We start from the raw sequence: 72089 nt of genomic DNA on the forward strand, positions 1-72089 counted from the left end.
TCGGCATGGACGGGTTGGACCGAAGAGTCTGTTTCCGTGCTGTACAGCTCTAGGACTGTAAGTTTGGGTGGGGGAGACTCATTTAAGGCTGAGTCACCATCACAGCCAAGTTGAGCCACTCCACTCCGTGTGCCATCATCACAAATTGAGTCCCAGTTATGAGCTACTATTAATGATGTTTACCTGGGCCATTTCCTTTTTCATCGGAAGTGAGTATCACAGGCAAGGCCAGGATTTGCTGCTGACCCAGTTTTGCCTTTAGGATCCCGTTGAACCTGCTCTTCCATTTAGTGAGCTCTCAGTGTGGCCATTACTCCACTTTCCTGTCTGCCCTCAATAATCCTCGACTCCCCACATGATTAAACTGAGTCTTGTGTGTGTTTACTGACCAACTCGGGGAAGAGAATTCCAAACTCTTGTGATCCTCTGAGTTACATAAAATCTTCCTCATCTCTGCCTTGACTGGGAGGCTCCCTTAGATTAGATTCCCTACAGTGTGGAAACAGGCCCTTCAGCCCAACAAGTCCACACCGACCCTCCAAAGAGTAACCCACCTACACCCATTTCCCTCTGAGTAATGCATCGAACACTACGGGCAATTTAGCGTGGCCAATTCACCGAACCTACACATCTTTGGACTGTGGGAGGAAACTGGAGCACCCCAGAGGAAACCCATGCAGGCATGGGGAGAATGTGCAAACTCCACACAGACAGACGCCCGAGGCTGGAATCGAGCCTGTGTCCCTGGTGCTGTGAGGCAGCAGTGCTAACCACTGTGCACTGTGCCTCCCTATAGAAATTGTGACCCCCCTTGTTGGGGAATCTCCCCTCAAATGAAAAACAAACCTCACAGCATCCACCCTGCCAACCCTCACAGAATGTCATATGTTTCCTCAGAAGACACGCCCTTCAATCCCAGGTATCACTCCGGTGAACCTGTTTATTCCTAAGAATGAAACTTCAAAATTGCCTCCTCGTTTACTTTTACCCTCACTCCACAAAAGGGAGGAGTGTTTAACTTAGGCCCTGGTGCAACATCAGGCTAAGGAGATGTTGCCATGGGAGCGTTGCTGTGTTCCGTGGCTACAGTTGCAGAGGATGGAGTTGAAAGATATTGAAAAGAAACCTGCTATATTGAAGCAGCCTTAAGACAGTTGGACCTAAATGACAGGTGCAGATATGAATGGGTATGCCACCTTGTTTCAATGCTTATAGACACACACAAACACAGAACAGGAACAGGAGTAGGCCATTTGGATCATGGCTGATCATGCATCTCAGTCTCCTGTTCCTGCTTTCTCCCCCATAGTCTTCGATCCCTTTAACACTAAGAGCTATATCTCACTCCTTCTCGAAAACATTCAATGGTTTGGCCTCAACTGGTTCCTCTAGTAAAGAATTCCACAGGCTCCCCATCCTCTGGGTGAAGATGTCTCTCCTCACCTCAGTCCTACCCCACATCCTTTGACTTTGAATCTGTTCTGGACTCCTCAGTGCACAAAGCTGCAGATTTTCTTTAACGGTAAAGCAGATGTTTATTACATGAAAGAAAAGCAATCAAGCTATCTCAATGTAGAACGTCATTTGAAAGATCGTTAAAGCTCATAAGAAAGCAAAGCACCACTCACTTCCTGGCACAATCACCTGACAGCATCAAATCCTGACAGCTGGCCCCTTGAATGCACAACTTTTAAGTTCAACTCAATTGATGCTTCCCAGTTCTTTTTTGTGAACTGTGAGCTTTTTCCTGAGCTCTCAAATATCTGCAGATTCTTAACCAATCATACTCGTCTGGAAGGTCTCAAATGTTAAACCTTTACACCACTGTAACTGAGCTTCTCTGAACTCTCCTATCTGCTAGAGGCAAATACCAGTAACAAGAAAACAGTAATACTGGGAAAGGAATGTACTGGTCCCGTACAGGACCACTGTTACAGAGTCACGTAGCATGGAAACAGACCCTTCGGTCCATCCAGCCCATGCTGACTCATAATCCCAAACTAAACTAGTCAAAGCTGCCTGCTCCAGCTGCCATTTTCAGCCCATTGTCCCCTTTGATCAAGATCCCTTTGTAATCTCAGAAAACAAGAGAGACCAGTTTGGTTTGTTCGCATGATTTTCTAGAAGAGAAATTATATTAGCTTCTGAGACCAGTCCTGTCTCCTCCAATAACTGCTCAAAAACTTCCGGACTCTGGGGTTGCGAAGGTGAAATCAAGCCTTGGTTATCCCAAACCAAAACAAGCTAATGGCCCTCAATGCTTGTTTTTACTTAGATTAGATTACTTACAATGTGGAAACAGGCCCTTCGGCCCAACACATCCACACCGACCTGCCGAAGCGCAACCCACCCATACCCCTACATTTGCCCCTTACCTAACACTACGGGCAATTTAGCATGGCCAATTCACCTGACCCGCACATCTTTGGACTGTGGGTGGAAACCGGAGCACCTGGAGGAAACAGGGAGAACGTGCAAACTCCACACAGTCAGTTGCCTGAGGTGGGATTATGAACCTAGGTCTCTGGCGCTGTGAGGCAGCAGTGCTAACCACTGTGCCCTATCAGCAATCTTCCATTAACACTTCAGGGGGACAGGAGTTACCTGCTCTCTGACGTATGGAACATGGTTCTAGAAAGACTGACTGACATAAGTAAGTTTTAAACCCTTCACAAAAATAAACTAGCACCCGCATGATTTGAAGTCCAATCTCTAAAACAAGTGATATTAATATTGATAAATCACACAGCTTTCATCACACCAACCCTAAATCAGGAAGGGTCACTTGGGAAGGTATTGGACATTATAGAGACTTCATAGTGGAAGGGCAGAGGCAATATCCTGCTGTTGGAAGGAGCACAGAAACTTCCAAACAAACCAGCTCCCTGACCCTCCAAGTACCAGTTGCCCAACATGGGGCAGTGCCTTCAGCTGAGACGTACCCATCAAAACTGGCTGCAGCAAGCCTTTCTCAATCTCAAGAGACTGCCTAAGAAGGAGAAGGACTGAGATTTGGATGGGCATTGACCATAAAGTTATGAATTGCCGAGGGGAGAATGAAGTGTTTCACACAAAAGGAAAAACTGAGCTTCTTGGAGGGCCCTTAAGCAATGGGAAGGCTGTGGTCATTCCAATTGAGATCAGAGGTGATTGTGAGACCAAGAGGTGAATGGTCATGACCAGGAGATTATTTTGATTTCACATTTCTGCGGTGTTTAGTTTTGGATGGACTAATCTGACAGGCAGTCCTACACACTTTCACCAGATTGGCACCTTGTGATGATGTTTTATGATGAGAGACTAAGCAAATTCTTCTTTTATTCATTCACAAGGTGAGGGTGTCACTGGCTAGGCCAGCATGTCTTACCCATCCCACAGGGCAGTTAAGAGTCAACCCCATTGCTATGGGTCAGGAGTCACATGTAGGTCAGACTAGGTAAGGACAGCAGCTTCCTTCCCTGAAGGACATTGTTGAACCAGATGGAGTGTTCCTCACAATTGACAATGCATTCATGGTTATCATGAGACTCTTAATCCCAGATACTTATTCAATTCAAATTCCACCATCTGCCATGGTGGGATTCAAGCCCGGATCTCCGGAACATCAGCTGGGTCTCTGGATTAACAGTCCCGCGATAATACCATTGCCTCCCCTTAAGTGTCTCGATATTCTCTGGCGCTTAGCAGAACGAGAGGTGGTCACATTGAGACATGCAAGGAGTTTAGATTCTGAAGGGGCTTGACAGGGTAAATACTGGGATGGAACCTAGAACACAAGGCCACAGCATTAAAGTAAGGAGGTGATCAGGTAGGACTGAGATGAAAATATCTTTTTTGACTCAGAAAGATGTGAATGTTTGGATTTTTGTACCCCAGAGAATTGCAGATGCTTCATCATTGAATATATTTAAGGGTGAGTGATGTAAGGTATGTGATTTATCTATATTTTAATACAATTTATGTTAGAATTTGGACTTTTAACTAGTGGCATGTACAATTTCCGTTAATTAGATTAGATTAGATTAGATTACTTACAGTGTGGAAACAGGCCCTTCGGCCCAACAAGTCCATACTGACCCGCCGAAGCACAACCCACCCATTCCCCTACATTTACCCCTTTACCTAACACTACAGGCAATTTAGCATGGCCAATTCATCTGACCTGCACATCTTTGGACTGTGGGAGGAAACCGGAGCACCCGGAGGAAACCCACGCAGACACGGGGAGAATGTGCAAACTCCACACAGTCAGTCGCCTGAGGCGGGAATTGAACCCGGGTCTCTGGCGCTGTGAGGCAGCAGTGCTAACCACTGCCACTGTGCCGCCCACCAAGGAGTTCAGTGATTAACTTATCAGGCTTTCTGAGGCAATGTTTTAAGAAAAATATATTAGAGAAATGGTTTCTGGGGTACGAGTGAGAATCTGTTTGCTTTGGGAGAGCTGAAATGGCCTGTTAGCTTAACATCTATCATAGGGAAAATGTTAGAAGCTATTATCAGAGACATCATAACAGGACACTTGGATAAGTTCGAGGTAATCAGGCAGAACCAACTTGGTTTTGTCAAAGAGATAACATGTTTAAATAATTTATCGGAGTTCTTTGAAGGCTGGTTGGAGCGAAGGGTCGGTTTCCATGCTGCATGACTCTATGTAACTTCTGTGGCAGATAAAGAGGTTCCAGTGGGTGGATTGTACCCAAACTGACCGATTACTTGTGAGGAAAGGCTGGACAGGCTGGGTCTGTATCTTCTGGAGGTTCAAGGAGTCATCAAACCAGTCCAGGTTGTGGAATGGGCAGCACTGGGCGTACTGATTGTGAAGCCTGATGGGTTGGCTCACCTTTGTGGGGATTTTATACAAACAGTAAACCACTTATCACACCTGGATAAATACCCAATCCCTCACATAGAGGGTTTATATGCAAAGCTGGCGGGGGAAGGGCAATTTTTCAGTGGACGATGGAGAACATTTTACAAGGGCTAGCCCAGGTTGCTATTTCTCCAGATGATGTGCAAATAACAGGGAAGACCAATAAGGAGCACTTAGAGAACTTGGACATGATCCTTAAAACTTTCTCCAAGGTGGGTATACACATTAAAAGGGAAATATATGTGTTCCAGGCACACCAAGTGACCTGCTTGGGTTAGAGTTGACAAAACCAGGCTACACCCTTTGGAAGATAAAGTGAGGGCAATCAAATGACCCCTGGCTCTCTCACGTCTGTACCGGAGCTTAGATCTTTCCTTGGATTGGCGAATTATTACAGAGAGTTCATACATAACCTGGCTTCCACCCTGGCACCCTTACATATGCTATTGATAAAGGATCAGTCTTGGAAATGGTCTCGTAGCCAAGATGTAGCCTTTAGAGAAGTGCAGAAGCAGCTGTCATTGCCAACGTGTTGACACACTCTGATCCCAAGTGAGATCTGGTGCTGACATGCGATGCCTCCCCATATGGTATTGGGGTACTGCTGGCTCACAGATGACCCACTGGAGAAGAATGCCCAATACTGTATGCTTCCTGGACTTTGGCTAATGCAGAACATAAATATGTTCAGGTAGAGAAGGAAGGTTTGATGTTCATCTTTGATGTGAGAACGTTCCACCAATACCCTTACAGATATAAATTTGTAACAGTAACAGACCACAAACCCGCGAGGGTGACTCAAAGAGGACAAGGCCGTGCTGCCCATAGCTTCAGGCTGAATTCAGCAGTGGGCTCTCATTCTCTGTGCATACAATTACACATTAGAACACCGTCCGGGAGGACAAATAGCAAGTGGGCATGTGTTGAGCAGCCGCCCACTGGGAGATACTCCACCGGTAGTGCTGCAACTGGAAGAGTCATAGAGATGTACAACACGGGAAACAGACCCTTCGGTCCAACCCGTCCATGCCGACCAGATATCCAAACCCAATCTAGTCCCACCTGCCAGCAGCCGGCCCATATCCCTCCAAACCCTTCCTATACCCATCCAGATGCCTTTTAAGTGCTGTAATTGTACCAGCCTCCACCACTTCCTCTGACAGCACATTCCATACACGTATCACCCTCTGTGTGAAAAAGTTGCCCCTTAAGGTCCTTTTAAATTATTCCCCACCCACCCTAAACCTATGCCCTCTAGTTCTGGACTCCCCCACCCAGGAAAAAGACCTTGCCTATTTACCCTATCCATACCTGTCATGATTTTATAAGGTCAGGCCTCCGCCTCCAACGCTCCAGGGAAAACAGCCCCAGTCTATCAGCCTCTCCCTATAGCACAAATCCTCCAACCCTGGCAACATCCTTGTAAATCTTTTCTGAACCCTTTCAGGTTTCACAACATCCTTCTGATAGGAAGGAGACCAGAATTGAATGCAATATTCCAAAAGTGGCCTAACCAATGTCCTGTACAGCCGCAACATGACCTCCCAACTCCTGTACTCAATCCTCTGACCAATAAAGGAAAGCATACCAAATGCCTTTTTCACTATCCTATCTACCGGCGACTCCACTTTCAAGGAGCTATGAACCTGCACTCCAAGGTCTCTTTGTTCAGCAACACTCCCCAGAACCTTATTATTAAGTGCATAAGTCCTGCTAAGATTTGCTTTCCCAAAATGCTGCACCTCACATTTATCTAAATTAAACTCCATCTGCCACTTCTCAGCCCATTGGCCCATCTGGTCCAGATCCTGTTGTAATCTGAGGTAACCTTCTTCATTGTCCACTACACCTCCAATGTTGGTCTCATCTGCAAACTTACTAACCATATCTCCTATGTTCACATCCAAATCATTTATATAAATGACAAAAGATAGAGGACCCAGCACCGATCCTTGTGGCACTCCACTGGTCACAGGCCTCCAGTCTGAAAAGCAACCCTCCACCACCACCCCATTCTGCTTTTAAATTTTCTGGATACCCTTCTGGTCACCGCTGACAATATCTGCCAGTGGGTACAAAAGGGTCCAGTCCTGATGAAACTGGTGGTGATGGGGGAAACAAAAGGGCCATCACAACCAGAACTGAAACCTTTATGGACACGGTGAGACCAGGTCACCGCAGAGGACAGCATATTATTATGGGGAGCAAGAGTGATTATCCCAAGTAAAGGTCACTGCCAGATACTGGCTGCACTCCAGCAGGATCATCCAGGGTTGTCTGAAATGAAGAGGTTGGCGAGAGGTTATGCCCGGTGGCCAGGATTAGATGTAGACATGGCCGCATTGGTGGGGCACTGCCCAGAGTGCCGACAAAGTCTCCATATTCCTGGCAATGGCCTTACCTCAGTTACACATTGACTATGCCAGCCCTTTTGTGGGCAGATGCCCACTCAAAGTGATTGGACATAGAGTTCATTTGTCATACACAAGGACAACGATAGAAAAATACTACGGGTGTCTTTTGCCGTACACAGACTCCCGGAAGTGTTGCTCACAGATAGCCAGCCATCACTTACCAGCAGGGAATTTGAGTATTTCCTAAAGTCAAATGGCATTCCTCATAGAAGTGGACAGGCAGGAGACTGGAAAAACACAGCAAGCCAGGTAGCAACAGGAGGTGGAGAAGTCGGCGTTTCGGGTCCTGAAGAAGGGTTACACCCGAAATGTTGACTTCTCCACCTCCTGATGCTGCCTGGCTTGCTGTGTTCTTCCAGCCTCCTGCCTGTCTACTTTGGATACCAGAATCTGCAGTTCTGTTTTTGTCTCTATTCATCATATGAGGACATCATATACCATCCATCAAAAGAACATTCCAAACTTTGAAGGCAGTTGTGAAGGAACAGCCTACAGCTTCTCTCAATGCCAAGCTGTCCCAGTTCCTAGTTGATTATCGGACCATCCACCATGTAACTACAGGGAGAGCTCCAGCAGAGCTGCTAATGGGAAGAAGACTTCACATCAGGTTAAACCTGATCTTTCCAGACCTTGGGCATGGGAGGATTAGATGGCATCAGGAATGCCAAGGCCTGAAACAAGTTTCTGCAAAGTAGGAGAGACAATTTACTTCAGGGGATGATGTTTGGTGCAGGGACCATGGAAATGGCCTTGAATGGGTGAGAGGCATGATCAATGAGAGGCCAGGTCCTGTGATGTACAAACTTTGGGCAGGTGAGGCAGTCCTGATCAACCACATGAAAGGTCCAACCTTGCAAATGGTGCTAGAGCAAAACATACCTGGTCCCTCAGAACAGCAGAAAGACTGTCAGAAATCATGGCTGAGTGGTTAGCACTGCTGTCTCACAGTGCCAGGGACTCAGGTTCGATTCCCTCCTTGGGTGACTGTCTGTGTGGAGTTTGCACATTCTCCCCGTGTCTGTGCAGTCCAAAGATGTGCAAGTTAGGGTGGACTGGCCAAGATAAATTGCCCATAGCCTCCAGGGCTATGTAGGTTAAATGCATTAGTCAGGGGTAAATATAGAGGAATGGGCCTGGGTGGGTTACTCTTTGGAGGATCAGTGTGGACTTGTTGGGCTGAAGGGCCTGTTTCCACACTGTAAGGATTCAATGGGTTCTCTCTTGTACCAAAGAAACCTGAGATGGACACAGCGGATGCCATGGCCTGGACCAGTTTACCACCTGAAGAAGAGGATGAATTTCTTCCGAGATGCTTCAAGCACAAGAGGCGGGCTCTAGTCCAGTACTCACCATCTGTATCTGAGTCTGAGTCAGAGGAACCAGATGTGCTGCGAAAACACCCCAGGAGAGGCTGTAAGAAAAAGAACAGGCCTATGTGCCCGGACTTGGAGGGAGGAGGGATGTCATGATTGTAATGGTTTTTTTTTTGGCAATGCTGTGTGATCAAACAGTGAAGGGGAGACCCTCCTGTTTATTTTCTTTTTTTTTCTTTTTTTTCTGTGTGATTCTCCTGGTTATATTCTCTTTTTTTTCTCTTTAAATTAACCCCCACACTACCGCCTAACAGTGGTAGTGCTTATTTTTTCCCCAGCACCCATAGTGTGTGTGTGCAGGTGTGAGACATAGTGAGAGACACAAAGTGCACAAATCTTTATTTAATTTCCACCACCAGGAAGATAGGAAACACCCGAGTGGCCAGTGACAAGCAGTGCCCTTCACATCAAAGGGCAATGCTGTGTGATCAAAACAATGAAGGGGAGGGCAGGGACTAAATCAGAATAGAGTTGGAGGGGGAAATAATGCATTCCACTCCCTGCGGCACCCAACTCTCCCTGAACAGCTCCAGGGTGTTGGTGGACACCGCGTGCTCCTTCTCCAAGGACACCGGGCTCTAACATAATTGTAATGGGGTTGACCAGATGGACCTCATTGACTGTGAGTTCCCTGATTGGGGCTGTTAACCTGGTCCACTCAGGGAGCCCTAGCTGACAGATAGAAACAGGAGTGGGGGGAGGGAAACAGCAGGCTTGCTGGGGGTCTGTAATGTATGTACTGTTTGTTTATGTCATTGGACTGTCTTATATGTACAAATTGTTGCTGTGTTGTAATGATGGAAAGTGGGATTTGAGGTTTGTCCTCATTTCCCTGTAAACAGTATGGTTTGGGGTCTGGCTTTGCTGCCCCTCTCCTTTGTAAAATTGTTGTTTCTCTGTATACAGCTGTTAATGTTCACTTTTTTTTGTAAACTGTGTATTGTTTAATAAAATTTTTAAAAATCAGGGAAAAAACAATAAACAGCAGGGCCAGGGGTTCTGTTCACTTTGAGAGCTGAATCTGAGGGAGCTGGATCAGGACTCTCCACATGTAAATAAAGGGGGATTTGGTGATGGGATATTGCCCTCTCGGCACTTATTTCAGTGGTTAAAAACATGAGGTTGGTGAGGCCTCTTCTGGGGTACTGTGCCCAGTTCTGGTCGCCCTGTTATAGAAAGGATATTATTAACCTGGAGAGGGTTCAGAAGAGAATTACCAGGATGTGGCCAGGTATGGAAGGTTTCAGTTATAAAGAAAGGCTGTCCATGTTGGAATGTATTTGACTGTAGTGTAGAAGGTTGAGAGGTGACCATATCGAGGTTTATAAATTATGAGAGGTATAGATAGGGTTAATAGTTGGTGTCTTTTCCCTAGGATGGGGGATTGAAAGACTAGGGGGCACATTGTTAAGGTGAGAGGAGAGAGATTTTAAAAAGACATGAGGGACAGCTTTTTTACACAGAGGGTGGTTCACGTGTGGAATGAACTTTCTGAGGAAGTGGTGGACGTGGGTACAGTTTGGATAAGTACATGAATAAGAAAGGTTTGGAGGGATGTGGGCCAGGAGCAGGCAGGTGGGATAGGTTTAGTTGGGAATATGGTCAGCATGGACTGGTTGAACCGAAGGGTCTGTTTCCGTGCTGTATGACTACAACTATTAGTGGAAAGCAATTTGAAATCCCTGTTTTCTTAAGCAATACTGCCTCTCTGTGGCAAAAACAACATCTTTGATTGAAGTGACATATCGTAACTATCTCTACAAGACTGGAATAAAAGCAAGTCCTGCGGGTGCTGGGAAATCTGAAACATGTAGAATGCTGGAGAAACTCAGCAGGTCTGGCTGCATCGGTGTGAGAGAGAGAGAATCAGAGCGAACTTTTTGGATCTGTTATGACTCATCTTCAGAAACTCTTCAGTCATAAAAATCATCAATGCGTTAACAGTTTCTCTCTCTCTGTACATGCTGCCAATCTGGATTAAACTGGAATCTTTATGAAGGAAGATGACACTGCATTGTTTATACAGACGATGGAAATGGTTTACTGGGAAATAGGGTTCCCTGTGCTCTGAAATGTGGACAGCAAGCACTGCAAAACAAAGCAGGACATTCCCAGGAGGAAAGTGGAACCCACCGAAGGGAGATTCTCAAAGGACCACTCAAGAAAGACTGACCAACCAAGGTTCATTTGAGGGGACAACCTATCTACCAAGCCCTTCGAACACTGCTTCCCATTTGTTTGAGAAGATTGTACTCATTAGGCACCTCAGAACCCATCATACTGCAGAACCAAGTCATCCCTAATCTCAAGGATTGCCTCAGAAGGAGATGGAGCTTGCCAGTTGAACCTTTACTCCTTTGACGTGAGTTTTTGTATCAACTTGATATTGAATACCAGACACTCCAATGGATGAGAACCCAACTCTCAGCACAAACGGAAAAGATCCCACTCCGACCAAAGGGATGTTTTCGACCCAGTTTAGAGAAGGGCAGCACACAGAACACCTCGGGCAGGGTTCAGGCCGATTGCAATCTGAATTCCCCCTTGGAGTGCACAGCGTCCTGCTCATGCCAAACCGGGCTGACAGGCAAAGGAGATAGGTGTCTCACCCAGAATTTGCATGCAGACAGTGGTGGGGGGCGTTTCCAACACCCAGCTCATCATGGCGAGCTACTATTTGTCAATTCAATCATGTGACAGAGACTTTGCATTCATGAAAATGATGGCAACGTTAGGGTTTCCACAAATCAACAGCTAAAGATCATTTTAACTGCATTTGACGTTCTTTTTTAGCAGATTTCATTTGATTTTTTTAAAAAAACCTCTTTTGTTAAAACTTCATGTGCATCTCACCATTGAGCAAAATGACTGGGCACTATCTTTCCATCCTCCAGCACAAATGAGACATGTTTATTTAACACTGCGCTGGCTGAGGAAGTCAGAACTTTTTGATTTCGTTTATTACACAATTTGAACTTGTTTCTTTGTTTATGTATTTAGCCAAAGCACGTAGGTGTTGAACATGAAGCACCAATCCTCGAACAATATTAAAGCAATGTGCAAATATAGGAAATGGAGGCAGGCCATGGGAAGACAGGAACGGAAAAGAGATATTACAGAACTCGGACAAGAACATAAGCGGGATGGAAAAATTGATCCAGAATATTCTGTGGAGGGATCATAGGTTCACGCCAGCAAAAACGCATCACATTGGAAGGTTCCTGAAGAAAAAAACTGCAAACAAATCTAGCAACTCAAAGCGGGACATCCCATGAGGCACTGCGGGCCATCAACAGCAGCAGATCTGTACTCCAGCACAATCTGTAACCTCATGGCCTGGTATATTTTTCCTTGATTTTCAGTCACCTTTTCCAAAGTCTGCAGACTGCGAGGCTTCTTCCTCAACTCATATATTTGCAATCAAAAGAAATTAGTAAGATATTAACCAATTGCAATTGCTTGTTCCAGAAACAAGGCAGGGATTGAGAGACACAGTGATTGTTAGATTCACTATTGGCCTGCAGGTGGCAGGGTTTACCTTTAAATGAACAGCAACTTGGTTATGATATCTACCGATTCATTCCACCTCTTGTATTAAAGTTTATTTACATTTTAAAGATTACCCCCCAGATCTGAATTAAAAAGAATTATACATTGCTGTTTATGACATTTGCTACACAGTGTTCTTTCGATAGAAAGAAATAATGTCTGTTTAATGACGTCACTTGAGAGTTAAGATTTCAAGACAAAGGAGCAAAAATCGGCCATTCAGTCCTTGCTCCACCATGTAATGAGGTCATGGCTGATCTGATCACTTTGCTACCTTTCCCCCATTACCCTTAACTCCCTTCCTGATCTATCTCAGTCTTGAATATACTTATTGACTCCATCTCTACAGCCTTCTGCAGCAAAGGATTCCACAGATTGACTCCCCTCTCGCTCAATAAACGTTAGTCAGGACATCAGAAAAATCTCCTGAGCTTTTATTCTAGTCGTACATTGAAAGGCTCATCTGACAGTGCGGCACTATCTCCCCACAGCATCGGAGTGTCATCTGCGTCACTAACGGAACCCAGCGCAATTCACCGCGTATTGCAGTTCCAGACAGGATACCCCATCATCATCCGCCAGTGTGGCAGCTTGCCCTGAGCCAGTTCCTCAATGTTCCTCCAAGGATCTTCCTATTGGGAAGGAGAGGTCTTTGTTCAACTCCTCCAGCAGAATTCTTTCACAGAGGTTTCCATAAGTAGCTTCTTTCTTAAGTGTCCATAGACACTGGTCATAAGCAGGCTGCCTAAACCTTTCAAATTTCAGTTGTGGTCAGGCCATTTCATGAGGGGACAGGGTTCCTGACAGTACAGTCCCCACACTATCTGGTATGCATTTAAGATAGTCATTTTTACTGCTTTATAATCAGTGTTGCTTTCTCAGGCAAGAGGGAGCAAAGCTCATCTTCTTTCCCTGGAAGCTTACACTATTATAAAGACCAAGGCTGGATTGGCCACTTTAACTGGTGTGCTACTCAAAAGGGATACACCTCTACCCCCAAACTTAGGAATTAAATGACCACATTGAGTGGTTTTCATCCTTAGATCTGAGCCAATGGTCTCTTCTTAGGACACAGTGGGATTCCTGGCCCTCAGTTTGTGCTGTCTTAGCTCATGGATGCTGTCTGACTTGCTGTTGATCACCAGAATTTGTTGTTTTCAGTACAAAAGCCAATATCTGCAGTAATTTGCTCCTACACTGTCTTAGTTCAGATTCCCTTTCCTGAACTTTTTTCAGGAAATTCTTTTTCTTCTTTATTTGCTCATTGCTCTCATTCTCATGCCCCTCTCTCTCTCTTCATTCTCTCTCGCTCTTTTTTACCCTTACCTTTTCTTTCTCTTGAAATTCTAACTTCTGGTGCTCTTGACCATGACTCTTTCGGTTTCATCGTCCCCTATTTCCACCGACATCCTACTAGATGCCCATTTGAAAATATGAGGTTTTCTGACTCTCAGGCAAAATGCTAATCCCAATTGCCTCCTTATATCTTTGAACTGTTGTGACCGACAGAACTTTGAAGTCCTCAGGAGTGACTTCCATAAATCCTACTGCAATGCCCTGACATCAAATGTGGACATCTCCATATTGTAGTAAAAAATGAGGTCTGCAGATGCTGGAGATCAGAGCTGAAAATGTGTTGCTGGTTAAAGCACAGCAGGTTAGGCAGCATCCAAGGAATAGGAAATTCGACGTTTCGGTGATTCCTGATGAAGGGCTTATGCCCGAATCGTCGAATTTCCTATTCCTTGGATGCTGCCTAACCTGCTGTGCTTTAACCAGCAACACATCTCCATATTGTAGCACTTCAAACTGAAGTAAACATTTTGCAGTATGTTTATTAAAAATGATTTCCAAAGACAACTCACCCACTCTAATTTATTGGTTTCATCTGTGGATGCAATGTGCGGCCACAAGCCCCTACTTTGTTATGACGGGATGCTGGGCAAGGGGTGTAGATGGGATATCCCAAATCATTAAGCTTCAGGGTGCAGACAGATGAACTGACTCCCTTTCCTCATTCACTCCCCCACGCCCACTGTCACCTCAGTTCAGAATAATGCAACAAATGTTAATTTTGAAATGATCCTTCACTTGTCAATGCCTTTCTCCAGGACTAGTGGATTGATGTTTTTTAAAGGAACTAATTTAACCAGGATTTCTGAGCTTATCAGTCCTTGACACGAGAAGAAATAATAATGCTATGTGCAAGTGGGTCCATAAACACGATATAAGTCAAAAGATATATGTATCAGTCTCTGAATTGTCTGTGAATAGTAGAGAGTGAAATGTTGATAATTAAGCAGTGATTTTTGAAATTCTTGGCTTTGCAAGATGATTGAGATTTATTTGCCCTGGTTCCATTTGATGCTGCCTACTTGACTTCTAACACTTGAAGCAAGGGACACCTTCGAGTAAAAAGTGAGGTCTGCAGATGCTGGAGATCAGAGCTGAAAATGTGTTGCTGGTTAAAGCGCAGCAGGTCAGGCAGCATCCAAGGAACGTCAAATTTCCTGTTCCTTGGATGCTGCCTGACCTGCTACGCTTTAACCAGCAACACATTTTCAGCAAGGGATACCTTTACCTGCAATGCAGGGGTGACTAGTGAGTGATTCTTCAGCTATGCTACTCACAGCACACTAATGCTCAAACCCAGGCTACTATGCATGAGCAACTCAGCTCACCAGCACACACAAGTACCTCAGCTCATTTGTATGCACCAACAGATTTGAAAGTGACTTCTAACCCCTGTCCTTGCATATTCTTGAAAGGAGAAACTGAAAAATACATCCGCAGTTGGGACATTATCCACATATATTTACCTATGTCTCAGCTCCCCGTTCATAACTGGATCCTCAACTTCTTGACACACAGATCGTAATCAGTAAAAATAGGCAACAACACCTCCTCTACCATAATCTTCAACACCAGTGCCCAGGAAGGCTATGTAGTCATCCCTCTACTGTACTCTTTATACAATCACATCTCTGTGACCAAATTTCACCCCATCTCCATTTCCAGGTTCAGTAACAACAACACCATTGTAGGTCGGATCTCAAACAACAATGAAAAGTGATTGAGTGCTTAGTGGCGTGGTGTAAAAACAACAACAATCTCTCCATCAATATCGGTAAAATGAAGGAGCTGGTCATCAACTTCAGGAAGGGGAGTGGAGGGCGCGCCCCAGTCTGCATCAGTGGAGCTGAGATGGAGAGGGTCGACAGCATCAAGTCCCTGGGAGTGACGATCACCAACAATCTGTCCGGGTCCACCCACATTGATGTGATGGTAAATAAAGCACAACAATGTCTCTACTCCCTCAGGAGGCTATGAAAATTCAACATGTTCAGAAGGACTCTTACCAATTTTTACAGATGTGCCATAGAAAGCATCCTATCCGGATGCATCATAGCATTGTATGGCAATTGCTCTGCTCAGGACTGTAAGAAAGAGAGTTGTGAACAAAGCCAGTCCATCGCACAAAGCAACCTTCTGATCTCTGTCTTTGCACCTTCTCTGCAGCTGTAACACTGTATTCTGCACTATTGCACGGCAAGATCTGCCAGTCCAGTTTGCAAAACAACACTCTTCACTGTATCCCGGTACATGTAACTACAACAAATCAATTGATTTGTTGTTGAGCAAAGTGAAGATTGGGGTTTGTCAATGCCTTGCTATCACTGGAACCAAAGGAGATCACAGTCCAGTCAGCTTTGACTTGCCTGTCCACCACCCCTCCACCCACTTTGTGGTATTGTTGTGTGAAACAGCCTTGACCTCTTTTGAGAATCCATATCCAGACAGCCATTGCACATGCATTCACTGTCCTTTCCTTTTATCTATACCTCTTCTTTATAAAAGAAATGCATCATGAAATTAAAAGTGCAATCTATCCATAAGTACTTCACGGTTCTGATACATTGTCAAGACAGCTTGGATTGTGTGCTCAACTTTCTGGAATGGGACTTGTGGAACCCACAACATTCTAACTTAAAGACAAAAGTGGAACTCAATGGGCAATATGCATCCTTCAAACTGCTTCACAAAAGCAAATAATCAACAACAACCTTTCGGTGTTTGTCGGACTGTTCTGTGTACAAATTGTCTGTCATATTTCCCCACATTATAATGGTGACCACAGTTGGCTGTAAAGTGCTTTCGCGCATCTTGAGGTAATGAAAGGCACAATAGAAATGCAAGTCTTTAATCCTTTTCTTTTCAGTTGTAACCTGATTACAACCAAAGCACCATATCGTCAGCGATCTTTGACTTAGAATTTTGAAACTTTTTTTTCCATCTCTTTGCATTCTTGGAATATCACCTAACTTCACCTCTTCCACAGCTCATCTTCTGCAGAAACCCTCACCTATGCCTTTCTTACTTAAAGCTTTGACTATTACAATATACTCCTGGCTAGTATACCATCATTCACCTTAAAACTTAATCCTATCCAAAACTCAGAGTTAACATTCTGAGGAAGGGCTCGACCCGAAATGCTAACTCTGATTTCTCCCCACAGATGTGGTCAGACCTGCTGAGCTTTTCCAGAAATTTCTATTTTTGTCTCCTTTCTTAAATCCACACACAGGATATGGAGGTCACTGGCTGGGCCAGCATTTATTTCCCATTTCTCGTTGCCCATTGAGAAGGTGGGGATGAGCTGCTTTCTTGAACCACTACAGTCCATGTGTTGTGGGTAGACCCACAATGCTGTTAGGGAGGGAGTGCCAGGAGTTTGACCTAACTACACTAAAGGAACAGTGATATATTTCCAAGGCAAGTGGCTTGGAGGGAAACTTGCAGGGGGTAGTGTTCCCATGTATCTATTGCCCTTGTCCTTCTGGATGGAAGTGGTCATGCATTCGGAATGTGCTGTCTGAGGAGGTTTAGTGAGTTGCTGCAGTGTGTCTTGTAGATGGTACACGTTACTGCTACTGTTGGGGGTGGGGTGGGGGGGAGTGCATGTGGTGTCAACTTGGAGCAATATTCATTGTAGGTACAGTGAGGCAATTGCGAGGATACCACTCCCTGTGTAAAGTTGCTGGACAGGTTTAGCTCCCTGAGGGCTCCAGGATGATGAGTGATAACACTGCCTTGGTTACCAGATTAAAATCACACAACACCAGGTTACAGTCCAACAGGTTTATTTGGAAGTACTAGCTTTTGGAGTGCTGCGCCTTCATCAGGTAGCTAGTGGGGCAGGATCATAGGACACACAATTTAGCAGAAGATCATAGTATCATACAACTGAAATGATATATTGAACAAACCTAGATTGCTGTTAAGTCTTTCATTTTTAGAATGGGTTGCAGGTTTTGATTCATGAATATGCAAATCCCAGAACTTCTTTCAAAGCACATTCTCGAGATAATTTAAGGTTTTATTTTAAAAAGCCCACACTTACCCACATGCACACCTTCTCACAGTCACATAGCCGGTCACACCTACACACACACTCTGTCTCCCTCACATGCACGCACACATGCATATACACCTATGGGGTGAATTTGCATTTGCAGAATTGTATTTGCAGATACATTCTATTTTGCTCAAAAAGCACACAATCTGCAGGCAGTCAGTCCATGTTACATTTTATAAATTCCTACTTTGGAAATAGAACCAGTCTGACTCAAGGTTGGGATCCAGACAGACTCTAACCTCACAACTTTAATGCATTGTCTGAGCTGAGATGTCACTTTTTTTTAATAAAACTTTAAGTTATCTCAGAAATATGACTTGAAAGAAATTCTGGGATTTACATATTAATGAATTGAAACCTGCAACCCATTCTAAATGATGAAAGACTTACAGCAATCCAGGTTTGTTCAATATATCATTTCAGTTGCATGATGCTATGATCTTGTGCTATAAATTCTGTGTCTTATGATCCTGCTCCACTAGCTACCTGATGAAGGGACAGCGCTCTGACAGCTGGTAATTTCAAATAAACCTGTTGGACGATAACCTGGCATTGTGTGATTTTTAACTTTGTACACTCCAGTCCAGCACCGGCATCTCCCCATTTGGTGCAAGAAAACCCCCCCAGAAATTACTGTCGAGGATAGCTGAAGCAGGGCATGTGACTTGAGATCCAGAGAGTCCAGAAAGTCAAATACATACCTAATTCAAATATGGACCATACAGCCAACTGGCAAATCCACACTTTTGTTAAGGACAAAAAGGGATTCAACACGTCAGCAAACTCCTCTCCCAGCTTCACCCTGGACAATAGAATCCCTGAAAATCTATGGGTTTTAGACAGGCATTTGGATGGGTGTATGAATAGGAAAGGTTTGGAGGGATATGGGCCGGGTGCTGGGAGGTGGGACTAGATTGGGTTGGGATATCTGGTCGGTATGGACGGGTTGGACCGAAGGGTCTGTTTCCGTGCTGTACATCTCTATGACTCTACAAGTCTAGCAGTATCCTCAGACTCTTCCTCAGGACTGGCTCATAAACATGTGCACCGTTTTCCCAGCATGGATGTTGCCAGACCTGCTGAGTTTTCCCAGCAGGATCTGGTTTCTGTTCCTAATTTCCAGGATTCACAGTGCTTTGGGTTTTTCTTGAAATCAGACACGTGGATCAGGTTGACCCACAGACACGTCCAGCAAAGCTGTCCATCAACAGGACTGATAGGGATGCACAGCATCGGGTGATTCCTGCCTCAGGCGACTGTCTATATGGGGTTTGCACATTCTCCCCATGTCTGGGTGGGTTCCCTCCCACAGTCACAAAGATGTGCAGGTTAGGGTGGATTGGCCATGCTAAATTGTCCCCTAGTGCCCAGGGATGAGCAGATTAGGGTGGTTTGGCCGTGCTAAATTGTCCCATAGTGTCCAGGGATGTGCAGATTAGGGTGGATTGGCTATGCTAAATTGTCCCAAAGTACCCAGGGAGGTGCAGGTTAGGGTGGATTGGCCATGCTAAACTGTCCCTTAGTGTCCAAGGATGTGCAGGTTCGGGTGGATTGGCCATGCTAAATTGTTCCATAATGTCCAGGGATGTGCAGGTTAAGGTGGATTGGCCATGCTAAATTGTCCCATAGTGCCCAGGGATGTGCAGGTTAAGGTGGATTGGCCGTGCGAAATTGTCCCATCGTGCCCAGGGATGTGCAGGTTAGGGTGGATTGGCCATGCTACATTGTCCCCTAGTGCCCAGGGATGTGCAGATTAGGGTGGATTGGCCTTGCTAAATTGTCCCATAGTGTCCAGGGATGTGCAGGTTAGGGTGGATTGGCCATGCTAAATTGTCCCATAGTGCCCAAGGATGTGCTGGTTCGGGTGGATTGGCCGTGCTAAATGGTCCCCTAGTGCCCAGGGATGTGCAGGTTAGGATGGGATTGGCCGTGCTAAATTGTCCCATAGTACCCAGGGATGTGCAGGTTAGGGTGGATTGGCCGTGCTAAATTGTCCCATAATATCCAGGAATGTGCAGGTTAAGGTGGATTGGCCATGCTAAATTGTCCCATAGTGCCCAGGGATGTGCAGATTAGGGTGGATTGGCCATGCTAAATTGTCCCATAGTGACCAGGGATGTGCAGGTTAGGGTGGATTGGCCATGCTAAATTGTCCCATAGTGCCCAGGGATGCGCAGGTTAGGGTGGATTAGCCGTGCTAAATTGTCCCATAGTACCCAGGGATGTGCAGATTAGGGTGGATTGGCCATGCTAAATTGTCCCATAGTGTCCAGGGATGTGCAGGTTAGGGTGGATTGGCAATGCTAAATTGTCCCCTGGTGCCCAGGGATGTGCAGATTAGGGTGGATTGGCCGTGCTAAATTGTCCCATAGTGTCCAGGGATGTGCAGGTTCGGGTGGATTGGCCATGCTACATTGTCCTGTAGTGTCCAGGGATGTACAGGTTAGGGTGGATTGGCCATGCTAAATTGTCCCATAGTACCCAGGGATGTGCAGGTTAGGGTGGATTGGCCGTGCTAAATTGTCCCATAGTACCCAGGGATGTGCAGGTTAGGGTGGATTGGCCATGCTAAATTGTCCCATAGTACCCCGGGACGTGCAGGTTAGGGTGGATTGGCCATGCTAAATTGTCCCCTAGTGCCCAGGGATGTGCAGGTTAGGGTGGATTGGCTGTGCTAAATTGTCCCATAGTACCCAGGGATGTGCAGGTTAGGGTGGATTGGCCATTCTAAATTGTCCCATCGTGTCCAGGGATGTGCAGGTTAGGGTGGATTGGCCGTGCTAAATTGTCCCATAGTGTCCAGGGATGTGCAGGTTCGGGTGGATTGGCCATGCTACATTGTCCTGTAGTGTCCAGGGATGTACAGGTTAGGGTGGATTGGCCATGCTAAATTGTCCCATAGTACCCAGGGATGTGCAGGTTAGGGTGGATTGGCCGTGCTAAATTGTCCCATAGTACCCAGGGATGTGCAGGTTAGGGTGGATTGGCCATGCTAAATTGTCCCATAGTACCCCAGGACGTGCAGGTTAGGGTGGATTGGCCATGCTAAATTGTCCCCTAGTGCCCAGGGATGTGCAGGTTAGGGTGGATTGGCTGTGCTAAATTGTCCCATAGTACCCAGGGATGTGCAGGTTAGGGTGGATTGGCCATTCTAAATTGTCCCATCGTGTCCAGGGATGTGCAGGTTAGGGTGGATTGGCCGTGCTAAATTGTCCCATCGTGTCCAGGGATGTGCAGGTTAGGATGGATTGGCCGTGCTAAATTGTCCCATAGTACCCAGGGATGTGCAGGTTAGGGTGGATTGGCCATTCTAAATTGTCCCATCGTGTCCAGGGATGTGCAGGTTAGGGTGGATTGGCCGTGCTAAATTGTCCCATAGGACAAAGGGATGTGCAGGTTAGGGTGGATTGGCTGTGCTAAATTCTCCGGTAGTGCCCAGGGATGTGCAGGTTAGGGTGGATTGGCCATGCTAAATTGTCCCATAGTGCCCAGGCACAGAGTTGTAGAGATGTACAGCATGGAAACAGTCCCTTCGGTCCAACCCGCCCATGCCGACCAGATATCCCAACCTAATCTAGTCGCACCTCCCAGCACTTGGCCCATATCTCTCCAAACCCTTCCTATTCATATACCCATCCAGACGCCTTTTAAATGCTGTAATTGTACCAGTCTCCACCACTTCCTCTGGCAGCTCATTCCATACATGTACCACTCTCCGCGTGAAAAAGTTGCCCCTTCGGACCCTCTCAAATCTTTCCCCCTCTCACCTTAAATCTATCCCCTCGAATTCTAGACTCCCCCACCCCGGGGAAAAGACTTTACCTAGTCACCCTATCCATGCCCCCTCATAATTGTATGAACTGGTTGGGTGGGACAGGAAGGATGGGGTGGCTCTGGGTGGGATGCGCTGCGGAGGGTCGGTGCGGGGCGGATGGGCCGAACGGCCTGTTCTCACATTGTAGGGGGTTGTGCGGACCGAACAATTTGGCCTCCGGTGATTCCACCATTTGCGAGAAAGCACAGTTTTGACATTTGGACGTGTCAATGACGATGTCAATTTCAGTGCAAAACATCAGACTCAAGTCAATCTCAAAGATCCCGAAATCCTGCTGCAGCTTCTTTACAATCTCCCTCTCCCCTCCCCCAGCCCCACCCCAAACCCCCTTGTCTTCTTTTCGAGGGAGTCAGCAGGACCCATCACACACACACCCCAGAGTCCGCACCACCCTCTGGGAGTTAGGGATCGGGACGGCTGTCATTTCCAGTCACATACTGATGCTGCCCAGTTTGAAATACTTCCTTTATATAATAAAAAAATCAGGAACCAGTGTCCCTTGGCCGAAAGCAAAATAAAAAAAGAATCTGGTCCCTGCCCTGCCCTTCCCTGTTTGATCACACAGCATTGCCCTTTGATGTGTAGAGCACTGCTTGTCACTGGCCACTCGGATGTTTCCTATCTTCCTGGTGGTGGAAATTGAATAAAGATTCATGCACTTTGTGTCTCTCACTGTGTCTCACACCTGCACACACACACACCATGGGTGCTGAGGGACAATAAGCACTACCTCAGTGAGGCGGTAGTGTGGGGGTTAATAATAAAAAAAACAGGAGATTGATCACACAGCATTGCCCTTTGAGGTGAAGGGTATTGCTTGTCACTGGCCACTCGGGTGTTTCCTTTCTTCCTGGTGGTGGAAATTAAATAAAAGAAGGGAAAAAAAATAAAAAAAGAATCTGGAAATCACAGCGGGGTCAGGCAGCACCCATGGGAAAGAGCACAAGCAAATCCTGAAAGTCAATCCACACGGGAACAGCAGACGGTGCTGATCACAAATCACCGGAGAAACTCAAGAGAGGGTTCGGCAACATCTGTTTGCGAGAGAAAGCAGGGTTCATCTTTCTCACCCTTCTTCAGAACTGCAGACGAAACATGAAACTCTGTTTGCTCGCCACCAGAGGGCAGCCTGTCTCTACAGCACAAACACCATTCACGCCAGAGAATAGAGTCAGAAGTTTGGACCACGGGGCTGAAATGAAATGGTAATTGCAATTCACACGGACATGAAGACAACTCCCTGAGCGCTCAACAAGCCGGTGGGGCTGACCCCCAACTGGCGAAGGAAGCAAACAAAACAGCGGTTGGCTCCCCGCAAACGGACCCGTTCCTCCTCCCCATCCCCCTTCCCAGCCCCCGGGGGCACAGGGTGGCGGCTTGTTCCTTCCCTCTGTCGGCTGCTTCATTCAGGGCGGCTCCTTGTCAGCTGCCAGTCCCTTGGCCAGCCCCCTCACACATCCCACTGGGACATATAAGCAGCCGGGACAGCCCTTAGCTCCACCGAGCCGTTCAGTTTCGGAGTGTGCTCTCTCTCTCTGTCTCTGTCTCTGAGTGTGGGTCTGTCCACCCCCTGAACAACCTCGAAATGTCAACGTCCATCACCACCATCACCAGCAGCAAAAGGAGCGGAGGGATAAGAACTGGAGGGAGCATGTATGGATCCGGGATGTCCTCCGGCCTCAATCGGTTGGGAAGCGGAGGGAGTTTTCAGACTTCCAGGCGTGCCCAAAGTGTGGTCCTGGGACCAACCCAGAGATTGTCAACCTCCCGATTCTCCACTGGCTCTCGGATGTCCAATATCGGATATAGCGGTGCTTTGGGCGGCGGCAGAATCAGTGCAATAGGAGGGGGCTCCAGCAGGATGGGCCTCGGGGGAATGGGGATTAGTTCCCAGGGACTGATCCAGAGAACCGCTGCCCTGGACCTGAACGCGCCTTTACCCCAAATCGACACCACTCAGAACATTGTCCGCTTGCAGGAGAGCCAGCAGCTCCAGGGACTCAACAACCAATTCGTTGATTTCCTTACCAAGGTAATGCTCAGTGGGGTCCAGGCGGGTGGGTTTCTAACCTGGGGGCTCTCTGTGGGGGGTCTTTCCTCTCTTGTCTTCACTGTCTCTCCATCTCACCCCCCCGCCAGGTTCGGCATTTGGAACAGGTCAATACTCAGCTGAGTATCAAACTGAAACTTCTGCAGGATCAAGGCGAATACAAATCCAACATCGAGAGTATGTTTCAGTCCTACATTGACAATCTCAAGAACCAACTGGACACACTTCGCAAAGAGAAGGAGAGGTTCGATGCCGAACTGCTCCAAATGCAAGGGCTGGTCGAGGATTACAAGAGCAGGTGAGTGAGCTGCTGCCGAACTTGGTCCCGGATCGGTTCGGAGGCGGGTTCCTGTCGGAACCAAACCAAATGCCAGCTGCAGAATGAGCTCCCTGTGCCAAACAGACACAATGTGGGCTGGGGGAACGGGCTGCAGAGTTGTTCTGTCGGTGCTACTGAACTGCACACGGCCGGGCTGTTTGTCATCTGGGAAACCCCGGCAGCGGGACTGATCCGGCTCAGAACATGGTTTGACAGGGGGAAAGGGGGGTCGAGTTGGTGGCGGCATGGGGAGGCGAAGGATAGCGGGGACACAGACAACCAGGGAGTGTGATAGGGACGGGGCAGAAAGACTTGAGCCTCGGTAAAACAATCTCTTTCATTCCAGATACGAAGATGAAATCAACAAGCGCACAGAGATGGAAAATGAGTTTGTCCTGGTCAAGAAGGTGAATGTTACAAAGCCACAGGCTCCACTTCTCCGTTTGTGGGCACCTTTGGTCAGTTTTATCCAAGTCTTTTCTCTCTGTGCCCTTTAGGATGTCGATGACTCGTACATGAGTAAGGTGGAGCTGGAAGCGAAACTGGAAGCTCTGACCGATGAAATTGAATTCCTGCGGAGTATCTATGAAGAGGTAAATATCTGCCTTGTCCCACCAGCACTCCTTTTCCCAATCTTCTCTCCATTCAAGTCTCATGCAATGTAACCCGAATGGTTTCCAATCACCTTCCAATCTTTCTCCCCGTGTCCTTCCCCTCCCCCCGGCCGTCTGTAGGAACTCCGGGAGCTCCAGGCTCAGATCCAGAATACATGTGTCAACGTGCAATTGGAGGGTGGTCCCAGGTTCAATGCGCAGGAGATCTTAGACATGGCCAGGAAACAGTATGAAGCTTGTGCCCAGCAAGGCCGCGAAGATGCGGAAGTTTGGAAACGGACCAAGGTGAAGCTTCCTATTCTTTGGCCCATCTTTCTGACTCGGGCAGGAGCGTGAACTGTGGGACTAACTCGTTGTCAATATCTGTTTGCAGATGCAGGAACTGTCCATGGCGGCTGGACAAAGTGGCGATGATATCAGTGTGCTGAAGTCAGAGATAAGGCAGACAACAGAGCAGATCCGGAGAATGAATGGAGACATTGACAACCTGAAAAAAGAGGTAGGTACAAGTCTAAAATCAATCTGAACATTGAAAAACACCTTTAACCACCTCTCTCTCTCCCTGTCTGTCTCTCTGTCTTCACTCCCTGTCTCACACCATCCAAAAAGCAATCATTCGTTCAGAAGCGATTGAAGGGTCGGCTGAATGCAGTCCATTTCTAACCGCCTTGGGGGGGGGGGGGGGGGGCGCGGTCTCACTGTTGTCTTTCCCGATGGGAATGTGTTGCTGGTCAGTCAGCAATCCACACCGTCCCGCTTTTCCCAAATCATGGGGAGGAGGGCGAGCCTTTTTGTTTTGCCAAAGTCTGGCTCGGAGCACTCGGGCTGAGCCTCAAACACTGAAGGAACTGACCAAATGAATCTTGATGTTCCTCAGCGTGTGAGACTGGAGGAAGCAATCCGGGAAGCGGAGGACCGCGGGGAGATGTCTCTGAAAGACTGTAAGCTTCAGATTTCGAAACTGGAAGATGCCATCTGCAAAGCTCAGCATGAACTTTCCGCACAATGCAAGGAATACGAACACCTGATGGGCATCAAGCTGGCACTGGACATTGAGATCAACACCTACATGAAAATACTGGACACAGAGGAGACGAGGTAAGATCAGGGGTACTTGCTAATCGCAGCCATCACATGGAGTCCTGTGCAGGCAAATTCCAGTCTGCACTTGCAGTTGACTGGGAACTCTGATCCCTAAGAATGGAATGAGATGGAATGCAGGCAGTGTGAAGGTGATGGTGGTTGTACAGTCAGTGACTGACCTTCAGGTCCCACTGAAAGGTCAGGACCCCCACTCCTCACCCTCCAATTACTTGCTGGCATCTACTCCCTGTGGCAACAGTAACGACTGGGCACTTTGCCCAAGGGCAAGGGGCCTGACTGTGCCCATTCAGAAGTGTAGCCCAGGAGATGTGAGTGTCCCTGGGAGAGGGAGATACCTGAGGAAACAGAGGGAAGTCTGACTGTGATTTCCTGTCATTGCCTGTTATAATCTGAGAATGTTTCCTTTCTCAACAGGATGGCAACTGGGGTAAAGACCCTCAACATCCAGCAAGTACAGAGCCAAGGTAAGAGAATGTCTGTTCTGAGTGAAGGTCGATGATTCTTTCTCCTCAGTATCTGCCCAGCTCCATTCCAATCAGCCATCACTCCCCACCTCACAAATCTGATGCTTTCACCATTTGACTTTGTAAAATGGTGCCGAATCTCCACCCTTTGCCATCCTATTTAACATCCCTGATTTACATCACCACACCAGCTTTCAGTGGTTAGGACTTGCTTCTATCAGTCCTCCCTTCTCTGTCTCCTTCTCCACAAACTAGATTTTCCTCCACCTTTTTCTGGTAGATTTCAAGGTGGAAATTGTTTTATTAAGCTCCTGCAAGACATCGTGGGCTATTGTACTACGCTAAAGATATGCTGTGAATTGTAGTCATCTTTTATGTTGCAATTGTTCGTTTAAATTGGAACACCCAGATAATACGACAAGTTTATTTTGACTCTGCCCCCTTTTCCAGGCGGGATGCAGCAAAGCATGGGCTTGGGAAGTGGATCGTCTGCCTTTCAGACCTCGCTGAGTTTAGGTATGAGTGACAGACCGATGTCGAGTGGACAAACTTCATATCAAGTGACGAGCACAGGACTGAGTCAACAAGGGTTCATTTAAAACCAACAGTCTCTCGAAGCAGTTCATTGTCAGAGGTTATCCATCCCCGAAGTACTGCATTTAGTGCAGTGGTTCACATGTTTGGATTCACTTCATGTCTGCTGTTCAGAACATCTTAGTGAGCCTGTTCACATTTCATAGTCTTTTGACATGAAGTTGACATTGACATCTTAACCAGTGCACCAAAGAAAGTAAACTTTATAAAGGTTTGGGTTTGTGGGAAAAGCAGTCAAGTAACTCATGCTATCTTTGTTGGTATCTTTAAAATGGTGAAGTAAAGCCAGGCTTTCGCTGTTGAACTCTGTTTCGATATTATGTACAACATTGTATTGGGGATTTACTTTTCCTGTCTGACTCAATAAATGTCTCGTCTGCACACCTGGATTGCTTTTTGAACAGCACATTATTAAGTTCACAAAAAGAACAATTTTCATCCTGAGTTGTGAAATTCAAGAACTATCCATTCCTATACCATTAACTTTCAAGAAATATTACGATATTTAGAAAGATGACACTGTATTTTGTCCATCAACTGACAGCACAAGTACATCATCACTGAAACTATTCAGTCCAACATCACTGAAACCATTGTTATGGACTAGACCCGCTCCCCTCAAAATATTTTAAGAAGGTAGCCTCGACTCAAACTTGTTCTTATTATAACAGTGAATGTAAAACACCTGTTCCAGATGCAATGCGAATTGTCAAACGACTTGATGTTAAGCTGTAGTTAAAATACAATCAAAGAAAGACAAACTGAGAATGACTTAACTTGATTGGAAAACTTAATAGGATAATAGGTCCAGTAACTATTACGCATTAACTGTTCAGGTGTAGCAACATCCCACAAACAGCAAAAAGAAATAAAATCAGATACTGATTCACGCATGCACTTCTGCAACTCAGGAGGAAGAGAAACATTAATGGGAAATTCAGAGAGAGTGGCAGCCAGGAGACATTCACTGAAGCTTCCAACTATGTTCAGAAACCAATAGTTTCCGATATTACTGAAAAAAAATCGAAAACCCAGATACCTGTGAGAGTTGGACAAACCTATTCAGGCTTTTCTTCAGAAAACAAAATACCACTCAGTACAAAATCACTGAAACCACTCAGTACACACTCACTGCCACCACAGAACACAATCACTGAAACCACTCAGTACACACTCACTGACACCACAGAACACATTCACTGAAACCACTCAGTACACACTCACTGACACCACTCAGTACACACACACTGAAACCACTCAGTACACACTCACTGACACCACTCAGTACACACTCACTGACACCACTCAGTACACACAGACTGAAACCAGTCAGTACACACTCACTGACACCACTCAGTACACACTCACTGACACCACTCAATACACACACACTGAAACCACTCAGTACACATTCACTGGCACCACTCAGTACACATTCACTGACACCATTCAGTACACACTCACTGGCACCACTCAGTTTACACTCATTGACACCACAGTACACATTCACTGACACCACTCTGTACACACTCACTGACACCACCCAGTACGCATTCACTGGCTCCACCCAGTGCACACTCACTGACACCACAGAACACATTTACTGACACCATGCATTACACACTCACTGAAACCACTCAGTACGCACTCACTGACACCACAGTACACATTCACTGACACCATTCTGTACACACTCACTGACACCATTCTGTACACACTCACTGACACAACTCAGTACACACTCACTGACACCACAGTACACATTCACTGACACCATTCTGTACACACTCACTGACACAACTCAGTACACACTCACTGACACCACAGTACACATTCACTGACACCACCCAGTACACACTCACTGACACCACAGTACACATTCACTGACACGACTCTCTACACACTCACTGAAACCACTCTCTACACACTCACTGACAACACTCAGTACACACTCACTGACACCATTCAGTACACACTCACTGGCTCCACTCAGTTTACACTCATTGACACCACAGTACACATTCACTGACACCACTCTGTACACACTCACTGACACCACTCAGTACGCATTCGCTGGCACCACTCAGTTTACACTCATTGACACCACAGAACACATTCACTGACACCACTCTGTACACACTCACTGACACCACCCAGTACGCATTCACTGGCACTACTCAGTACACACTCACTGGCACCACCCAGTACACACTCACTGACACCACAGAACACATTCACTGACACCATACAGTACACACTCATTGACACCACTCAGTACACACTCACTGACACTACAGTACACATTCACTGACACCACTCTGTACACACTCACTGGCACCATTCACTACACACTCACGAGCACCACCCAGTACACACTTACAGACACCACTTAGTACAATCACTGGCACCACCCAGTACACACTCACTGACACCACTCAGTACACACTCGCTGACACCACTCTGTAGACACTCAGTTGCACCACGCAGTATACACGCATTGACACCACTCAGTACACAATCACTGTCACCACACAGTACGCACTCACAGACACCATGCAGGACACACTCACTGACACCACGCAGTACACAATCATTGACACCACTCTGTACACACTCACTAGCACCACACAGTACACACTCACTGGCACCACTCCGTACACACTCATTGACACCAGAGTACACCTTCACTGACACCACACTGTACACACTCACTGACACCACTCAGTACAAACTCACTTACACCACAGTGCACATTCACTGACACCACTCAGTACACATTCGCTGGCACCTCCCAGTACACACTCACTGGCACCATGCATTACACACACATTGACACTACTCAGTACACACTCACTGACCCCACACAGTACACAATCACTGACACCATTCAGTACACACTTACTGACACCACTTAGTACACATTCACTGGCACCACCCAGTACACACTCACTGGCACCACCCAGTACACACTCACTGACACCAGGCAGTACACAATTACTGACACCACAGTACACACTCACTGACACCACAGTACACACTCACTGGCACCACTCTGTAGACACTCAGTTGCATCACACAGTACACACTCATTGACACCACTCAGTACATACTCACTGGCACCACTCTGTAGACACTCACTGACACCACTCAGTACACAATCACTGACACCACTCTGTAGACATTCAGTGGCACCACGCAGTACACACTCATTGACACCACACAGTACACACTCACTGACACCACACAGTACACACTCACTGACACCACAGTACACAATCACTGACACCACAGTGCACATTCACTGACACCACAGTACGCACATTCACTGACGCCACTCAGTACACATTCGCTGGCACCACCCGGTACACACTCACTGGCACCATGCATTACACACACATTGACACTATTCAGTACACACTCACTGACACAATTCTGTATACAATCACTGACACCACACAATACACACTCACTGACCCCACGCAGCGCAGTTTCCTGATGAAGGGCTTATGCTCGAAACGTCGAATTCTCTATTCCTGAGATGCTGCCTAACCTGCTGTGCTTTGACCAGCAACACATTTGCAGCTGTGATCTCCAGCATCTGCAGACCTCATTTTTTACCCACGCAGTACACAATCACTGACACCACTCAGTACACAATCACTGACACCACTTAGTACACACTTACTGACACCACTTAGAACAGATTCGCTGGCACCACCCAGTACAAACTCACTGACACTACTCAGTACACAATCACTGACACCACTCTGTAGACACTCAGTGGCACCACGCAGTACACACTCATTGACACCACACAGTACACACTCACTGACACCACACAGTACACACTCACTGACACCACTCTGTAGACATTCACTGGCACCACGCAGTACACACTCATTGACACCACTCAGTACACACTCACTGGCACCATGCATTACACACACATTGACACTATTCAGTACACACTCACTGACACCATTCTGTACACAATCACTGACAGTACACAATACACATTCACTGACCCCACGCAGTACACAATCACTGACACCACGCAGTACATGCTCATTGACACCACGCAGTACACATTCACTGGCACCACCCAGTACACACTCACTGACACCACGCAGTACACAATCACTGACACCACACAGTACACACTTACTGACACCACTCAGTACACATTCGCTGGCACCACCCAGCACACACTCACTGGCACCATGCATTACACACACATTGACACTATTCAGTACACACTCACTGACACCATTCTGTATACAATCACTGACAGTACACAATACACATTCACTGACCCCACGCAGTACACAATCACTGACACCACGCAGTACATGCTCACTGACACCATGCAGTACACATTCACTGGCACCACCCAGTACACACTCACTGGCACCACCCAGTACACACTCACTGACACCACTCAATACACACTCACTGGCACCACTCAGTACACAATCACTGGCACCACCCAGTACACACTCACTGGCACCACCCAGTACACACTCACTGACACCACTCAATACACACTCACTGGCACCACTCAGTACACAATCACTGGCACCACTCAGTACACAATCACTTGCACCACTCAGTACACAATCAATGATGCCACTTAGTACGCACTCACTGACGGTACTTAATTTATGATTATTGTAAATACTTGAGCATCAATTAGCTCAGTCGATTGGGCACTTAGTTTGTGACGCGGACTGATGTCAACAACACACATCGACTACTCGCACTGGCTGCAGTTCCCATGAAGATGCTGTCTTCTCAAGCCTTGCCTGGGGCTTGGTGACCCTGTGGTTAAGCTGACAACCAGCTTTTTCTCTGATGAATCGGGGAGGAGGGAGGAGGGGCTATGACGTTTCCATGGTACTGTTACCATGCGAAATGTGCGACCAGGAGGAAAGGCAAAATGGCAGATCAGGACCATGTCCCAGACATGTTCTCGATCAAATCTCTGATGCTGATGGGTTCCACTGTAGATAGGTCCCCTCCATCCCAACTGTGTAAACCTGGACTGCAGTGAGACCTAGTTTGAGGGGAAGAATGTAGAATACCTTTTGAGTGCACATTGGGTCAGATTTGAAATTACATATTCAATGTTTACAATTCTCTGTTGGTGCGAGTCTCTGTCTATTGCAAATTCTTCTGCACTCTTTAAAGTTTAATAACATCCTTTCTATAGCAAGGTGACCAAACCTGAACATAATACTCCAAGTGTGTCCTCGCCAACGTCCTGTACAACTGCAACTTAACCTCCTGACTTCTACACTCAAAGCCATGTCTGATGAAGGCCAGTGTACCAAAGACCTTCTTCACTGACCTATCTGCCTGTGACTCTAAAGAGGATTGATAGACCGGTGGATGTGATCTCTATGTACTCCAGTACGGCGCTTGATAAGGTTCCCCATGGGAGACTGGTCAGCAAGGTTAGATCTCATGGAATACAGGGAGAACGAGCCATTTGGATACAGAACTGGCTCAAAGGTAGTAGACAGAGGGTGGTGGTGGAGGGTTGCTTTGCAGACTGGAGCCTGTGACCAGAGGAGTGCCACAAGATCAGTGCTGGGTCCACTACATTTTGTCATTTATATCGATGATTTGGATGTTAACACTGGTGTTATAGTTAGTAAGTTTGCAGATGACACCAAAATTGGAGGTGCAGTGGACAGTGAAGTAGGTTATCTCAGAGCACAATGGGATCTTGATCAGATGGGCCAATGGGCTGAAGAGTGGCAGATGGAGTTTAATTCAGATAAATGTGAAGTGTTGCATTTTGGAAAGCCAATCATATCAGGACTTATACACTTAATGGTAAGGTCCTGGGGAGAGTAGCTGAGCAAAGAGACCTTGGAGTACAGGTTCATAGCTCCTTGAAATTAGAGTCACAGATAGATAGGATAGTGAAGAAGGCATTTGGTGTGCCTTCCTTTATTGGTCAGAGTATTGAGTACAGGAGTTGGGAGGTCATGTTGCAGCTGCGCAGGACTGTGGTTCGGCCACTGTTGGAATACTGTGTCCAATTCTGGTCTCCTCCTATCGGAAAGATGTTGTGAAACTTGAACGGGTTCAGAAAAGAAGGATGTTGCCAGGGTTGGAGAGTTTGAGCTGTAGGGAGAGGCTGAACAGGCAGAGGCAGCTTTTTCATGCAGAGGGTTGTGCGTGTATGGAACGAGCTGCCAGAGGAAGTGGTCGAGGCTGGTATAATTCCAGCATTGAAAAAGGTATCTGGATGGGTATATGAATAGGAAGGGTTCAGAGGGATATGGGCCAAGTGCTGGCAAATGGGCCCATTTGAGGTTGGGATATCTGGCCGGCATGGCCGAGTTGGACCGAAGAGTCTGTTTCCGTGCTGTACATCTCTATGAGTCTATGTCTCCACTTTCAGAGAACCATGCACCGGAACTCCAAGGTCCCTCTGTTCCACTACACTCCTTAAGGCCCCAGCATTCAACACGAAACTCCTACCTTGATCTGACTTTCCAAGATGCAAGACTCACACTTCCCTCCAATAACCTCAGCCCACTTCCCCAGCTGATCAAGGTCCTGTTGCAGTTTCTGATAACCTTCCTCAGTGTCCACCATCCCGCCTATTTTAGTCTCATCTGCAAAATTGTACTTCTTGCATTTAAAAAGATGTGAGCAAAATACTCACCAACGAATCACTTCCCCAGGTCACTGCAATGTCCCTTTTTATTTTCCTCAGGGTGCATGGGGGATTGGCGATGGGGGAGAGGGAGCATGCAACGTTTCACAGCACATTGATTGATCAAAACGGCGAGTTCGTTAATTTCCGGCTGGCAGACTGACACTTCCTTGGAGGCCTGCAGAGGTAGAAGACTCACAAGTGACTCACTAAAGATAGCAACTGGACTCAAAGGTTCAGACTTTATGCTACTTGAACGGGTCATTGGGAGGCAGAGGAGAGGAGCACAGGTTTAAACAGGAAAAGAGGAACAAAAGGTTGAATGCTGGGCTGCTCTCCTTTTCCCTGTCTTCCTGTGAAATCAGGCCCCAAATTGCATGATCCAGAATGGGTTCAGATTTTTAAATAGATCACCCAGAAATAAATTCCAACCTGGGGTGTCTGCAGCACTACACGGGAGTAGCACAGCACCCAGTCACTGCTGGCCTGGCTGGTGATTCTGCTCCCTCCTGAATGAATCACCAAAAATGGACGCTTTGGTTTTCCTTTGAACCCTTTCGAAAGGATTGGTTCCCCAAATCTATCAATCGACCTTCCAGCAGACATTGTGAGGCAACTCTAGAGCAAGTGAGACTGGCTCAGAGGTAGGGACAGTACCACTGAACTACAACGTTTACAATTGATGCTGGCTGGGGAATAATGGGCGCTGGGAGCTGTCGTCAATTCGCCCATTTCACCAGTTGGTGGAGCCACTAGAACACAATCCCCAGGAAACTGTGTGTCTGAGAAAGAGGAATCTTCCAAACGCCTGTTACACTCTGCTCTTTGTATCCTGTCAGCCTGAACAAGTAGCAAAACAGCTCAGTACTCCCAACTTTGTCAGCAAGGCTCACATTCAACTTCAATTCATACTGTCAACATCAGAAAACCGCTCAAACAGACAACTTTTTAAGCAATAAAGACACATTTGTCGCGAAAAGGCAGCCTCTGGTTGGGCGGATCAACTTGTAAATGTTCAAAGCGGGCGGAGCTGGAGGGATGCCCAGAGTCTCTGAGGGTTGGAGGGAGCCCAGACAGGGAGAGGAAAAGTGGGTATTGTCCACAAGGAGTGCTATAACATGGAGAGGAGTGCGAGCCCCCCTTGGATCTGGGGGGTCCCGGGCATTGAGTGAACAGGGACTGTTGGATGTGGGCAATGAGGGGGGCGGGGGGAGAATGGGTGACCGTTCAGGAGGGGACTGGGCTAGCAGCACACACTGCCGAGTTGAGGAAAGGCCTGAGACAGCTGATGACAGAGAGTGGGCGTCGTGTCTGGGAGGAGAGAGGGGGGGGGGGGGGTGGGCTGGGCTCCGCAAACGGACCCGTTCCTCCTCCCCATCCCCCTTCCCAGCCCCCGGGGGCACAGGGTGGCGGCTTGTTCCTTCCCTCTGTCGGCTGCTTCATTCAGGGCGGCTCCTTGTCAGCTGCCAGTCCCTTGGCCAGCCCCCTCACACATCCCACTGGGACATATAAGCAGCCGGGACAGCCCTTAGCTCCACCGAGCCGTTCAGTTTCGGAGTGTGCTCTCTCTCTCTCTCTCTGTCTCTGAGTGTGGGTCTGTCCACCCCCTGAACAACCTCGAAATGTCAAAGTCCATCATCACCACCACCACCACCAGCAGCAAAAGGAGCGGAGGGATAAGAACTGGAGGGAGCATGTATGGATCCGGGATGTCCTCCGGCCTCAATCGGTTGGGAAGCGGAGGGAGTTTTCAGACTTCCAGGCGTGCCCAAAGTGTGGTCCTGGGACCAACCCAGAGATTGTCAACCTCCCGATTCTCCACTGGCTCTCGGATGTCCAATATCGGATATAGCGGTGCTTTGGGCAGCGGCAGAATCAGTGCAATAGGAGGGGGCTCCAGCAGGATGGGCCTCGGGGGAATGGGGATTAGTTCCCAGGGACTGATCCAGAGAACCGCTGCCCTGGACCTGAACGCGCCTTTACCCCAAATCGACACCACTCAGAACATTGTCCGCTTGCAGGAGAGCCAGCAGCTCCAGGGACTCAACAACCAATTCGTTGATTTCCTTACCAAGGTAATGCTCAGTGGGGTCCAGGCGGGTGGGTTTCTAACCTGGGGGCTCTCTGTGGGGGGTCTTTCCTCTCTTGTCTTCAATGTCTCTCCATCTCACCCCCCCGCCAGGTTCGGCATTTGGAACAGGTCAATACTCAGCTGAGTATCAAACTGAAACTTCTGCAGGATCAAGGCGAATACAAATCCAACATCGAGAGTATGTTTCAGTCCTACATTGACAATCTCAAGAACCAACTGGACACACTTCGCAAAGAGAAGGAGAGGTTCGATGCCGAACTGCTCCAAATGCAAGGGCTGGTCGAGGATTACAAGAGCAGGTGAGTGAGCTGCTGCCGAACTTGGTCCCGGATCGGTTCGGAGGCGGGTTCCTGTCGGAACCAAACCAAATGCCAGCTGCAGAATGAGCTCCCTGTGCCAAACAGACACAATGTGGGCTGGGGGAACGGGCTGCAGAGTTGTTCTGTCGGTGCTACTGAACTGCACACGGCCGGGCTGTTTGTCATCTGGGAAACCCCGGCAGCGGGACTGATCCGGCTCAGAACATGGTTTGACAGGGGGAAAGGGGGGTCGAGTTGGTGGCGGCATGGGGAGGCGAAGGATAGCGGGGACACAGACAACCAGGGAGTGTGATAGGGACGGGGCAGAAAGACTTGAGCCTCGGTAAAACAATCTCTTTCATTCCAGATACGAAGATGAAATCAACAAGCGCACAGAGATGGAAAATGAGTTTGTCCTGGTCAAGAAGGTGAATGTTACAAAGCCACAGGCTCCACTTCTCCGTTTGTGGGCACCTTTGGTCAGTTTTATCCAAGTCTTTTCTCTCTGTGCCCTTTAGGATGTCGATGACTCGTACATGAGTAAGGTGGAGCTGGAAGCGAAACTGGAAGCTCTGACCGATGAAATTGAATTCCTGCGGAGTATCTATGAAGAGGTAAATATCTGCCTTGTCCCACCAGCACTCCTTTTCCCAATCTTCTCTCCATTCAAGTCTCATGCAATGTAACCCGAATGGTTTCCAATCACCTTCCAATCTTTCTCCCCGTGTCCTTCCCCTCCCCCCGGCCGTCTGTAGGAACTCCGGGAGCTCCAGGCTCAGATCCAGAATACATGTGTCAACGTGCAATTGGAGGGTGGTCCCAGGTTCAATGCGCAGGAGATCTTAGACATGGCCAGGAAACAGTATGAAGCTTGTGCCCAGCAAGGCCGCGAAGATGCGGAAGTTTGGAAACGGACCAAGGTGAAGCTTCCTATTCTTTGGCCCATCTTTCTGACTCGGGCAGGAGCGTGAACTGTGGGACTAACTCGTTGTCAATATCTGTTTGCAGATGCAGGAACTGTCCATGGCGGCTGGACAAAGTGGCGATGATATCAGTGTGCTGAAGTCAGAGATAAGGCAGACAACAGAGCAGATCCGGAGAATGAATGGAGACATTGACAACCTGAAAAAAGAGGTAGGTACAAGTCTAAAATCAATCTGAACATTGAAAAACACCTTTAACCACCTCTCTCTCTCCCTGTCTGTCTCTCTGTCTTCACTCCCTGTCTCACACCATCCAAAAAGCAATCATTCGTTCAGAAGCGATTGAAGGGTCGGCTGAATGCAGTCCATTTCTAACCGCCTTGGGGGGGGTCTCACTGTTGTCTTTCCCGATGGGAATGTGTTGCTGGTCAGTCAGCAATCCACACCGTCCCGCTTTTCCCAAATCATGGGGAGGAGGGCGAGCCTTTTTGTTTTGCCAAAGTCTGGCTCGGAGCACTCGGGCTGAGCCTCAAACACTGAAGGAACTGACCAAATGAATCTTGATGTTCCTCAGCGTGTGAGACTGGAGGAAGCAATCCGGGAAGCGGAGGACCGCGGGGACATGTCTCTGAAAGACTGTAAGCTTCAGATTTCGAAACTGGAAGATGCCATCTGCAAAGCTCAGCATGAACTTTCCGCACAATGCAAGGAATACGAACACCTGATGGGCATCAAGCTGGCACTGGACATTGAGATCAACACCTACATGAAAATACTGGACACAGAGGAGACGAGGTAAGATCAGGGGTACTTGCTAATCGCAGCCATCACATGGAGTCCTGTGCAGGCAAATTCCAGTCTGCACTTGCAGTTGACTGGGAACTCTGATCCCTGAGAATGGAATGAGATGGAATGCAGGCAGTGTGAAGGTGATGGTGGTTGTACAGTCAGTGACTGACCTTCAGGTCCCACTGAAAGGTCAGGACCCCCACTCCTCACCCTCCAATTACTTGCTGGCATCTACTCCCTGTGGCAACAGTAACGACTGGGCACTTTGCCCAAGGGCAAGGGGCCTGACTGTGCCCATTCAGAAGTGTAGCCCAGGAGATGTGAGTGTCCCTGGGAGAGGGAGATACCTGAGGAAACAGAGGGAAGTCTGACTGTGATTTCCTGTCATTGCCTGTTATAATCTGAGAATGTTTCCTTTCTCAACAGGATGGCAACTGGGGTAAAGACCCTCAACATCCAGCAAGTACAGAGCCAAGGTAAGAGAATGTCTGTTCTGAGTGAAGGTCGATGATTCTTTCTCCTCAGTATCTGCCCAGCTCCATTCCAATCAGCCATCATCACTCCCCACCTCACAAATCTGATGCTTTCACCATTTGACTTTGTAAAATGGTGCCGAATCTCCACCCTTTGCCATCCTATTTAACATCCCTGATTTACATCACCACACCAGCTTTCAGTGGTTAGGACTTGCTTCTATCAGTCCTCCCTTCTCTGTCTCCTTCTCCACAAACTAGATTTTCCTCCACCTTTTTCTGGTAGATTTCAAGGTGGAAATTGTTTTATTAAGCTCCTGCAAGACATCGTGGGCTATTGTACTACGCTAAAGATATGCTGTGAATTGTAGTCATCTTTTATGTTGCAATTGTTCGTTTAAATTGGAACACCCAGATAATACGACAAGTTTATTTTGACTCTGCCCCCTTTTCCAGGCGGGATGCAGCAAAGCATGGGCTTGGGAAGTGGATCGTCTGCCTTTCAGACCTCGCTGAGTTTAGGTATGAGTGACAGACCGATGTCGAGTGGACAAACTTCATATCAAGTGACGAGCACAGGACTGAGTCAACAAGGGTTCATTTAAAACCAACAGTCTCTCGAAGCAGTTCATTGTCAGAGGTTATCCATCCCCGAAGTACTGCATTTAGTGCAGTGGTTCACATGTTTGGATTCACTTCATGTCTGCTGTTCAGAACATCTTAGTGAGCCTGTTCACATTTCATAGTCTTTTGACATGAAGTTGACATTGACATCTTAACCAGTGCACCAAAGAAAGTAAACTTTATAAAGGTTTGGGTTTGTGGGAAAAGCAGTCAAGTAACTCATGCTATCTTTGTTGGTATCTTTAAAATGGTGAAGTAAAGCCAGGCTTTCGCTGTTGAACTCTGTTTCGATATTATGTACAACATTGTATTGGGGATTTACTTTTCCTGTCTGACTCAATAAATGTCTCGTCTGCACACCTGGATTGCTTTTTGAACAGCACATTATTAGGTTCACAAAAAGAACAATTTTCATCCTGAGTTGTGAAATTCAAGAACTATCCATTCCTATACCATTAACTTTCAAGAAATATTACGATATTTAGAAAGATGACACTGTATTTTGTCCATCAACTGACAGCACAAGTACATCATCACTGAAACTATTCAGTCCAACATCACTGAAACCATTGTTATGGACTAGACCCGCTCCCCTCAAAATATTTTAAGAAGGTAGCCTCGACTCAAACTTGTTCTTATTATAACAGTGAATGTAAAACACCTGTTCCAGATGCAATGCGAATTGTCAAACGACTTGATGTTAAGCTGTAGTTAAAATACAATCAAAGAAAGACAAACTGAGAATGACTTAACTTGATTGGAAAACTTAATAGGATAATAGGTCCAGTAACTATTACGCATTAACTGTTCAGGTGTAGCAACATCCCACAAACAGCAAAAAGAAATAAAATCAGATACTGATTCACGCATGCACTTCTGCAACTCAGGAGGAAGAGAAACATTAATGGGAAATTCAGAGAGAGTGGCAGCCAGGAGACATTCACTGAAGCTTCCAACTATGTTCAGAAACCAATAGTTTCCGATATTACTGAAAAAAAATCGAAAACCCAGATATCTGGACCTGTGAGAGTTGGACAAACCTATTCAGGCTTTTCTTCAGAAAACAAAATACCACTCAGTACAAAATCACTGAAACCACTCAGTACACACTCACTGCCACCACAGAACACAATCACTGAAACCACTCAGTACACACTCACTGACACCACAGAACACATTCACTGAAACCACTCAGTACACACTCACTGACACCACTCAGTACACACACACTGAAACCACTCAGTACACACTCACTGACACCACTCAGTACACACTCACTGACACCACTCAGTACACACAGACTGAAACCAGTCAGTACACACTCACTGACACCACTCAGTACACACTCACTGACACCACTCAATACACACACACTGAAACCACTCAGTACACATTCACTGGCACCACTCAGTACACATTCACTGACACCATTCAGTACACACTCACTGGCACCACTCAGTTTACACTCATTGACACCACAGTACACATTCACTGACACCACTCTGTACACACTCACTGACACCACCCAGTACGCATTCACTGGCTCCACCCAGTGCACACTCACTGACACCACAGAACACATTTACTGACACCATGCATTACACACTCACTGAAACCACTCAGTACGCACTCACTGACACCACAGTACACATTCACTGACACCATTCTGTACACACTCACTGACACCATTCTGTACACACTCACTGACACAACTCAGGACACACTCACTGACACCACAGTACACATTCACTGACACCATTCTGTACACACTCACTGACACAACTCAGTACACACTCACTGACACCACAGTACACATTCACTGACACCACCCAGTACACACTCACTGACACCACAGTACACATTCACTGACACGACTCTCTACACACTCACTGAAACCACTCTCTACACACTCACTGACAACACTCAGTACACACTCACTGACACCATTCAGTACACACTCACTGGCTCCACTCAGTTTACACTCATTGACACCACAGTACACATTCACTGACACCACTCTGTACACACTCACTGACACCACTCAGTACGCATTCGCTGGCACCACTCAGTTTACACTCATTGACACCACAGAACACATTCACTGACACCACTCTGTACACACTCACTGACACCACCCAGTACGCATTCACTGGCACTACTCAGTACACACTCACTGGCACCACCCAGTACACACTCACTGACACCACAGAACACATTCACTGACACCATACAGTACACACTCATTGACACCACTCAGTACACACTCACTGACACTACAGTACACATTCACTGACACCACTCTGTACACACTCACTGGCACCATTCACTACACACTCACGAGCACCACCCAGTACACACTTACAGACACCACTTAGTACAATCACTGGCACCACCCAGTACACACTCACTGACACCACTCAGTACACACTCGCTGACACCACTCTGTAGACACTCAGTTGCACCACGCAGTATACACGCATTGACACCACTCAGTACACAATCACTGTCACCACACAGTACGCACTCACAGACACCATGCAGGACACACTCACTGACACCACGCAGTACACAATCATTGACACCACTCTGTACACACTCACTAGCACCACACAGTACACACTCACTGGCACCACTCCGTACACACTCATTGACACCAGAGTACACCTTCACTGACACCACACTGTACACACTCACTGACACCACTCAGTACAAACTCACTTACACCACAGTGCACATTCACTGACACCACTCAGTACACATTCGCTGGCACCTCCCAGTACACACTCACTGGCACCATGCATTACACACACATTGACACTACTCAGTACACACTCACTGACCCCACACAGTACACAATCACTGACACCATTCAGTACACACTTACTGACACCACTTAGTACACATTCACTGGCACCACCCAGTACACACTCACTGGCACCACCCAGTACACACTCACTGACACCAGGCAGTACACAATTACTGACACCACAGTACACACTCACTGACACCACAGTACACACTCACTGGCACCACTCTGTAGACACTCAGTTGCATCACACAGTACACACTCATTGACACCACTCAGTACATACTCACTGGCACCACTCTGTAGACACTCACTGACACCACTCAGTACACAATCACTGACACCACTCTGTAGACATTCAGTGGCACCACGCAGTACACACTCATTGACACCACACAGTACACACTCACTGACACCACACAGTACACACTCACTGACACCACTCTGTAGACATTCAGTGGCACCACGCAGTACACACTCATTGACACCACACAGTACACACTCACTGACACCACACAGTACACACTCACTGACACCACAGTACACAATCACTGACACCACAGTGCACATTCACTGACACCACAGTACGCACATTCACTGACGCCACTCAGTACACATTCGCTGGCACCACCCGGTACACACTCACTGGCACCATGCATTACACACACATTGACACTATTCAGTACACACTCACTGACACAATTCTGTATACAATCACTGACACCACACAATACACACTCACTGACCCCACGCAGTACACAATCACTGACACCACTCAGTACACAATCACTGACACCACTTAGTACACACTTACTGACACCACTTAGAACAGATTCACTGGCACCACCCAGTACAAACTCACTGACACTACTCAGTACACAATCACTGACACCACACAGTACACACTCACTGACACCACTCTGTAGACACTCAGTGGCACCACGCAGTACACACTCATTGACACCACACAGTACACACTCACTGACACCACACAGTACACACTCACTGACACCACTCTGTAGACATTCACTGGCACCACGCAGTACACACTCATTGACACCACTCAGTACACACTCACTGGCACCATGCATTACACACACATTGACACTATTCAGTACACACTCACTGACACCATTCTGTACACAATCACTGACAGTACACAATACACATTCACTGACCCCACGCAGTACACAATCACTGACACCATGCAGTACATGCTCATTGACACCACGCAGTACACATTCACTGGCACCACCCAGTACACACTCACTGACACCACGCAGTACACAATCACTGACACCACGCAGTACACACTTACTGACACCACTCAGTACACATTCGCTGGCACCACCCAGCACACACTCACTGGCACCATGCATTACACACACATTGACACTATTCAGTACACACTCACTGACACCATTCTGTATACAATCACTGACAGTACACAATACACATTCACTGACCCCACGCAGTACACAATCACTGACACCACGCAGTACATGCTCACTGACACCACTCAATACACACTCACTGGCACCACTCAGTACACAATCACTGGCACCACCCAGTACACACTCACTGGCACCACCCAGTACACACTCACTGACACCACTCAATACACACTCACTGGCACCACTCAGTACACAATCACTGGCACCACTCAGTACACAATCACTTGCACCACTCAGTACACAATCAATGATGCCACTTAGTACGCACTCACTGACGGTACTTAATTTATGATTATTGTAAATACTTGAGCATCAATTAGCTCAGTCGATTGGGCACTTAGTTTGTGACGCGGACTGATGTCAACAACACACATCGACTACTCGCACTGGCTGCAGTTCCCATGAAGATGCTGTCTTCTCAAGCCTTGCCTGGGGCTTGGTGACCCTGTGGTTAAGCTGACAACCAGCTTTTTCTCTGATGAATCGGGGAGGAGGGAGGAGGGGCTATGACGTTTCCATGGTACTGTTACCATGTGAAATGTGCGACCAGGAGGAAAGGCAAAATGGCAGATCAGGACCATGTCCCAGACATGTTCTCGATCAAATCTCTGATGCTGATGGGTTCCACTGTAGATAGGTCCCCTCCATCCCAACTGTGTAAACCTGGACTGCAGTGAGACCTAGTTTGAGGGGAAGAATGTAGAATACCTTTTGAGTGCACATTGGGTCAGATTTGAAATTACATATTCAATGTTTACAATTCTCTGTTGGTGCGAGTCTCTGTCTATTGCAAATTCTTCTGCACTCTTTAAAGTTTAATAACATCCTTTCTATAGCAAGGTGACCAAACCTGAACATAATACTCCAAGTGTGTCCTCGCCAACGTCCTGTACAACTGCAACTTAACCTCCTGACTTCTACACTCAAAGCCATGTCTGATGAAGGCCAGTGTACCAAAGACCTTCTTCACTGACCTATCTGCCTGTGACTCTAAAGAGGATTGATAGACCGGTGGATGTGATCTCTATGTACTCCAGTACGGCGCTTGATAAGGTTCCCCATGGGAGACTGGTCAGCAAGGTTAGATCTCATGGAATACAGGGAGAACGAGCCATTTGGATACAGAACTGGCTCAAAGGTAGTAGACAGAGGGTGGTGGTGGAGGGTTGCTTTGCAGACTGGAGCCTGTGACCAGAGGAGTGCCACAAGATCAGTGCTGGGTCCACTACATTTTGTCATTTATATCGATGATTTGGATGTTAACACTGGTGTTATAGTTAGTAAGTTTGCAGATGACACCAAAATTGGAGGTGCAGTGGACAGTGAAGTAGGTTATCTCAGAGCACAATGGGATCTTGATCAGATGGGCCAATGGGCTGAAGAGTGGCAGATGGAGTTTAATTCAGATAAATGTGAAGTGTTGCATTTTGGAAAGCCAATCATATCAGGACTTATACACTTAATGGTAAGGTCCTGGGGAGAGTAGCTGAGCAAAGAGACCTTGGAGTACAGGTTCATTGCTCCATGAAATTAGAGTCACAGATAGATAGGATAGTGAAGAAGGCATTTGGTGTGCCTTCCTTTATTGGTCAGAGTATTGAGTACAGGAGTTGGGAGGTCATGTTGCAGCTGCGCAGGACTGTGGTTCGGCCACTGTTGGAATACTGTGTCCAATTCTGGTCTCCTCCTATCGGAAAGATGTTGTGAAACTTGAACGGGTTCAGAAAAGAAGGATGTTGCCAGGGTTGGAGAGTTTGAGCTGTAGGGAGAGGCTGAACAGGCAGAGGCAGCTTTTTCATGCAGAGGGTTGTGCGTGTATGGAACGAGCTGCCAGAGGAAGTGGTCGAGGCTGGTATAATTCCAGCATTGAAAAAGGTATCTGGATGGGTATATGAATAGGAAGGGTTCAGAGGGATATGGGCCAAGTGCTGGCAAATGGGCCCATTTGAGGTTGGGATATCTGGCCGGCATGGCCGAGTTGGACCGAAGAGTCTGTTTCCGTGCTGTACATCTCTATGAGTCTATGTCTCCACTTTCAGAGAACCATGCACCGGAACTCCAAGGTCCCTCTGTTCCACTACACTCCTTAAGGCCCCAGCATTCAACACGAAACTCCTACCTTGATCTGACTTTCCAAGATGCAAGACTCACACTTCCCTCCAATAACCTCAGCCCACTTCCCCAGCTGATCAAGGTCCTGTTGCAGTTTCTGATAACCTTCCTCAGTGTCCACCATCCCGCCTATTTTAGTCTCATCTGCAAAATTGTACTTCTTGCATTTAAAAAGATGTGAGCAAAATACTCACCAATGAATCACTTCCCCAGGTCACTGCAATGTCCCTTTTTATTTTCCTCAGGGTGCATGGGGGATTGGCGATGGGGGAGAGGGAGCATGCAACGTTTCACAGCACATTGATTGATCAAAACGGCGAGTTCGTTAATTTCCGGCTGGCAGACTGACACTTCCTTGGAGGCCTGCAGAGGTAGAAGACTCACAAGTGACTCACTAAAGATAGCAACTGGACTCAAAGGTTCAGACTTTATGCTACTTGAACGGGTCATTGGGAGGCAGAGGAGAGGAGCACAGGTTTAAACAGGAAAAGAGGAACAAAAGGTTGAATGCTGGGCTGCTCTCCTTTTCCCTGTCTTCCTGTGAAATCAGGCCCCAAATTGCATGATCCAGAATGGGTTCAGATTTTTAAATAGATCACCCAGAAATAAATTCCAACCTGGGGTGTCTGCAGCACTACACGGGAGTAGCACAGCACCCAGTCACTGCTGGCCTGGCTGGTGATTCTGCTCCCTCCTGAATGAATCACCAAAAATGGACGCTTTGGTTTTCCTTTGAACCCTTTCGAAAGGATTGGTTCCCCAAATCTATCAATCGACCTTCCAGCAGACATTGTGAGGCAACTCTAGAGCAAGTGAGACTGGCTCAGAGGTAGGGACAGTACCACTGAACTACAACGTTTACAATTGATGCTGGCTGGGGAATAATGGGCGCTGGGAGCTGTCGTCAATTCGCCCATTTCACCAGTTGGTGGAGCCACTAGAACACAATCCCCAGGAAACTGTGTGTCTGAGAAAGAGGAATCTTCCAAACGCCTGTTACACTCTGCTCTTTGTATCCTGTCAGCCTGAACAAGTAGCAAAACAGCTCAGTACTCCCAACTTTGTCAGCAAGGCTCACATTCAACTTCAATTCATACTGTCAACATCAGAAAACCGCTCAAACAGACAACTTTTTAAGCAATAAAGACACATTTGTCGCTAAAAGGCAGCCTCTGGTTGGGCGGATCAACTTGTAAATGTTCAAAGCGGGCGGAGCTGGAGGGATGCCCAGAGTCTCTGAGGGTTGGAGGGAGCCCAGACAGGGAGAGGAAAAGTGGGTATTGTCCACAAGGAGTGCTATAACATGGAGAGGAGTGCGAGCCCCCCTTGGATCTGGGGGGTCCCGGGCATTGAGTGAACAGGGACTGTTGGATGTGGGCAATGAGGGGGGCGGGGGGAGAATGGGTGACCGTTCAGGAGGGGACTGGGCTAGCAGCACACACTGCCGAGTTGAGGAAAGGCCTGAGACAGCTGATGACAGAGAGTGGGCGTCGTGTCTGGGAGGAGAGGGGGGGGGGGTGGGCTGGGCTCCGCAAACGGACCCGTTCCTCCTCCCCATCCCCCTTCCCAGCCCCCGGGGGCACAGGGTGGCGGCTTGTTCCTTCCCTCTGTCGGCTGCTTCATTCAGGGCGGCTCCTTGTCAGCTGCCAGTCCCTTGGCCAGCCCCCTCACACATCCCACTGGGACATATAAGCAGCCGGGACAGCCCTTAGCTCCACCGAGCCGTTCAGTTTCGGAGTGTGCTCTCTCTCTCTCTCTCTGTCTCTGAGTGTGGGTCTGTCCACCCCCTGAACAACCTCGAAATGTCAAAGTCCATCATCACCACCACCACCACCAGCAGCAAAAGGAGCGGAGGGATAAGAACTGGAGGGAGCATGTATGGATCCGGGATGTCCTCCGGCCTCAATCGGTTGGGAAGCGGAGGGAGTTTTCAGACTTCCAGGCGTGCCCAAAGTGTGGTCCTGGGACCAACCCAGAGATTGTCAACCTCCCGATTCTCCACTGGCTCTCGGATGTCCAATATCGGATATAGCGGTGCTTTGGGCGGCGGCAGAATCAGTGCAATAGGAGGGGGCTCCAGCAGGATGGGCCTCGGGGGAATGGGGATTAGTTCCCAGGGACTGATCCAGAGAACCGCTGCCCTGGACCTGAACGCGCCTTTACCCCAAATCGACACCACTCAGAACATTGTCCGCTTGCAGGAGAGCCAGCAGCTCCAGGGACTCAACAACCAATTCGTTGATTTCCTTACCAAGGTAATGCTCAGTGGGGTCCAGGCGGGTGGGTTTCTAACCTGGGGGCTCTCTGTGGGGGGTCTTTCCTCTCTTGTCTTCACTGTCTCTCCATCTCACCCCCCCGCCAGGTTCGGCATTTGGAACAGGTCAATACTCAGCTGAGTATCAAACTGAAACTTCTGCAGGATCAAGGCGAATACAAATCCAACATCGAGAGTATGTTTCAGTCCTACATTGACAATCTCAAGAACCAACTGGACACACTTCGCAAAGAGAAGGAGAGGTTCGATGCCGAACTGCTCCAAATGCAAGGGCTGGTCGAGGATTACAAGAGCAGGTGAGTGAGCTGCTGCCGAACTTGGTCCCGGATCGGTTCGGAGGCGGGTTCCTGTCGGAACCAAACCAAATGCCAGCTGCAGAATGAGCTCCCTGTGCCAAACAGACACAATGTGGGCTGGGGGAACGGGCTGCAGAGTTGTTCTGCCGGTGCTACTGAACTGCACACGGCCGGGCTGTTTGTCATCTGGGAAACCCCGGCAGCGGGACTGATCCGGCTCAGAACATGGTTTGACAGGGGGAAAGGGGGGTCGAGTTGGTGGCGGCATGGGGAGGCGAAGGATAGCGGGGACACAGACAACCAGGGAGTGTGATAGGGACGGGGCAGAAAGACTTGAGCCTCGGTAAAACAATCTCTTTCATTCCAGATACGAAGATGAAATCAACAAGCGCACAGAGATGGAAAATGAGTTTGTCCTGGTCAAGAAGGTGAATGTTACAAAGCCACAGGCTCCACTTCTCCGTTTGTGGGCACCTTTGGTCAGTTTTATCCAAGTCTTTTCTCTCTGTGCCCTTTAGGATGTCGATGACTCGTACATGAGTAAGGTGGAGCTGGAAGCGAAACTGGAAGCTCTGACCGATGAAATTGAATTCCTGCGGAGTATCTATGAAGAGGTAAATATCTGCCTTGTCCCACCAGCACTCCTTTTCCCAATCTTCTCTCCATTCAAGTCTCATGCAATGTAACCCGAATGGTTTCCAATCACCTTCCAATCTTTCTCCCCGTGTCCTTCCCCTCCCCCCGGCCGTCTGTAGGAACTCCGGGAGCTCCAGGCTCAGATCCAGAATACATGTGTCAACGTGCAATTGGAGGGTGGTCCCAGGTTCAATGCGCAGGAGATCTTAGACATGGCCAGGAAACAGTATGAAGCTTGTGCCCAGCAAGGCCGCGAAGATGCGGAAGTTTGGAAACGGACCAAGGTGAAGCTTCCTATTCTTTGGCCCATCTTTCTGACTCGGGCAGGAGCGTGAACTGTGGGACTAACTCGTTGTCAATATCTGTTTGCAGATGCAGGAACTGTCCATGGCGGCTGGACAAAGTGGCGATGATATCAGTGTGCTGAAGTCAGAGATAAGGCAGACAACAGAGCAGATCCGGAGAATGAATGGAGACATTGACAACCTGAAAAAAGAGGTAGGTACAAGTCTAAAATCAATCTGAACATTGAAAAACACCTTTAACCACCTCTCTCTCTCCCTGTCTGTCTCTCTGTCTTCACTCCCTGTCTCACACCATCCAAAAAGCAATCATTCGTTCAGAAGCGATTGAAGGGTCGGCTGAATGCAGTCCATTTCTAACCGCCTTGGGGGGGGTCTCACTGTTGTCTTTCCCGATGGGAATGTGTTGCTGGTCAGTCAGCAATCCACACCGTCCCGCTTTTCCCAAATCATGGGGAGGAGGGCGAGCCTTTTTGTTTTGCCAAAGTCTGGCTCGGAGCACTCGGGCTGAGCCTCAAACACTGAAGGAACTGACCAAATGAATCTTGATGTTCCTCAGCGTGTGAGACTGGAGGAAGCAATCCGGGAAGCGGAGGACCGCGGGGACATGTCTCTGAAAGACTGTAAGCTTCAGATTTCGAAACTGGAAGATGCCATCTGCAAAGCTCAGCATGAACTTTCCGCACAATGCAAGGAATACGAACACCTGATGGGCATCAAGCTGGCACTGGACATTGAGATCAACACCTACATGAAAATACTGGACACAGAGGAGACGAGGTAAGATCAGGGGTACTTGCTAATCGCAGCCATCACATGGAGTCCTGTGCAGGCAAATTCCAGTCTGCACTTGCAGTTGACTGGGAACTCTGATCCCTGAGAATGGAATGAGATGGAATGCAGGCAGTGTGAAGGTGATGGTGGTTGTACAGTCAGTGACTGACCTTCAGGTCCCACTGAAAGGTCAGGACCCCCACTCCTCACCCTCCAATTACTTGCTGGCATCTACTCCCTGTGGCAACAGTAACGACTGGGCACTTTGCCCAAGGGCAAGGGGCCTGACTGTGCCCATTCAGAAGTGTAGCCCAGGAGATGTGAGTGTCCCTGGGAGAGGGAGATACCTGAGGAAACAGAGGGAAGTCTGACTGTGATTTCCTGTCATTGCCTGTTATAATCTGAGAATGTTTCCTTTCTCAACAGGATGGCAACTGGGGTAAAGACCCTCAACATCCAGCAAGTACAGAGCCAAGGTAAGAGAATGTCTGTTCTGAGTGAAGGTCGATGATTCTTTCTCCTCAGTATCTGCCCAGCTCCATTCCAATCAGCCATCATCACTCCCCACCTCACAAATCTGATGCTTTCACCATTTGACTTTGTAAAATGGTGCCGAATCTCCACCCTTTGCCATCCTATTTAACATCCCTGATTTACATCACCACACCAGCTTTCAGTGGTTAGGACTTGCTTCTATCAGTCCTCCCTTCTCTGTCTCCTTCTCCACAAACTAGATTTTCCTCCACCTTTTTCTGGTAGATTTCAAGGTGGAAATTGTTTTATTAAGCTCCTGCAAGACATCGTGGGCTATTGTACTACGCTAAAGATATGCTGTGAATTGTAGTCATCTTTTATGTTGCAATTGTTCGTTTAAATTGGAACACCCAGATAATACGACAAGTTTATTTTGACTCTGCCCCCTTTTCCAGGCGGGATGCAGCAAAGCATGGGCTTGGGAAGTGGATCGTCTGCCTTTCAGACCTCGCTGAGTTTAGGTATGAGTGACAGACCGATGTCGAGTGGACAAACTTCATATCAAGTGACGAGCACAGGACTGAGTCAACAAGGGTTCATTTAAAACCAACAGTCTCTCGAAGCAGTTCATTGTCAGAGGTTATCCATCCCCGAAGTACTGCATTTAGTGCAGTGGTTCACATGTTTGGATTCACTTCATGTCTGCTGTTCAGAACATCTTAGTGAGCCTGTTCACATTTCATAGTCTTTTGACATGAAGTTGACATTGACATCTTAACCAGTGCACCAAAGAAAGTAAACTTTATAAAGGTTTGGGTTTGTGGGAAAAGCAGTCAAGTAACTCATGCTATCTTTGTTGGTATCTTTAAAATGGTGAAGTAAAGCCAGGCTTTCGCTGTTGAACTCTGTTTCGATATTATGTACAACATTGTATTGGGGATTTACTTTTCCTGTCTGACTCAATAAATGTCTCGTCTGCACACCTGGATTGCTTTTTGAACAGCACATTATTAGGTTCACAAAAAGAACAATTTTCATCCTGAGTTGTGAAATTCAAGAACTATCCATTCCTATACCATTAACTTTCAAGAAATATTACGATATTTAGAAAGATGACACTGTATTTTGTCCATCAACTGACAGCACAAGTACATCATCACTGAAACTATTCAGTCCAACATCACTGAAACCATTGTTATGGACTAGACCCGCTCCCCTCAAAATATTTTAAGAAGGTAGCCTCGACTCAAACTTGTTCTTATTATAACAGTGAATGTAAAACACCTGTTCCAGATGCAATGCGAATTGTCAAACGACTTGATGTTAAGCTGTAGTTAAAATACAATCAAAGAAAGACAAACTGAGAATGACTTAACTTGATTGGAAAACTTAATAGGATAATAGGTCCAGTAACTATTACGCATTAACTGTTCAGGTGTAGCAACATCCCACAAACAGCAAAAAGAAATAAAATCAGATACTGATTCACGCATGCACTTCTGCAACTCAGGAGGAAGAGAAACATTAATGGGAAATTCAGAGAGAGTGGCAGCCAGGAGACATTCACTGAAGCTTCCAACTATGTTCAGAAACCAATAGTTTCCGATATTACTGAAAAAAAATCGAAAACCCAGATATCTGGACCTGTGAGAGTTGGACAAACCTATTCAGGCTTTTCTTCAGAAAACAAAATACCACTCAGTACAAAATCACTGAAACCACTCAGTACACACTCACTGCCACCACAGAACACAATCACTGAAACCACTCAGTACACACTCACTGACACCACAGAACACATTCACTGAAACCACTCAGTACACACTCACTGACACCACTCAGTACACACACACTGAAACCACTCAGTACACACTCACTGACACCACTCAGTACACACTCACTGACACCACTCAGTACACACAGACTGAAACCAGTCAGTACACACTCACTGACACCACTCAGTACACACTCACTGACACCACTCAATACACACACACTGAAACCACTCAGTACACATTCACTGGCACCACTCAGTACACATTCACTGACACCATTCAGTACACACTCACTGGCACCACTCAGTTTACACTCATTGACACCACAGTACACATTCACTGACACCACTCTGTACACACTCACTGACACCACCCAGTACGCATTCACTGGCTCCACCCAGTGCACACTCACTGACACCACAGAACACATTTACTGACACCATGCATTACACACTCACTGAAACCACTCAGTACGCACTCACTGACACCACAGTACACATTCACTGACACCATTCTGTACACACTCACTGACACCATTCTGTACACACTCACTGACACAACTCAGGACACACTCACTGACACCACAGTACACATTCACTGACACCATTCTGTACACACTCACTGACACAACTCAGTACACACTCACTGACACCACAGTACACATTCACTGACACCACCCAGTACACACTCACTGACACCACAGTACACATTCACTGACACGACTCTCTACACACTCACTGAAACCACTCTCTACACACTCACTGACAACACTCAGTACACACTCACTGACACCATTCAGTACACACTCACTGGCTCCACTCAGTTTACACTCATTGACACCACAGTACACATTCACTGACACCACTCTGTACACACTCACTGACACCACTCAGTACGCATTCGCTGGCACCACTCAGTTTACACTCATTGACACCACAGAACACATTCACTGACACCACTCTGTACACACTCACTGACACCACCCAGTACGCATTCACTGGCACTACTCAGTACACACTCACTGGCACCACCCAGTACACACTCACTGACACCACAGAACACATTCACTGACACCATACAGTACACACTCATTGACACCACTCAGTACACACTCACTGACACTACAGTACACATTCACTGACACCACTCTGTACACACTCACTGGCACCATTCACTACACACTCACGAGCACCACCCAGTACACACTTACAGACACCACTTAGTACAATCACTGGCACCACCCAGTACACACTCACTGACACCACTCAGTACACACTCGCTGACACCACTCTGTAGACACTCAGTTGCACCACGCAGTATACACGCATTGACACCACTCAGTACACAATCACTGTCACCACACAGTACGCACTCACAGACACCATGCAGGACACACTCACTGACACCACGCAGTACACAATCATTGACACCACTCTGTACACACTCACTAGCACCACACAGTACACACTCACTGGCACCACTCCGTACACACTCATTGACACCAGAGTACACCTTCACTGACACCACACTGTACACACTCACTGACACCACTCAGTACAAACTCACTTACACCACAGTGCACATTCACTGACACCACTCAGTACACATTCGCTGGCACCTCCCAGTACACACTCACTGGCACCATGCATTACACACACATTGACACTACTCAGTACACACTCACTGACCCCACACAGTACACAATCACTGACACCATTCAGTACACACTTACTGACACCACTTAGTACACATTCACTGGCACCACCCAGTACACACTCACTGGCACCACCCAGTACACACTCACTGACACCAGGCAGTACACAATTACTGACACCACAGTACACACTCACTGACACCACAGTACACACTCACTGGCACCACTCTGTAGACACTCAGTTGCATCACACAGTACACACTCATTGACACCACTCAGTACATACTCACTGGCACCACTCTGTAGACACTCACTGACACCACTCAGTACACAATCACTGACACCACTCTGTAGACATTCAGTGGCACCACGCAGTACACACTCATTGACACCACACAGTACACACTCACTGACACCACACAGTACACACTCACTGACACCACTCTGTAGACATTCAGTGGCACCACGCAGTACACACTCATTGACACCACACAGTACACACTCACTGACACCACACAGTACACACTCACTGACACCACAGTACACAATCACTGACACCACAGTGCACATTCACTGACACCACAGTACGCACATTCACTGACGCCACTCAGTACACATTCGCTGGCACCACCCGGTACACACTCACTGGCACCATGCATTACACACACATTGACACTATTCAGTACACACTCACTGACACAATTCTGTATACAATCACTGACACCACACAATACACACTCACTGACCCCACGCAGTACACAATCACTGACACCACTCAGTACACAATCACTGACACCACTTAGTACACACTTACTGACACCACTTAGAACAGATTCACTGGCACCACCCAGTACAAACTCACTGACACTACTCAGTACACAATCACTGACACCACACAGTACACACTCACTGACACCACTCTGTAGACACTCAGTGGCACCACGCAGTACACACTCATTGACACCACACAGTACACACTCACTGACACCACACAGTACACACTCACTGACACCACTCTGTAGACATTCACTGGCACCACGCAGTACACACTCATTGACACCACTCAGTACACACTCACTGGCACCATGCATTACACACACATTGACACTATTCAGTACACACTCACTGACACCATTCTGTACACAATCACTGACAGTACACAATACACATTCACTGACCCCACGCAGTACACAATCACTGACACCATGCAGTACATGCTCATTGACACCACGCAGTACACATTCACTGGCACCACCCAGTACACACTCACTGACACCACGCAGTACACAATCACTGACACCACGCAGTACACACTTACTGACACCACTCAGTACACATTCGCTGGCACCACCCAGCACACACTCACTGGCACCATGCATTACACACACATTGACACTATTCAGTACACACTCACTGACACCATTCTGTATACAATCACTGACAGTACACAATACACATTCACTGACCCCACGCAGTACACAATCACTGACACCACGCAGTACATGCTCACTGACACCACTCAATACACACTCACTGGCACCACTCAGTACACAATCACTGGCACCACCCAGTACACACTCACTGGCACCACCCAGTACACACTCACTGACACCACTCAATACACACTCACTGGCACCACTCAGTACACAATCACTGGCACCACTCAGTACACAATCACTTGCACCACTCAGTACACAATCAATGATGCCACTTAGTACGCACTCACTGACGGTACTTAATTTATGATTATTGTAAATACTTGAGCATCAATTAGCTCAGTCGATTGGGCACTTAGTTTGTGACGCGGACTGATGTCAACAACACACATCGACTACTCGCACTGGCTGCAGTTCCCATGAAGATGCTGTCTTCTCAAGCCTTGCCTGGGGCTTGGTGACCCTGTGGTTAAGCTGACAACCAGCTTTTTCTCTGATGAATCGGGGAGGAGGGAGGAGGGGCTATGACGTTTCCATGGTACTGTTACCATGTGAAATGTGCGACCAGGAGGAAAGGCAAAATGGCAGATCAGGACCATGTCCCAGACATGTTCTCGATCAAATCTCTGATGCTGATGGGTTCCACTGTAGATAGGTCCCCTCCATCCCAACTGTGTAAACCTGGACTGCAGTGAGACCTAGTTTGAGGGGAAGAATGTAGAATACCTTTTGAGTGCACATTGGGTCAGATTTGAAATTACATATTCAATGTTTACAATTCTCTGTTGGTGCGAGTCTCTGTCTATTGCAAATTCTTCTGCACTCTTTAAAGTTTAATAACATCCTTTCTATAGCAAGGTGACCAAACCTGAACATAATACTCCAAGTGTGTCCTCGCCAACGTCCTGTACAACTGCAACTTAACCTCCTGACTTCTACACTCAAAGCCATGTCTGATGAAGGCCAGTGTACCAAAGACCTTCTTCACTGACCTATCTGCCTGTGACTCTAAAGAGGATTGATAGACCGGTGGATGTGATCTCTATGTACTCCAGTACGGCGCTTGATAAGGTTCCCCATGGGAGACTGGTCAGCAAGGTTAGATCTCATGGAATACAGGGAGAACGAGCCATTTGGATACAGAACTGGCTCAAAGGTAGTAGACAGAGGGTGGTGGTGGAGGGTTGCTTTGCAGACTGGAGCCTGTGACCAGAGGAGTGCCACAAGATCAGTGCTGGGTCCACTACATTTTGTCATTTATATCGATGATTTGGATGTTAACACTGGTGTTATAGTTAGTAAGTTTGCAGATGACACCAAAATTGGAGGTGCAGTGGACAGTGAAGTAGGTTATCTCAGAGCACAATGGGATCTTGATCAGATGGGCCAATGGGCTGAAGAGTGGCAGATGGAGTTTAATTCAGATAAATGTGAAGTGTTGCATTTTGGAAAGCCAATCATATCAGGACTTATACACTTAATGGTAAGGTCCTGGGGAGAGTAGCTGAGCAAAGAGACCTTGGAGTACAGGTTCATTGCTCCATGAAATTAGAGTCACAGATAGATAGGATAGTGAAGAAGGCATTTGGTGTGCCTTCCTTTATTGGTCAGAGTATTGAGTACAGGAGTTGGGAGGTCATGTTGCAGCTGCGCAGGACTGTGGTTCGGCCACTGTTGGAATACTGTGTCCAATTCTGGTCTCCTCCTATCGGAAAGATGTTGTGAAACTTGAACGGGTTCAGAAAAGAAGGATGTTGCCAGGGTTGGAGAGTTTGAGCTGTAGGGAGAGGCTGAACAGGCAGAGGCAGCTTTTTCATGCAGAGGGTTGTGCGTGTATGGAACGAGCTGCCAGAGGAAGTGGTCGAGGCTGGTATAATTCCAGCATTGAAAAAGGTATCTGGATGGGTATATGAATAGGAAGGGTTCAGAGGGATATGGGCCAAGTGCTGGCAAATGGGCCCATTTGAGGTTGGGATATCTGGCCGGCATGGCCGAGTTGGACCGAAGAGTCTGTTTCCGTGCTGTACATCTCTATGAGTCTATGTCTCCACTTTCAGAGAACCATGCACCGGAACTCCAAGGTCCCTCTGTTCCACTACACTCCTTAAGGCCCCAGCATTCAACACGAAACTCCTACCTTGATCTGACTTTCCAAGATGCAAGACTCACACTTCCCTCCAATAACCTCAGCCCACTTCCCCAGCTGATCAAGGTCCTGTTGCAGTTTCTGATAACCTTCCTCAGTGTCCACCATCCCGCCTATTTTAGTCTCATCTGCAAAATTGTACTTCTTGCATTTAAAAAGATGTGAGCAAAATACTCACCAATGAATCACTTCCCCAGGTCACTGCAATGTCCCTTTTTATTTTCCTCAGGGTGCATGGGGGATTGGCGATGGGGGAGAGGGAGCATGCAACGTTTCACAGCACATTGATTGATCAAAACGGCGAGTTCGTTAATTTCCGGCTGGCAGACTGACACTTCCTTGGAGGCCTGCAGAGGTAGAAGACTCACAAGTGACTCACTAAAGATAGCAACTGGACTCAAAGGTTCAGACTTTATGCTACTTGAACGGGTCATTGGGAGGCAGAGGAGAGGAGCACAGGTTTAAACAGGAAAAGAGGAACAAAAGGTTGAATGCTGGGCTGCTCTCCTTTTCCCTGTCTTCCTGTGAAATCAGGCCCCAAATTGCATGATCCAGAATGGGTTCAGATTTTTAAATAGATCACCCAGAAATAAATTCCAACCTGGGGTGTCTGCAGCACTACACGGGAGTAGCACAGCACCCAGTCACTGCTGGCCTGGCTGGTGATTCTGCTCCCTCCTGAATGAATCACCAAAAATGGACGCTTTGGTTTTCCTTTGAACCCTTTCGAAAGGATTGGTTCCCCAAATCTATCAATCGACCTTCCAGCAGACATTGTGAGGCAACTCTAGAGCAAGTGAGACTGGCTCAGAGGTAGGGACAGTACCACTGAACTACAACGTTTACAATTGATGCTGGCTGGGGAATAATGGGCGCTGGGAGCTGTCGTCAATTCGCCCATTTCACCAGTTGGTGGAGCCACTAGAACACAATCCCCAGGAAACTGTGTGTCTGAGAAAGAGGAATCTTCCAAACGCCTGTTACACTCTGCTCTTTGTATCCTGTCAGCCTGAACAAGTAGCAAAACAGCTCAGTACTCCCAACTTTGTCAGCAAGGCTCACATTCAACTTCAATTCATACTGTCAACATCAGAAAACCGCTCAAACAGACAACTTTTTAAGCAATAAAGACACATTTGTCGCTAAAAGGCAGCCTCTGGTTGGGCGGATCAACTTGTAAATGTTCAAAGCGGGCGGAGCTGGAGGGATGCCCAGAGTCTCTGAGGGTTGGAGGGAGCCCAGACAGGGAGAGGAAAAGTGGGTATTGTCCACAAGGAGTGCTATAACATGGAGAGGAGTGCGAGCCCCCCTTGGATCTGGGGGGTCCCGGGCATTGAGTGAACAGGGACTGTTGGATGTGGGCAATGAGGGGGGCGGGGGGAGAATGGGTGACCGTTCAGGAGGGGACTGGGCTAGCAGCACACACTGCCGAGTTGAGGAAAGGCCTGAGACAGCTGATGACAGAGAGTGGGCGTCGTGTCTGGGAGGAGAGGGGGGGGGGGTGGGCTGGGCTCCGCAAACGGACCCGTTCCTCCTCCCCATCCCCCTTCCCAGCCCCCGGGGGCACAGGGTGGCGGCTTGTTCCTTCCCTCTGTCGGCTGCTTCATTCAGGGCGGCTCCTTGTCAGCTGCCAGTCCCTTGGCCAGCCCCCTCACACATCCCACTGGGACATATAAGCAGCCGGGACAGCCCTTAGCTCCACCGAGCCGTTCAGTTTCGGAGTGTGCTCTCTCTCTCTCTCTCTGTCTCTGAGTGTGGGTCTGTCCACCCCCTGAACAACCTCGAAATGTCAAAGTCCATCATCACCACCACCACCACCAGCAGCAAAAGGAGCGGAGGGATAAGAACTGGAGGGAGCATGTATGGATCCGGGATGTCCTCCGGCCTCAATCGGTTGGGAAGCGGAGGGAGTTTTCAGACTTCCAGGCGTGCCCAAAGTGTGGTCCTGGGACCAACCCAGAGATTGTCAACCTCCCGATTCTCCACTGGCTCTCGGATGTCCAATATCGGATATAGCGGTGCTTTGGGCGGCGGCAGAATCAGTGCAATAGGAGGGGGCTCCAGCAGGATGGGCCTCGGGGGAATGGGGATTAGTTCCCAGGGACTGATCCAGAGAACCGCTGCCCTGGACCTGAACGCGCCTTTACCCCAAATCGACACCACTCAGAACATTGTCCGCTTGCAGGAGAGCCAGCAGCTCCAGGGACTCAACAACCAATTCGTTGATTTCCTTACCAAGGTAATGCTCAGTGGGGTCCAGGCGGGTGGGTTTCTAACCTGGGGGCTCTCTGTGGGGGGTCTTTCCTCTCTTGTCTTCACTGTCTCTCCATCTCACCCCCCCGCCAGGTTCGGCATTTGGAACAGGTCAATACTCAGCTGAGTATCAAACTGAAACTTCTGCAGGATCAAGGCGAATACAAATCCAACATCGAGAGTATGTTTCAGTCCTACATTGACAATCTCAAGAACCAACTGGACACACTTCGCAAAGAGAAGGAGAGGTTCGATGCCGAACTGCTCCAAATGCAAGGGCTGGTCGAGGATTACAAGAGCAGGTGAGTGAGCTGCTGCCGAACTTGGTCCCGGATCGGTTCGGAGGCGGGTTCCTGTCGGAACCAAACCAAATGCCAGCTGCAGAATGAGCTCCCTGTGCCAAACAGACACAATGTGGGCTGGGGGAACGGGCTGCAGAGTTGTTCTGCCGGTGCTACTGAACTGCACACGGCCGGGCTGTTTGTCATCTGGGAAACCCCGGCAGCGGGACTGATCCGGCTCAGAACATGGTTTGACAGGGGGAAAGGGGGGTCGAGTTGGTGGCGGCATGGGGAGGCGAAGGATAGCGGGGACACAGACAACCAGGGAGTGTGATAGGGACGGGGCAGAAAGACTTGAGCCTCGGTAAAACAATCTCTTTCATTCCAGATACGAAGATGAAATCAACAAGCGCACAGAGATGGAAAATGAGTTTGTCCTGGTCAAGAAGGTGAATGTTACAAAGCCACAGGCTCCACTTCTCCGTTTGTGGGCACCTTTGGTCAGTTTTATCCAAGTCTTTTCTCTCTGTGCCCTTTAGGATGTCGATGACTCGTACATGAGTAAGGTGGAGCTGGAAGCGAAACTGGAAGCTCTGACCGATGAAATTGAATTCCTGCGGAGTATCTATGAAGAGGTAAATATCTGCCTTGTCCCACCAGCACTCCTTTTCCCAATCTTCTCTCCATTCAAGTCTCATGCAATGTAACCCGAATGGTTTCCAATCACCTTCCAATCTTTCTCCCCGTGTCCTTCCCCTCCCCCCGGCCGTCTGTAGGAACTCCGGGAGCTCCAGGCTCAGATCCAGAATACATGTGTCAACGTGCAATTGGAGGGTGGTCCCAGGTTCAATGCGCAGGAGATCTTAGACATGGCCAGGAAACAGTATGAAGCTTGTGCCCAGCAAGGCCGCGAAGATGCGGAAGTTTGGAAACGGACCAAGGTGAAGCTTCCTATTCTTTGGCCCATCTTTCTGACTCGGGCAGGAGCGTGAACTGTGGGACTAACTCGTTGTCAATATCTGTTTGCAGATGCAGGAACTGTCCATGGCGGCTGGACAAAGTGGCGATGATATCAGTGTGCTGAAGTCAGAGATAAGGCAGACAACAGAGCAGATCCGGAGAATGAATGGAGACATTGACAACCTGAAAAAAGAGGTAGGTACAAGTCTAAAATCAATCTGAACATTGAAAAACACCTTTAACCACCTCTCTCTCTCCCTGTCTGTCTCTCTGTCTTCACTCCCTGTCTCACACCATCCAAAAAGCAATCATTCGTTCAGAAGCGATTGAAGGGTCGGCTGAATGCAGTCCATTTCTAACCGCCTTGGGGGGGGGGGGGGGGGGCGGTCTCACTGTTGTCTTTCCCGATGGGAATGTGTTGCTGGTCAGTCAGCAATCCACACCGTCCCGCTTTTCCCAAATCATGGGGAGGAGGGCGAGCCTTTTTGTTTTGCCAAAGTCTGGCTCGGAGCACTCGGGCTGAGCCTCAAACACTGAAGGAACTGACCAAATGAATCTTGATGTTCCTCAGCGTGTGAGACTGGAGGAAGCAATCCGGGAAGCGGAGGACCGCGGGGACATGTCTCTGAAAGACTGTAAGCTTCAGATTTCGAAACTGGAAGATGCCATCTGCAAAGCTCAGCATGAACTTTCCGCACAATGCAAGGAATACGAACACCTGATGGGCATCAAGCTGGCACTGGACATTGAGATCAACACCTACATGAAAATACTGGACACAGAGGAGACGAGGTAAGATCAGGGGTACTTGCTAATCGCAGCCATCACATGGAGTCCTGTGCAGGCAAATTCCAGTCTGCACTTGCAGTTGACTGGGAACTCTGATCCCTGAGAATGGAATGAGATGGAATGCAGGCAGTGTGAAGGTGATGGTGGTTGTACAGTCAGTGACTGACCTTCAGGTCCCACTGAAAGGTCAGGACCCCCACTCCTCACCCTCCAATTACTTGCTGGCATCTACTCCCTGTGGCAACAGTAACGACTGGGCACTTTGCCCAAGGGCAAGGGGCCTGACTGTGCCCATTCAGAAGTGTAGCCCAGGAGATGTGAGTGTCCCTGGGAGAGGGAGATACCTGAGGAAACAGAGGGAAGTCTGACTGTGATTTCCTGTCATTGCCTGTTATAATCTGAGAATGTTTCCTTTCTCAACAGGATGGCAACTGGGGTAAAGACCCTCAACATCCAGCAAGTACAGAGCCAAGGTAAGAGAATTGCCCTTTTCTCCTTTGATCAAGAAAGTTCTGGGGAAGAGCTTAAAATCTAATTGAAAACTGGGAAATTCTGGAACAGATGCTGGAAGCTCCTCATAAATGGAAATGCAAATAAATAAATTGTCTATTTCAAATTTGACCTTTGTCACTTCGTGCACGTTTGCTCAAGAGGCATCAAAGGTTAACCCAACCTCCTAATCAAGGTTTCTCCATTCACAAAGACTGCTAGTTTAGCTGTGTGTTTCCACAATCTTCTGTTAAAACAATAGTTTATTTTACTTGTCAATCCTGATTCTATGGTAAGTCACAAGATAAAACCTTATTTAATATTCATCCATGTATCAATTTGTATTGATAGTTCTTCAATTTGATTAACTGTAATAACCAATGTAGATTTTTAAAAGGTATTTTCTGAAGATGATCAGTTTTGACACAAGAGTAAACGGTTGTGTATTGAAGAGTGTTTCCTTTTGCTTTCAGGTGATTTTTCATCATTTGGTGCAATGTCATCTGGAATTACTCCATTTGCGGGTGCTAGTGCATATGAAACCTCCTTAACCTCTTCATCAAGCTTGAAACCTCCTCTGTTTGTGAAGAAAATTGAGACGAAGGATGGAAGGACAATTTCTTCATCTGTAACGCCCTTGAACTAGCGGGGAGGAAAGCATTCTATCCAGTATTTGTCTCACATCTCAATACAAATAATTTTCATCTGTCATCCAAGCCTTCGATTTCAATTCTAATAATCCTAGTTTTGCATGTTTGGGGTACCTTCTTAAAATACTAACACTGGTGAACTTCCAAAGCTACAGTCCTTTTCAGCCTTCAGGCCTTTGTCAGTGATGAATTTGCCTCAATCTATTCACCTTCACAAACCGTATTGATCAATCTGCCATATACTTACACTACGTTATGTATAACTGTGACATGCAATATCAGTTGCTGTTTCTCAGATTATTTTTGGTTACTTTACCCATTGCCTGACATTATAAGTTTTGCATCATGAAAAATCAAGTGTGTGCACACAATTTGGAATTAACTGGTGGGAATGGCTCACTAATTCTTTGTTGTCACTGACTAAAGTCTTGAAAGGTATCCAACTTCTAAAAGGCTCATCGTTGGGTTTAACAGGAAACAATTATTGGGTTCTTTAAGAAAGACACCAATGTTTTCTGTTCAGAACTGTTTCGTATTGTGTAACTTCTTGTACCAGATAATTTTCTTTTCATCACAGTCTGTGATATACTGAATAAATTTGTTTTCTGCAATTCAAAATTGTTCTTTCATTGTGTTCTGCATATTGACATCCTTATCTATTGCATAGAACATAGAATCCCTACAGGATGGAAGGAGGCCATTCAGCTCATCGAGTACACACTGACCTTACTTTTTGTTTCAACATTTCCAACACTGTTAATCTCCATCTTCTAACAGAGCAAAGGTGTTGAGGCTTTCTCTAAGTCCCTTAAGTGTAAAACATCAATCTTCTCCAGACATCCAAAGGCACCAGTGTAATTGCCAGTTTACAATCACCAGAAAAACAATCTAATTTTCTCTCTTCCAGGCAGGTCAAAGAGTGCAAGGCATGATAAAAAAAAAAGTCCTGGCTTGTCCTGATGATGATATTCACCATATTTTTAAATTTCTGGCACTTCATGGGGTTTCAAAAAAATTCCCAGTCATTTCTGTTTAGATATATATAAAAAAACGTATTTGTCAGTTCTTTTACTGTTGTCTCATACCTAGTCTTATAACATCGCACTTAATCAATTCTATCAAAGCAAGACAAAAGCAATTCAGAACTCAAATGTTATGGAACATAGAAAACAAATTAAGGAACGAAGCTCGAAAATGATTATAAAAATAAATAAATCAGATTTTGAATTCTCAAACTTAATTTCAAGCAAGTTACATACATAGGATATGTAAATCTACTCAATTATTACACCACAGTTAGATAGCATTTCTCAATAGCAATCCCAGTAGTTTTATTTTATCAACATAAAAAACAAATATGCGTTATTCTTTCCTTAGTTGAAATGTTCGCGTGGGTTTCAATTTTACTAAATTATTTCAACCTAGCTGGAAGATGAATGGGAATTATTGAGGCTCCTCCCTGTTCGCCGCTACCGTTATCAAACACACTCGTCATCACACTTAAGTCCAGCCATAGGTAAAACAAATTATCCAATAGCAAGGGCCATCATGTTAATGACTCATAAAAATGGCACCTATGACAGTGCAGCATTCCCTCAGAGTATGTGCCTGATGCTCTGAACCTGTTATCTGTTAAATTTGGGAGTGGATCCATCGAGCTTACTGTTGCATATAACATTCCGCGCAGGGGCTTTTCTATTTTGTTTTTTTTACAAAGTCAGTGCCCTAAACTGAGGAAACTCTAAATCTCCTGGTTATATATACACTTTTCCTTTTTTTTCCTGTTTTTTACCCCCACACGACTGCCTAACTGCAGTGGTGCTTATATTTTACCCAGTACCCATGTTGTGTGTGTGCACGTGTGAGACTCAACGAAAGACAACAGGTCTATAAATCTTTATTCAATTTCCACCAACAGGAAGATAGGAAACACCCGAGTGGCCAGTAACAACGGTGCCCTTCTCATCAAAGGGCAATGCTGTGTGATCAAACAATGAATGGGAGGGCAGGGATTAAATCAAAATAGAGTTAGAGGGGGAAATAATACACTCCACTCCCTGCGGTGCCCACCTTTCCCTGACAGCTCAAGGGTGGTGGTGGACACCATATGCTCCTTCTCTGACAAAACTGCAGAAGAGGGGCAGGCAATCACCCATAATGACCACCTCCACGGTCATTTATGGCCAGTTTGGCCAGGGTAGAGACCTTTCTATTTGTAACTGTGTCAGTAGGTCTCAATATGGCACATGCTCGTTAGCCAGCTTTTGTCTCAGAACCTGGACATTCTACATACTGTTATACCTAAATGGCAGAAATGGATGTATGTGCTGGTAGAAAATCAATTAGTAAAATCAAATTTTATGGTTCAGTGAGGTCCACACATCTGACAATACATATCTGCTTAGCAATAAAGAAGATGGAAATAAATATGTTCATTTTGAAATCCTAGAATAAACAGTTCATTTTCTCCCCCCCAAGACAGTGACAAGCTGTGCCCTTCTCAACAAAGGGCAATGCTGCATGATCAAACAGTGAATGGGAGGGCAGGGAGTAGAATAATCAGTATATTGATGAAAGTGGTATAACATTAGCTACTCTCCAATCCTCAGGTACCGATCCCGAATCTATCGAATTCTGGAAAATCATCACCAACGCATCCACGATTTCTCGAGCCACCTCCTTCAGTACCCTGAGATGTAGACCATCAGGCCCCGGGGACTTATCAACCTTTAGACCTAACAGTCTCTCCAACACCAATTCCTGGCAAATACAGATACCCTTAAGTTCAGGTCCTTCAGTCACTGTTACCTCAGGGAGATTGCTTGTGTCTTCCCCAGTGAATACAGATCTGAAGTACCCATTTAATTCTTCTGCCATTTCTTTGTTCCCTGTAATATATTCCCCTGTTTCCTGTCTTCAAGGGCCCAACCATTTTTTTGCCTTGCACATACTTGAAAAAGCTTTTACTATCCTCCTTTATATTATTGGCCAGTTTACCTTCGTACCTCATTTTTCCTCTGCGTATTTCCTTCTTAGTAATCCTCTGTTGTTCTTTAAAAGCTTCCCAGTCCTCTGTTTTCCGACTTAACTTTGCTATGCTATACTTGTTCTCTTTTAACTTTATATGTTTCTTAACTTCCCTCGTCAGCCACAGCAGCCCATGCCTCCTCCTGGGATTTTTCTTCCTTTTAGGAATGAACTGATCCTGCAACTTCTGCATTATACACAGAAAAACCCGCCATTGCTCCACCACGGTCATCCCTGCTAAGGTATTGCACCATTGAACTTTGGCCAGCTCCTCCCTCATAGCTCCATAGTTCCCTTTATTCAACAGAAGTACTGTCACATCCGACTGTACCCTCTCCCTCTCAAATTGCAGGTTGAAACTTATTGTACTATGGTCACTACTTCCCAATGGCTCCTTCACTTCAAGGTCTGACCAATTCTGGTTCATTACACAATACCAAATCCAGAATTGCCTTCTCTCTGGTCGGCTCCAGCACCAGCTGCTCTAAGAATTCATCTCTGAGGCACTCCACAAAGTCTCTTTCTTGAGGTCCAATACCATCCTGATTCTCCCAGTCTACCTGCATGTTAAAATCCCCCATAACAACTGTAGTAACATCTTTACTACAGGTCAATTTCAGCTCCTGATTCAACCTACATCCGACATCCAGACTACTGTTTGGGGGCCTGTAGATGACTCCCAAGAGGGTCTTTTTACCCTTAGTATTTCACAGCTCTATCCACACTGACTCTACATCCCCTGACTCTAGGTCCCCCCACGCAAGGGACTGAATATCCTCCCTTACCAACAAGGCCACTCCACCCCCTCTGCCCGTCAGTCTGTCCTTACGATAGCACGTGTAGCCTTGAATATTCATTTCCCAGGCCCTGTCCACTTGAAGCCACGTCTCAGTTATCCCCACAATATCGTATCTGTCAATTTCCAAAAGAGCCTCAAGCTCATCCATCTTATTTCTAATGCTTCGTGCGTTCATATACAGTATTTTTAATTTGTTACTGCTCTCACCCTTCCCATCAACCCCTATTCCACTCAACCATCCAGCATGATCCCTTTTCGAATTTTCTGCCTCATTGATACCGTTGTCTTTCTTGACTTCTCTTGTTCTAACTTTCCCTTCAACTTCCTTTTTATACATCCAGTTTGTCCCCTCCCCTCCGCTACTTAGTTTGAATGTAGCGGTGTTGCAGTAAAAAACCTGCCTGCCAGAATGCTGGTCCCAAACCTATTAAGGTGCAAACTGTCTCTCTTGTAGAATTTATGTTTGCCACAAAATGTACCCCAGTGTTTCAAGAACTTAAATCCTTGCATCCTGCACCAGTTCCCCAACCACACATTCAAGTCCATCATCTCCCTGTTTCTGGCCTCACCAGCCCGAGGAACTGGAAGCAAACCAGAGATCCTTGGACGTCCTGCTTTTCAGCCTTCTTCCTAGGTCTCCAAAGTCCCGTTGTAGTATGTGCCTCCTCTTTTTCCTGACATCATTTGTGCCGACATGTACCAACACCTCTGGCTCTTCACCCTCGTCCTTGAGGATTTCCTGCACTCTGTCCGCGATGTCTTTCACCCTGGCACCAGAAAGACAACACACCATCCTTAAATCCCATCTGCTGCCACAAAAACCCCGGTCAGTACCTCTCACGATGGAGTCCCCTATTACCACGGCTCTGTGCGATGTCAGAGTCTTCTGCTCTGCCTCTGTGCCAACTTTTGATTGGCAGAACTGGCCGCCTGCGGACTGGCAGTTTCTACTGTTTCCAACAGCTTCAACTTGTTCCTGACAGGTACTTCTCTCAGGGTCTCTTACACCTGTCTCCTCTCTACCTTCCTCATCGTCCGCTCTCTTCTGGCATGATTGGTTTAATAACCTCGCTGAAGGTCTTGTCCAGAAAGATCTCATTCTCTCAGATGAGCCTAAGGTCCTCGAGTTCTTTCATCAGCGCTGCAATATGCTCGGTCAATAGCTGAATGTGCACACACTTTCCGCACACGTACGAGGCAGACACACCAGAGTCATTGACCTCCCACATCAAGCACGTAGCGCACTGAACCAGCTGGGCAGTCATGTCTTCACCCTCTTCAACTGTGGCGTAATCACTTCACTCAACCGCCTTTTCAAAGACTCCCGAGCTGAAGCCTCACTCCTCGGTTAAAAACTTCCTTAGACCCTCATTTTGTAGCAAGCCTGTGGACTCTTAATTAAGGTTAGAGGAGGATGGAGGGAGGGAGACCCTACTTTGTAGGAATTGGGGTTAAGAACACACCCACTCTAATAACAATCACTTACCATCCCGACCGGCTTTGCGCTCTGCCTGAACTTCCGCCCAGCTCCCGCCGCGAAAAGACTGTTGGCTTCGAGGTAAGTTCTTTATATAGCCAATCACTTACCATCCCGACCGGCTTTGCGCTCCGCCTGAACTTCCGCCCAGCTCCCGCCGCTCTCTGCTGCGAAAAGCAAAAAGGGGCCAGGCAACTCTGTGCACAGACCAAGGTAAGAAAATTGCCTTGGTGGCCGGGATTGAGTTTTAGTAGTTAATAAGGGACTAACGAAGGGACTCAATATGGGTTGTGCCGTGGGTAAGGGACAAGCCTCTGGGGATACGAAAGAGGAACAAGGCAATGGAAGAGGAGGCGGGGTCCCTTACAACATACCTGCTGAAAGTCCGTTGGGGAGGATGTTGCGGGAATGGACACGCAATGCTTGTACAAGGGTAAAGGATAAAAAGAAAATGATTAAGTATTGTTGTTTAGTATGGACTAAGGAACCAATCCTTCGTTCGGCTGTCGTCTGGCCAAAGTACGGTTTGAACGAGGATTGGGTATGTCAGTATTTAGAGTTGTATGTGCATGCAAAGCAACCTTTTAGTCAAGAGGAGGCGGACTATGCATCCTGTTGGAAGGGCAGTTTGGGAATGCTGGTCGTGACGACAAAGGATTCCCCCTCTGCCCCACCTAGCCCCTGGGATCCTCTTGGCTGTTTGCCCCCCTCGTACCATAGAATCAGATTAGGTGAAGATGGGGGAGGAGGGGAGATAGACAGACAGGGACGGGGAACAGATGACTCACAAGAGGAGGACGAAGGGGCGGTGGACGGGGATGTTGTTGTTCCTGACCTTCACTCCTCAGCAAAAGAAAGGGAAGCTAAAGTAGACATAGAGGAGGCCTCCAGAGGATCTAAACCAAAGCCTAAGGGGGCAAAACAAAACAAAAAGGGAAGAACGTAACGACTTATCCCCTTCGGGAGGTACCAATAGGGGACAAAGAGATTGGGTTTGTGTGTGCCCCCCTCACCAGTGGGGAGGTCAGAACATTTAAAAAGGAAATGAAGGTCCTGGTTGAGGATCCGGTAGGGTTGTCTGAACAAATTGATCAATTTTTGGGGGCCAGTCTGTATACGTGAGCTCAGTTAATGTCTATTTTGAATATACTACTTACTGGGAAAGAATGGGGACTTATACGGGGAGCAGCCATTAAAATATGGGACAGGGAACACCCGATTGGAAATGGGGATGCTGGACAGGGAGAGATGAAGTTTCCCCTCAGAGACCCCCAGTGGGAAAATCAAAACCCGGAGCATAGAGAAGAAATGAGGGAATTGAAAGACCTGATTCTAAAAGGAATAAGAGAGGCAGTTCCGAAGTCACAGAATCTAACTAAAGCCTTTGAAGTTAGTCAGGAGAAAGATAAGACTCCCTCAGCTTTCTTGCAGAGATTAAGAGACTCAATGCGGAAATATTCTGGAATGAACCCTGAGGACCCAGTGGCACAGGGTCTTTTGAAAGTACATTTTGTGACAAAGGCATGACCAGACATACAGCGAAAGATACAGAAGATAGAAGGGTGGAATGAAAAACCATTAGATGAGTTGTTAAGAGAGGCACAGAAAGTGTTTGTAAAGAGAGAGGATGAGAGACAGAAACAGAAGGTGAAAATGATGGTAGCTACAGTTGATGAGGTAGTTAAGAAAAGAATGGAGTTGAAAATGCGTTGCTGGTTAAAGCACAGCAGGTCAGGCAGCATCGCCCCTCCAACCGTCACCAAGACAGAACCCCACTGGTTCTCACCTACCACCCCACCAACCTCCATATACAGCGTATCATCCGCCGTCATTTCCGCCACCTCCAAACGGACCCCACCACCAGGGATATATTTCCCTCCCCTCCCCTATCAGCGTTCCGCAAAGACCACTCCCTTCGTGACTCCCTCGTCAGGTCCACACCCCCCACCAACCCAACCTCCACTCCCAGCACCTTCCCCTGCAACCGCAGGAAATGTAAAACTTGCGCCCACACCTCCTCCCTCACATCCCTCCAAGGCCCCAAGGGATCCTTCCATATCCGCCACAAGTTCACCTGTACCTCCACACACATCATCTATTGCATCCGCTGCACCCGATGTGGCCTCCTCTACATTGGGGAGACGGGCCGCTTACTTGCGGAACGCTTCAGAGAACACTTCAGGGACGCCCGGACCAACCAACCCAATCACCCCGTGGCTCAACACTTTAACTCTCCCTCCCACTCCACCGAGGATATGCAGGTCCTTGGACTCCTCCACCGGCAAAACATAACAACACGACGGTTGGAGGAAGAACGCCTCATCTTCCGCCTGGGAACCCTCCAACCACAAGGGATGAACTCGGATTTCTCCAGTTTCCTCATTTCCCCTCCCCCCACCTTGTCTCAGTCAGTTCCCTCAACTCAGCACCGCCCTCCTAACCTGCAATCTTCTTCCTAACCTCTCCGCCCCCACCCCACTCGGCCTATCACCCTCACCTTGACCTCCTTCCACCTATCACATCTCCATCGCCCCTCCCCCAAGTCCCTCCTCCCTACCTTTTATCTTAACCTGCCTGCCACCCTCTCCTCATTCCTGATGAAGGGCTTATGCCCGAAACGTCGAATTTCCTACTCCTTGGATGCTGCCTGACCTGCTGTGCTTTAACCAGCAACGCATTTTCAACTGTGATCTCCAGCATCTGCAGACCTCATTTTTTACCCGAAGAAAAGAATGGAACCAATAGTGAGCAACCGGAGCAGCGGGTGACAGCATGTAGGGCAGAGAGGAAGAGGGAGAGGACAAGGGGGAGCATTTGATAGAGGGTTCGAGCAACAGGGGCAGAGATGGAGGTCTCCACAGGAAGGATGCTATTATTGTGGAAAGGTAGGGCATTTTAGGCGGGAGTGTCCTGATCTACAAAGGGAAGAAACACAAATTCCGCTTATGAATTTTGATGAAGAATAGGGGTGTCAGGGGTTCCTGCCCCCGGGGACCCACCAGGAACCCTTGATAAACTTGAAGGTGGGACCCTGTAGGGAAGAGGTAGTCTTCCTAGTAGATACGGGCGCAGCACGGTCATCGCTGAATTTTAAACCAAAGAAAGTAGAAATGTCGACACGGTCAATTACTGTTTCTGGGGTGAAAGGGGAGGGATTTACTATCCCAGTATTTGAACCTATGATGATAGAAGGTCCTGAGGACAGGGTCACAGGGGAATAGTTGTATATTCCCGATATAGGAAGTAACTTACTAGGGAGAGACTTAATTATCCTCTTAGGACTGGAGATTGGAATTCAGGAAAAAGAATTAGTTGTACAAATGGCAATGTTGACAGAGGATATGGAGAGAGAGAGATAGACCCTATTGTATGGGCTAGGGAAGGGAATCGTGGAAGACTACAGAACCCTCCCCTTGAAGTAAATTTAAAAAGGAAAGGGGTCATTGTCTGTGAGCGACAATATCCCATTTCCATAGAAGGTAAACGAGGACTGCAGCCAGTAATTGAGGGACTAATTAGAGATGGCTTGTTGGAGCCATGTATGTCTCCTTATAATACCCCAATCCTACCTGTGCGGAAATCTGATGGAACTTATCGATTGGTGCAGGATTTGAGAACATTAAATCGAATAGTACAGGTCAGACACCCAGTGGTGCCGAACCCCTATACGTTATTGAGTAAGGTCCCTCATGATCACAAATGATCGATTTAAAGGATGCCTTTTGGGCTTGTCCCTTGGCGGAGGAAAGTAGGAAATTGTTCGCCTTTGAACGGGAACACCCCAAGACAGGACGGAAACAGCAATACCGGTGGACTGTGCTCCCCAGGGGTTTACAGAATCCCCAAATTTATTTGGACAGATGTTAGAACAAATATTGGAGAAATTTAGCAGCTCCAAGGGAACTACCCTGTTGCGGTATGTAGACGACATCTTAGTAACAGGAAAAAGAAGAGAAAGAGTAGTAGAAGCTACTAACAAATTATTGAATTTCCTGGGTCAGCAGGGCCTGCGAGTATCTAAAAACAAATAACAATATGTGGAGCAAGAAGTGAAATACTTGGGACATTTAGTTAATGAGGGAAAGCGAAAGATAAGCCCGGAACGGGGATAAAGGGAATAGTGGGGATGTCGCTGCCCAGGACTAAACGGGAGTTACGTAAATTTTTGGGTCTAACGGGATATTGCAGATTGTGGATTGATTCCTATGCTCAAAAGACTAAGAAATTATATCTCACACTATTGGAGGAGGAGCCAAAATGTCTAAGTTGGGACGATGAGGACAAAGAATTAGTTGAGGAACTCAAAAGAGATCTGATCCATGCCCCCGTGTTAGCCTTACCTTCCCTAGATAAACCTTTCCACCTCTTTGCTACTGTGGATAAGGGCTGAAAATGTGTTGCTGGTTAAAGCACAGCAGGTTAGGCAGCATCCAAGGAACAGGAAATTCGACGTTTCGGGCCAGAGCCCTTCATCAGGAATGAGGAGAGTGTGCCAGGCAGGCTAAGATAAAAGGTAGGGAGGAGGGACTTCGGGGAGGGGCGATGGAGATGTGATAGGTGGAAGGAGGTCAAGGTGAGGATGATAGGCCGGAGTGGGGTGGGGCGGAGAGGTCAGGAAGAGGATTGCAGGTTAGGAGGGTGGTGCTGAGTTCAAGGGAATCGACTGAGACAAGGTGGGGGGAGGGGAAATGAGGAAACTGGAGAAATCTGAGTTCATCCCTTGTGGTTGGAGGGTTCCCAGGCGGAAGATGA

General features: G+C 47.3%; 4 protein-coding genes across 4 annotated transcripts; all 4 read left to right on the top strand.

Moving 5' to 3' along the window:
• The first annotated feature begins 22942 nt into the window (after positions 1-22942).
• On the top strand, positions 22943-26983 carry LOC132805682 (keratin, type II cytoskeletal 8-like). Its single transcript, XM_060820864.1, has 9 exons — positions 22943-23489; positions 23597-23805; positions 24173-24233; positions 24324-24419; positions 24561-24725; positions 24814-24939; positions 25318-25538; positions 25959-26008; positions 26459-26983. Exons 1-9 carry the CDS (start codon positions 23043-23045, stop codon positions 26605-26607), a joined length of 1524 nt encoding a protein of 507 aa, XP_060676847.1. The 5' UTR covers positions 22943-23042; the 3' UTR covers positions 26608-26983.
• A 7809-nt stretch (positions 26984-34792) lies between these two features.
• LOC132805693 (keratin, type II cytoskeletal 8-like) lies at positions 34793-38829 on the top strand. Its single transcript, XM_060820878.1, has 9 exons — positions 34793-35347; positions 35455-35663; positions 36031-36091; positions 36182-36277; positions 36419-36583; positions 36672-36797; positions 37161-37381; positions 37802-37851; positions 38305-38829. The coding sequence occupies exons 1-9, from the start codon at positions 34895-34897 to the stop codon at positions 38451-38453; spliced, it is 1530 nt and encodes a 509-aa protein (XP_060676861.1). The 5' UTR covers positions 34793-34894; the 3' UTR covers positions 38454-38829.
• A 7708-nt stretch (positions 38830-46537) lies between these two features.
• Positions 46538-50581, top strand: LOC132805686 (keratin, type II cytoskeletal 8-like). The gene is made up of 9 exons (XM_060820869.1): positions 46538-47099; positions 47207-47415; positions 47783-47843; positions 47934-48029; positions 48171-48335; positions 48424-48549; positions 48913-49133; positions 49554-49603; positions 50057-50581. Exons 1-9 carry the CDS (start codon positions 46647-46649, stop codon positions 50203-50205), a joined length of 1530 nt encoding a protein of 509 aa, XP_060676852.1. The 5' UTR covers positions 46538-46646; the 3' UTR covers positions 50206-50581.
• Positions 50582-58296: 7715 nt separating this feature from the next.
• Positions 58297-62652, top strand: LOC132805687 (keratin, type II cytoskeletal 8-like). Its single transcript, XM_060820870.1, has 9 exons — positions 58297-58851; positions 58959-59167; positions 59535-59595; positions 59686-59781; positions 59923-60087; positions 60176-60301; positions 60678-60898; positions 61319-61368; positions 61858-62652. The coding sequence occupies exons 1-9, from the start codon at positions 58399-58401 to the stop codon at positions 62028-62030; spliced, it is 1554 nt and encodes a 517-aa protein (XP_060676853.1). The 5' UTR covers positions 58297-58398; the 3' UTR covers positions 62031-62652.
• Positions 62653-72089: the final 9437 nt, after the last annotated feature.

This window comes from Hemiscyllium ocellatum, chromosome X, assembly GCF_020745735.1.
Source record: "Hemiscyllium ocellatum isolate sHemOce1 chromosome X, sHemOce1.pat.X.cur, whole genome shotgun sequence".
NCBI classification, from domain to species: Eukaryota; Metazoa; Chordata; class Chondrichthyes; order Orectolobiformes; family Hemiscylliidae; genus Hemiscyllium; species Hemiscyllium ocellatum.

What these genes read in the sequence shown, in the direction of transcription:
- LOC132805686 (XM_060820869.1), top strand. Translation starts at nt 46,647, where the DNA reads ATGTCAAAGTCCATCATCACCACCACCACCACCAGCAGCAAAAGGAGC. An exon ending in GTCGAGGATTACAAGAGCAG is followed by an intron (nt 47,416 to 47,782) that starts GTGAGTGAGCTG and finishes CTTTCATTCCAG; the next exon opens with ATACGAAGATGAAATCAACA. An exon ending in TGCGGAGTATCTATGAAGAG is followed by an intron (nt 48,030 to 48,170) that starts GTAAATATCTGC and finishes GGCCGTCTGTAG; the next exon opens with GAACTCCGGGAGCTCCAGGC.
- LOC132805682 (XM_060820864.1), top strand. Translation starts at nt 23,043, where the DNA reads ATGTCAACGTCCATCACCACCATCACCAGCAGCAAAAGGAGCGGAGGG. An exon ending in TCGTTGATTTCCTTACCAAG is followed by an intron (nt 23,490 to 23,596) that starts GTAATGCTCAGT and finishes CCCCCCCGCCAG; the next exon opens with GTTCGGCATTTGGAACAGGT. An exon ending in CTGGACACAGAGGAGACGAG is followed by an intron (nt 25,539 to 25,958) that starts GTAAGATCAGGG and finishes CTTTCTCAACAG; the next exon opens with GATGGCAACTGGGGTAAAGA.
- LOC132805693 (XM_060820878.1), top strand. Translation starts at nt 34,895, where the DNA reads ATGTCAAAGTCCATCATCACCACCACCACCACCAGCAGCAAAAGGAGC. An exon ending in GTCGAGGATTACAAGAGCAG is followed by an intron (nt 35,664 to 36,030) that starts GTGAGTGAGCTG and finishes CTTTCATTCCAG; the next exon opens with ATACGAAGATGAAATCAACA. An exon ending in TTGACAACCTGAAAAAAGAG is followed by an intron (nt 36,798 to 37,160) that starts GTAGGTACAAGT and finishes GATGTTCCTCAG; the next exon opens with CGTGTGAGACTGGAGGAAGC.
- LOC132805687 (XM_060820870.1), top strand. Translation starts at nt 58,399, where the DNA reads ATGTCAAAGTCCATCATCACCACCACCACCACCAGCAGCAAAAGGAGC. An exon ending in AAGTTTGGAAACGGACCAAG is followed by an intron (nt 60,088 to 60,175) that starts GTGAAGCTTCCT and finishes ATCTGTTTGCAG; the next exon opens with ATGCAGGAACTGTCCATGGC. An exon ending in CTGGACACAGAGGAGACGAG is followed by an intron (nt 60,899 to 61,318) that starts GTAAGATCAGGG and finishes CTTTCTCAACAG; the next exon opens with GATGGCAACTGGGGTAAAGA.